The 53,234-nt window shown below is 44.5% G+C and overlaps 1 protein-coding gene across 1 annotated transcript; it reads left to right on the top strand.

Annotated features, from left to right (window-relative positions):
• The first annotated feature begins 39,325 nt into the window (after positions 1-39,325).
• Positions 39,326-52,818, top strand: BATF3 (basic leucine zipper ATF-like transcription factor 3). Its single transcript, XM_070384444.1, has 3 exons — positions 39,326-39,607; positions 42,366-42,470; positions 52,171-52,818. The coding sequence occupies exons 1-3, from the start codon at positions 39,530-39,532 to the stop codon at positions 52,354-52,356; spliced, it is 369 nt and encodes a 122-aa protein (XP_070240545.1). The 5' UTR covers positions 39,326-39,529; the 3' UTR covers positions 52,357-52,818.
• Positions 52,819-53,234: the final 416 nt, after the last annotated feature.

The raw sequence follows: 53,234 nt of genomic DNA, 5'->3' as shown, positions 1-53,234 counted from the left end.
TATATACCTTCATTCCTTTACAGAGGAATTTACTAATCACGAGGTTGGAAAATAATGTACTTCTCTTGTTCATTATATGTTAATAATCATGAATAAGAAAGTCTGTCTCAGTGAAGAAAACTTACAAAGCTACTTTATTGCATTCTGAATTTGAGTGTTAAAACTTGAGATCTGTATATTTGTATGCAATAGTGTGTTTTTATTAAAATAATGTACAAAGACTGCAGCCTTGATCCTGTGTATTTTTAAGACTTGTCTCAGGCCTTCTGGAGCTCAGCTTTGGTTGGATGGTAGGTCAACACCTTGCACATAACTAAATTTCTCTGTAAAACTGGAGTCTACAGAATATTGCTATACTAATGTTGTGCTTTTTCATAATATCAGTACAAAAGTCTATGAATAGTTTCACTCAAAAGCATGCAAACAAAAGCATTATTGTTAATTCTCCTAGATTAGATAACTGAATTGTGTTTTTGTTAAAAAATCTTCTTTTTAAGAAATTCATATTGAGATACATAGAGTCTAATAACTTGATGTTTTAGGTTTGCAATATGTGAGCCAAGAAAAAAGGAGAGGAATAGATGAAGTGAGTATGGCAAAAATCTTGATAATGTTGGATCTGTGTGAAACTATAATCTTTCTACTCCTGGGTCTGGAAATTTTTATAATTAAAAAGTTTGTTCTTTTTAAAGCCCTCAGACAAACAGCTGAAACTTGAAATCTTTTAGAGGGCTCTAAGTGTTACTCCACAGTTATAGCAGAGTTCCAAATGAAATACCATTAGGAAAGAAAATATATTAGCATTATTAACTAAGGTAAACATGGCTGATATCAGTAATTTATTCTCGATAAGTATTTTTAAGAAGAGAAATGGAGGGACTTCCCTGGTGGTCCAGTGGCTAAGACTCAAGTACTCCCAGTATAGGGGGCTGGGGTTTGATCCCTGGTCAGGGAGCTAGATCCCACATGCTGAAACTAAAAAGATCCAGCATGCTGCAACTAAGACCTGGTGCAGCCAAATAGTTTTAAAAAAAGAGAAATTGAATTTCTGCATAGACTGAGAACTAGCTAGCTAAGGTGATGAAAAGTCAAAAAGTCTGTAGTTGCAAGAAATATTGAAGGAAAAAATAGAAAATCAAATAGTGACATACCTATGGTAAAAAGAAGGCCAGATTGGATGGAGTTTTAAATTTCCTTTCAACAAAAACCAAAGTCAGACAAAGAAGCAAAACACAGGAAGGTCAAATCCAGTTTCAAGGGACAGAGAACATTTAAAGCAGCTGGTTTCTGAAAACACTGAAGGAATATCTGTGTTTTCCAAACATCAGGCATTAGAAACTGTATTAGTCAGCTTGAGTTGCTGTAACAGAATACCACAGACTGGGTGACTTAAACAACAGAAATTTAATTTCTCACGGTTCTGGAGATTTGAAGCCCACGATCAAGGCAAATTCAGTTTCTGTTCCTTCATGCATGCATTGGTGGTTGGGGCGGTATTGGTGTCTTTTCTTTTAAGAACATTAATCCTGTTAGAAAGCTACACCTATGACCTTATTTAACCTTAATTACTTCCTTAGAGGTCCTGTCTCCAAATACAGCCACACTTGGGGCAGGATTATGGGCTTCCCTGGTGGTTCAGACAGTAAAGAATCCACCTGCAATGCAGGAGACCTGGGTTCAGTCCCTGGATTGGGAAGATCCCCTGGAAAAGGGAACGGCTGCCCACTCCAGTATTCTGGCCTGGAGAATTCGTCCATGGGGTCGCAAAGAATCGGATATGACTGAGCGACTTTCACTTTAGAGCTTCAACATACGGATTTTGAGGGGACTCAAACGTTTGGTCCATAACACTGGACAACAGAAATCTTTCCCTCTACCTCTTTCCTTGGGCCTTCATGGCTTGGGCTGCGTAGAGAACAAAGTCAATGAAATCAGACTTTTACTTCGCTTCAGAATGCAGCTGTCTGTAAAACTGAGCTTGTCTGACTTCTGTTGAAGGCCTTCGTTTTCCCCTATATACCTTCATTTATTTACTAAGCCACTCAACAGATACCTGGTAGTCACTACTTAGTTCAAAAGTCAGGTTCAGAGCATAGTTTCTGAGCCAGATCGCCTGGATTCAGATATCTGTTCTACTGTTACTATATAGAATTGAGCAGGATACCTCTGTATCACAGTGTTCTCATATATAACATGGGGATGACAATAATACCCACCTTATAGTGTTGTTATGAGAAGTGAGTTCATAATATAAAGTCTTTAGTACTTGGCACATAGTATACATAGTGAGCATTCCACAAGCGTTATTATTACTTGGTTTGTCAAAAAAGGAAGTGAAAACACTCAAGGGATAAAACTTCAAGAGTCTCATATTCCAGTGAGGAGAACAATGATCATGCAATGCAGCAAATCATAGATGTATGTGGGGGAACTTTGGTGAGAAGCCATGGAAGTCTTTGTGGAGGAGGCGACATTTGAGCAGTCTTGAGGGAGGAAGATTTCCGGCAGTGTGAGAGAATTCAACAGGGCAGGTGGCTGAGAGGGAGCACTGTGCACGGGAGGACCCCCAGGTAAGTCTCTCTGTGTGGGTCTTGTCTAAAGAGGCTTACTACAGGCGAACCTGAAGAGAGAAGCAGGAGCAACTTTTAAGAATTTTGTCCTCCTTAGAATTGGTGGTGAGGCGCCATTAGTGTCAACACAGGAGGGGCAAGGAAGTGGAAAATCCATTGAATCTGTGGTCCCTCTTTTGTGGCATTTACCCCAAAATAGCAAGAACAAGAAAGAAACAGATTCATCTTTTGAGGAAAGCAGGAGGTAGGTTGCCCCAAACCATAGCAGATGAAGAAGGAAAGTGTATGGAGGAAAGAGAAATGGATTAACAAGTCAGAGGGATATCAAACCTAATTGTCTGCAGAGTGATACATTGATAAGGGAAACCCAATTCCGCCCCACCCCCACCCCCAGAATCACTTGACAGTTGAATGGAGGACACCACAGAGACAGGTGAGATGGAGGAGCCTGAAAATGAGGTGGTGACTTATCCCCTTCACTCACTGTTGGTAATTATGCCAAAGGAGTTTGTCTTCTGAAAAACTGAAATAAAGACCTGGAGAGAAGAGTGAAACCCAGAACAAAAAATGGGCAAAGTGAAGTTCCGTACTGGAATGGTAAGTCTTGAAGGTCCAGAATACTGGCAGCCTCACACATCTTAGCTGGGCCTTCTTTAGAGAAACTGAAAAACCCCAGAGAAAAGAGCTCCAAACAATGATATTTGCAGGTCCCAAGCCACATTTCCAGCTGACCAGTCCAATTGCTCTACTGTGGAGTCATTTCGTCTCTTAAGACCCATCCACACAGGGCTTCCAGAAACATTTTTGTATATATTTTACTCTCTGAAATGAATAGAGTTCCCTTGCAGTTCAGCGGTTGTGACTTGACACTTTTCACTGCCAGGACCCGGGTTTGATTCCTGGTTGGGGAACTAAGATCCCGCAACCTGCAGTGTGGAAAAAGAACAGGAAGCAACCCAAATATCCATCAATAGTCAAAAAACAAGTTGTGGCATATACACATAATGAAATACACAGGGATTTTAAACTGAAATTACTGATACTTGTACAGTAAGTCCCCTACACATGAACAAGTTCCCTTCTGAGAGCACGTTTGAAAGTCCAATATGTTCATAAGACCAACAAGGTTAGCCTGGTACCCAACTAAGGCAATTGGTTATAAAGTACTATTCTGTAGTAGGTTTATAATATTTTCATACCAAAAATACATAATAAACAAAAAACATTTTAAGTCTTCCAGTACCTAGAAAAGTCCAGTCATACAGTATAACGGCTGGCATATAGGGACTGGCATCGAGTGAACAGGCAAGAAGAGTCCCTAACTGGAGGGGGGAGAAGAGGTGGGAGACGGTGGAGCTGAAGGGTCCACAACAGCAGAGGTGGAGGGTGAACTTCAATTTCACTCATACTCGACATTGATGGGACACACGTTTGCATCCTTGAAAGTTCGTATGTAGGGGACTCAACTGTAATATGGATAAATCCCAAAGACATTATATTGAATGAAAGGAGCCAGGCTCGAAAGAGTACATGCCATTTGTGGAAATTACAGAAGAGGCGAAATGCATCTATGGTGGTTGCCTGTGGGGAGAGAGGAGACACTAACTGGGAATGAGCACAGGCAAGCTTTTTGGGTGATGGAAATGTTCTGTACATTGATCTCAGTGGTGCTTGTATTGCTGTATACATACGTAAAGTTTCATTGAGCTATGCACTTTAAATGTCTTCATTTTATTTTATGTAAGTTTTATTTAAAAAAATAATAAGCACACAAGTGGAAATTCACCGGACATGTGAAGGAAGCCTCCACATGCAGAGACCAAAAGACTGTAGGTCCCACGGAGGCAGGAACATTTGTTCTGATGTACCAAAGCTAGTGCCTGCGGGCACAAGGTGGTTTCTCAGTGCATACTGGTTAACTGAAAACAAGAACACAAAAACCAAAGGGAAATTAGGATCCCCAAACAAACAAACAAACAAACCCAGACAAATACATGGCAGAGTTACAAAATAATTACTGCTTTCCCAGAGATGAGAAGAGACTGCTTCCATTAAGAAAATTCCAGTAAAGAATTTAGTAAACAACAGAGTTCTCAAAAGTTAAAAGTTGAAGTGTAAATGGTGAAATAAATTCAGGATGAGGGCTGTAAGATAATATGAGTATTTCCCAAAAGTAAAACAAAAAGACTAGGAGATAGCAAATTAGGAAGAAAAAGTAAGAATAAAGAGAATAAATTCAGAGAGCCAATGTCTAGTTGATCGGTTCGTCCAGTTCAGTCACTCAGTCGTGTCTGACTCTGCGACCCCATGAATTGCAGCATGCCAGGCCTCCCTGTCCATCAGCAACTCCCGGAGTTCACTCAAACTCATGTCCATTGAGTAGGTGATGCCATCCAGCCATCTCATCCTCTGTCGTCCCCTTCTCCTCCTGCCCCCAATCCCTCCCAGCATCAGAGCCTTTTCCAATGAGTCAGCTCTTCGCATGAGGTGGCCAAAGTATTGGAGTTTCAGCTTTAGCATCAGTCCTTTCAAAGAACACTCAGGACTGATCTCCTTTAGGATGGACTGGTTGGATCTCCTTGCAGTCCAAGGGACTCTCAAGAGTCTTCTCCAACACCACACTTCAAAAGCATCAATTCTTGTTTGTTTGTTTGTTTGTTTTCAAAAGCATCAATTCTTTGGCGCTCAGCTTTCTTCACAGTCCAACTCTCACGTCCATACATGACTACTGGAAAAACCATAGCCTTGACTAGATGGACCTTTGCTGGCAAAGTAATGTCTGCTTTTGAATATGCTATCTAGGTTGGTCATAACTTTCCTTCCAAGGAGTAAGCATCTTTTAATTTCATGGCTGCAGTCATCATCTGCAGTGATTTTGGAGCCCAAAAAAATAGTCTGACACTGTTTCCACTGTTTCCCCATCTATTTGCCATGAAGTGATGGGACCAGATGCCATGATCTTCGTTTTCTGAATGTTGAGCTTTAAGCCAACTTTTTCACTCTCCTCTTTCACCTTCATCAAGAGGCTTTTTAGTTCCTCTTCACTTTCTGCCATAAGGGTGGTGTCATCTGCATATCTGAGGTTATTGATATTTCTCCCAGCAATCTTGATTCCAGCTTGTGCTTCTTCCAGCCCAGCATTTCTCATGATGTACTCTGCATAGAAGTTAAATAAGCAGGGTGACAATATACAGCCTTGATATACTCTTTTTCCTATTTGGAACCAGTCTGTTGTTCCATGTCCAGTTCTAACTGTTGGTTCCTGACCTGCATATAGGTTTCTCAAAAGGCAGATCAGGTGGTCTGGTATCCCTATCTCTTTCAAAATTTTCCACAGTTTATTGTGATCCACACAGTCAAAGGCTTTGGCATAGTCAATAAAGCAGAAATAGATGTTTTTCTGGAACTCTTGCTTTTTCCATGATCCAGTGGGTGTTTGCAACTTGATCTCTGGTTCCTCTGCCTTTTCTAAAACCAGATTGAACATCTGGAAGTTCACGATTCTTGTATTGCTGAAGCCTGGCTTGGAAAATTTTGAGCATTACTTTACTAGCATGTGAGATGAGTGCAATTGTGTGGTAGATTGAGCATTCTTTGGCATTGCCTTTCTTTGGGATTGGAATGAAAACTGACCTTTTCCAGTCCTGTGGCCACTGCTGAGTTTTCCAAATTTGCTGGCATACTGAGCACTTTCACAGCATCATCTTTCAGGATTTGAAATAGCTCAACTGGAATTCCATCACCTCCACTGGCTTTGTTCGTAGTGATGCTTTCTAAGGCCCACTTGACTTCACATTCCAGGATGTCTGGCTCTAGGTGAGTGATCACACCATCGTGATTATCTTGGTCGTGAAGCTCTTTTTTGTACAGTTCTTCTGTGTATTCTTGCCACCTCTTCTTAATATCTTCTGCTTCTGTTAGGTCCATACCATTTCTGTCCTTTATCAAGCCCATCTTTGCATGAAATATTCTCTTGGTGTCTCTAATTTTCTTGAAGAGATCTCTAGTCTTTCCCATTCTGTTGTTTTCCTCTATTTCTTTGCATTGGTTGGTGAGGAAGGCTTTCTTATCTCTCCTTGCTATTCTTTGGAACTCTGCATTCAGATGCTTATATCTTTCCTTTTCTCCTTTACTTTTCGCTTCTCTTCTTTTCACAGCTATTTGTAAGGCCTCCCCAGACAGCCATTTTGCTTTTTTGCATTTCTTTTCCATGGGGATGGTCTTGATCCCTGTCTCCTGTACAATATCACGGACCTCTGTCCATAGTTCATCAGGCACTCTATCTATCAGATCTAGGCCCTTAAATCTATTTCTCACTTCCACTGTATAATCATAAGGAATTTGATTTAGGTCATACCTGAATGGTATGATAATTGATAGCCATTCCAGAAAGAAAGGGCAGAGAAAACCAAGGAGTTAAAATTATCAAAGAGATGATACAGTTACCATATGATGCAGCAGTTCAGTTCTGAGGTCAAAACCTAAGAGAATGAAAGGCATGTCTATGTAATAACGTGTGAATGAATGTTTATAGTAGCAAATCAAATGTCTATCAACTGAAAAATGAATAAATAAAACGTGGTATATCCACTTGATGGAATATTATTTGGCAATAAGAGGTACGGTACATGTTACAACGTGGATGAAATTTGAAAACATGCTAAGTGATAAGTCACTTATAAGATTGTCTTTGGTATGATCCCATTTATATGAAATGGCATAACGGGCAAATCTGTAGAAACAGAAAATAAATTAGTGGTTGCCCAGGACTAGATTGAGAGGGTAGGAAGAATGGGGAGAGATCACTAATGGGTATGAGGTTCCTCTCAGGGGTGATGACAATGTTCTAAAATTGATCGTGGTGATGGTTTTTTGGTGAATATACTAAAACCCATTGAACTGTACACTTTAAGTGGGTGAATTGTATGGCTTGTGAAGTATATCTCAATTTTAAAAGACAGTAAAGAAAGAAGAATAATGCAAAAACAACAACAACAAAAAAACACCATTTTCACATCCCAAGACTCCAGAAGATAAAACCTGAGTATTCAACCCAAGGAATTAAAAAAAAAAAAACTCATCTCTACCATGGGAGATTACTGAGAAATGCTGGATAAAGAGAAATTCCTAAAAGCTTCCACGAGAGGAAAAAACTATAAAGAAAAGGGAATTGGAATGGCATCAAATCACTAAATAAAAGTCCTTGAAGCAATACAATTTGGAAATTCTTGGTATAAATGATTTGAAACCTAGGGATCCATACCCAGTCAAATAATCAAGTGTGAGGTTAGCCAAAAACCATTCTCAGACATGCAAAATCTTTTAAAAAAATTATCTCCAAAGCATCTTTTTTCGGGACACTTCTAGAGCATGTGCTGCACTACAAAGAATAACCAAAAAAGCCCATGGGTCTAGGAAAGAGAGGCTCCAAGATAGCGGCAAATTCAATTCCACAGGACCCAGTTCAGTAGATGTGAAGAAAAGTGCAGTCAGGTTAGGTTGGAATATGAACACATAAGACTCCAAAAGAGACACTACTGGGAGGAGAAAATATAACTGACAGCTTGGAAAATTATATAGAGGAGATATTTTATAGTATTTGGATGTTCAAAGAAACATGTCAAAATACCAGGAAATTATCCACCACAATAAAAGCAGAAAAATGTACAAGGAAAGAAATGTAATCATAGTTGGCTATACAGTGACACTTACAAAGACATAATAATGAGCACCCCAAATCTGAATTAAGTAAACAATTGAGACAATTATATTGGGAGGGCAAGAGGATTAGAAATTAATAACAAGTACAGCACAAGTACTGGACGTCAGAACAGACAGTGGTCAAAGCACCAGCGTAGGGACTCTGGAGGCCCCCGCAGCTGCTGGGTCCTGGGAAGTCCAGGGTTTCCCAGGACAGGAACTGGAGCATCCGGGGTGACAAGGATGGGATGCTGAGAAAACTCCTGTACCAACCAGTATACCAGGAGTACTTTGCAGTATTGAAACAACTCAGACAGTTTCCACTCTGACCATCAGGATATCAACCACGAAGTGGGAATGTTGGAGAGTGAAGTCTTTGCCACAACTGAAAGTAAATGCAAAGTGTCTGAAATAGCTGACTCCAGAGATACAAGATGGATATTATTCAGTAAATGCCAGAAGAACGCAGCTAAGAGAATGGAAAGCGGTTACCTTTGTGGATGAATCTAGGTTGGAAAAATGGGCCGAGGGACTGATATTTTTTGGTATAAGTTTTGCAGATTTGATTCTTTAAATTATGTGCATTTAATACTTGCATAAAATATATTTGATTTTTAAATGATTTTAAAACTGCAACACAAATGCAAGTGAATATGAGTTATCTTCGCCACTATCTTCTCTTCTTCATATTATTGAAAATTAAGAAATAAATTGTACTTCAGGGGTTTCTTTCAGTTGTTTCAGTTCCATTATGTCAGTATATTTCAGATAAGATTCTGTTTTTAGCTGAGAGTTTTAGTTTTGGTTTCTTTGAAGTTTTTTTTTTTTTTTCTCCCCTGACCATTTGTTTTGCAAATAGATTCTATTATCAAGTCTCTATGTACAAAAATGAAGAAAAAAACAATCTTTCTAGATAACCACTAAAAGGTTACTGGGTATTTTACATGAAATGATTTGGGGAAATTAATACTATATTCATTTGAAGCCTCAAGTTCAAGGAGTCCTCCTATAATTCATTGCTGTATCTCTAAGTTGTTTGTAGCCTGTTGCCCTCTACTACTATTAGCTGAGTGAATGAGTGATTTCACACTGCAAATTTCTAACTTGTCAGTTTCTCTAGATCACAATCACAGGCATTAATAACTTGTGGTATTCATATTCTTTTTTAAATGACTTTAAAAGATAGTCTTACTATCGCAGGAGGCAGAGGAGTATGGTGGGGAGTCAGTGGGTGGCTGGGGAATTTAAAGTCCTGAGGGCAAGTCACAGGGAAACTCCTCTGAATTTGAACTCTGGAGTCTTCATGCTACTACTGTTGAAGTGTGGTCCCTGTATCCCTGGGAGTGCCAGAGCAGAGGAAGGCATTCACACCCCTCAGACTCACTCCCTGGTGCTTGCTGTCCAGCCGCTCAGTCGTGTCTGATGCTCTGTGACCCCATGGACTGCAGCATGCCCGGTGTCCCGTCCTTCATTGTCTCCCAAAGGTTGCCCAGACTCACGTCCATTGAGTCGGTGATGCCATCCAACCATCTCATCCTCTGTTGCCCATTCTCCTCCTGCCCTCAGTCTTTCCCAGCATCAGGGTCTTTTCCAGTGAATTGGTTCTTTGAATCAGGTGGCCAAAGTAATGGAGCTTCAGCTTCAGCATCAGTCCTTCCAGTGAATATTCAGGACTGATCTCCTTTAGGATGGACTGGTTGGATCTCCTTGCAGTCCAAGGGACTCTCAAGAGTCTTCTCCAACACCACAGTTCGAAAGCATCAATTCTTCGGCGCTCAGCCTTCTTTGTGGTCCAACTCTCACATCCATACATGAGCACTGGGAAAACCATAGTTGTGACTATATGGACCTGGGTCTCTGCTTTTTAATACGCTGACTAGGTTTGTCATGGCTTTCCTTCCAAGGAACAAGTGTCTTTTAATTTAGCAGATATATTTGCCCTCTGGTCCTCTTTTCCTTTGGCTACAGTCCTTTGACTTCCAGGTGGCCTGGGTAAGAAAACCTGGCTCCTCTGGGTCCTTTGCTGCAGCTGATATTGCACTAGTGAAGGCTCAGGCTGTCTGTATTATCACTTGGACTAGCTTCATTTCAGAGAATGGTTCCCATGGCTTTGGGCTCATACCTAGTCATGGATTTTTAGGACTCCTCTGTGGCCCACATATGTAGTGCTGTGGCCCACATCTGCCATGATGGCACTGGAGCTAACTGCCCATCTCTGCGCCTTGCATTACCTGGATGGGACTCCCCTTCACCAGTCCGTAAGTATCTGAGACTTGGACATTTCATTCTTTTGGTTCCTTCTGACTCTTCTGAGGTTTAGTTCCTCCAAGAAGCAACCGGGGTTACCCTACCCCTTCAGGGCTCTTGCTGCCTACATCATACCAATAGCCCTGGGCTCTCCCATCCCTGCCCTTTGCAGCACCAGCTGGTACAGTGACTTTTCCCGGGTTAGACTTCCTTTGTTCCTACATTTAAAGAAGAAATATTTATTTAATGTATTTGTTTGGCTGTGTGGGGTCTTAGTGGCGGCATGCAGGGTCCTTTTCGTTGGGGTGTACGGACTCTTTAGTTGTAACGTGTGAACCTAGTTGCCCTGAGGCACGTGGGATCTTAGTTCCCCCTCCAGGGATGGAACCTGCGTCCCCTGCATTGCAAGGGGACGTGCTTAACCACTGGACCGCCGGGGAAGTCCCCTGTTCCTATATTTGAATCTCCTTTTCTTTTGAGTCATTTAACACCTAAGCATCTCCACCATAGGAGAAGGTGGGAAAGAAGAGTAGAAAGGAGGCTTTGACTTGTATATCTTGCTTCATTTCCTCCCCTGTTGAAAAGAACGTGGTGGGAAGAAGGTTCAAATAAGTATGGGTATGCATTCTCTCTTGATTTATCATACTCTACATATGTCTGCCAACCTCTGATCTTTTGAGGGTGTGTGTGGACATTAGAAAATGAATGGTGGGTAGAGTAATATTAATAACATCTGACCAGTTTGTAGGACACCTCGGGGCCAGGTCCCACACATTCCATTTCCAGAGCCTTGTGAGCTTTCCCAATCACATTCCAAACAATATTTTAAAATCACTTTTCATAATCACACCTCCTTTTACCCTACAAATACTTAGTGAATCCAAATGCTGTGCTAAGGTGTATGGCTACACGCGTGTAAACAAGGCACAGACCCTGCCCACAAGCAATCTGCCTTTGGTTCCCAGAGATATCAATGGCAGCCAGAAATTCAATAAGGTGAAAAAAAAGAGCAGAAGGAAAGGGGCCCCCAAGTTTGGGGGCAAAATTGCACTGCTGCTGGGTTCCAGCCTCCCAGAGGGAAGATGAAAGTAACACGCAAGGGTTTTGAGACTTCTGTGGAATTAGCTGCTTGTAAGACATTGCTTCGTCTGGCTTCAAAAGCTACGATGGAGCCCTAAGAAAGTCCTGTCATTTACAGGCAAATCTTAATACTTTGATTTCTCTTTGTTAGAAGCCCAACCCAAGAATTCCGCTTGGGAATTTTTCAGATATGACAAATGATTGCTTCTCTAGAAATAGTCTGTCCTCATTTCTTTTGTCTCTCACACTCAAAAGGAACAAAAATCCAAAGACAGAAATCAGTATTGTGTTCTCTCTGTTTGGGTGATGAACGTGTGGCTCCCTCACTGCCAACTTCCAACACTCCCGAGATGGTCCTTCCTGAAACACAGGACTTGATCTGCTGCACAATCTGCCCCGGAGCCCCTCCTGCCTCCCAGCTGTTGTCGGAGTCAGAGAGAGGGGAAGCAGAGGAGGAACAAGATGAAGTGTGGCAACAAAGGGACCGTGACCAAGTGTACCACGCGTTATCTGTGAAGGTATCACACTCTCCAGAGATTTCCTCGAACGGTCTACGTGATGTGCAGATAAGCCCTGTGGTTCCCTTTGCTATTTAATACATCAGATCAGAGTCTCAGAATTCTCAGAAATCACTTTTTCCCCTAACACAACCCCTTTTATCTTTCATACCTTCCTTTAAATATGATGTGGAAGAGTTGTGTAAACCAACCCTCAAAGTAGTGGTGCAGCGAAATCAGGTGAAAGGCCATTAATAGATTGAATTAGAAAATTGTTTAAGGCAATGTGTTTTTGTTTGTTTTTTAGTTTATTTTAAAAAATTTAGTTTGTTTTTAAAACAAGCACATAAAGAAACCACTTGGAAATTCCCTTGCGGTCCAGTGGTTAGGACTCGGTGCTTTTACTGCCGGGGCTGGGTTCAATCCCTGGTTGTGGAACTAAGATTCTGCAAGCTGCACCACAAAAAAACAAAGCAAACAGAATTCACTATATGCCTAGAATGGTACAGAAATACTTCCCTATAAGTGTTGAAATATAACCGTATCAACTTATTTGCAGAAAGTGAAGTCGTTCAGTCATGTCCGACTCTTTGCAACCCCATGGACTGTAGCCTACCATGCTCCTCCATCCATGGGATTTTCCAGGCAAGAGTACTGGAGTGGGTTGCAAGATAATAGTAATAAAATACTAATAGTTACTATGTCATTGAGTGCTTCCTGTGTGCCAAGAACACGCTAAAAACTTCACGTGCATCATCTCATTTAATCCTCAAAACCATGCATGAGGTGGGAGCTATTATCATCTCCTTTCTCAGGATAGAGAGATAAAGGTAAGACACTGTACGTGCCCAGCCACCTTCCTGGGGGTCTGCAGACAATACTCGGTGAAGCGAGGTGGTGTGACTGCAAACTCTGCCTCCACCCCTCCCCATCAGTTCAGTTCAGATCAGTCGCTCAGTCGTGTCCGACTCTTTGCGACCCCATGGCCTGCAGCACTCCAGGCCTCCCTGTCCATCACCAACTCCCAGAGTTTGCTCAAACTCATGTCCATAGAGTCGGTGATGCCATCCAGCCATCTCATCCTCTGTCGTCCCCTTCTCCTCCAGCCTTCAATCTTTCCCAGCAACAGGATCTTTTCCAGTGAGACAGTTCTTCACATGAGGTGGCCAAAGTATTGGAGTTTCAGCTTCAACATCAGTCCTTCCAATGAATATTCAGGACTGATTTTCTTTAGAATGGACTGGTTGGATCTCCTTGCAGTCCAAGAGACTCTCAAGAGTCTTCTGCAACACCACAGTTCAAAAGCATCAATTCTTCTGCGCTCAGCTTTCTTCACAATCCAACTCTCACATCCATACACGACCACTGGAAAAACCATAGCCTTGGCTAGACAGACCTTTGTTGGCAAAGTAATGTCTCTGCTTTTTAACATGCTGTCTAGGTTGGTCATAACTTTTCTTCCAAGAGTAAGCGTTTTTTAATTTCATGGCTGCAGTCACCATCTGCAGTGATTTTGGAGCCCCCCAAAAATAAAGTCTGCCCCTCCCCATGACACAGAGAAAAGGCCCTTGCCTTGGGTCGCAGTGTCCTTGCCATTACGCCACAGCTCCCTCGTGCACTCCTTTTTTTTTAAATGACATGTAGCAACATATAGTAACAACAAACATTTCTAAATTTCCCAGGAGTTATGAGCAGCATCTAAGAAATTGCTCAAAATGGTTTTAAAAAGTTGATTATCTTAAGGAGATTGCGTGTGTATTTCTGCTGTTAATTACTTGAGAAATATAAATCATAATAGCCAACCATTACTTCATGGCAGGAAGTTAACAGTCCTGCCCATTCAAGATTACCGTTATAAATTCTGAATTGGCCAATTGTGAATTAATAAGCTTTCAAAGCAACTTCCAGACAATTGAGTCATCAAGTTTTTCAGAGAAGTATGTGGCACACATTTAAATCATTGCCCTCTTTGGTGACATGTTCATGATATTAATTTAAATTATAAAAGAGGGATTCCCTGGGAGTTCAGTGGTTAGGACTCTGTGCTTCCACTGCAGTCTGAATGGGTTCAATCCCTGGTCAGGGAACTAAGATCCCACAAGCTGTGGATAATAATAATAAAATGATAAATAACAATACATTAATATTATATATTAACATATATTATTATGTATTAATATATATTACATATTAATATAATAATATATATAATAAATAAAAAATAATAATAATAAAAGAAATAATTTTAGTTGACTAAAAATTATGTCAGTTTTCCAAATACATGTAGCATCTGTTACAAAGATAGTGTTTAGAAAACATTAAACTGACTTTGTTTCGTTTTCCCAGTTAAACTTTATTGTCTCCTGGTCTTCCACATCTAAGGCTGAGCGCTGAGCCTTACTGCACCCCAGGAATGAGGGGGAAGCACCAGCCCCACCTGGAACAAAGGACCGTGGAACAGTTGCGCCTCTTTTCTTTTGGCTGATGTTGTCTTCATTGCATTGCTGGAATTTCTCTAGTGTGGCTCATGGGCTCCAGGATTCCCAGGCTCAGTAGTTGTAGCTCGTGGTTTAGTTGCCCTAGGTGTGTGGGATCTTGGGTCTCTGACGAGGGATTGAACCTGTGTCCCCTGCATTGTAAGGCAGATTCTTAACCACTGGACCACCAGGGAAGTCCCCAGCTTGAGTCACAAGGCAAGTCCTGAACACCATATTTTTGGGGTAGAGAAAAGGATTTTCTAATTCCATTAGCCTCCATATACCACATTAAGAGTCAGGTCTGGTGGGCTGGTTATCAGCACAGTCTAGGATAGAGACAGGTGAGGAATCTTGGTGCATTCTGTCCCCATTGCACTGTGGAAAGATGAGGAGGGTGAAGCTGGCAGGCTCAGAGCCCGACTGTCCTCTCTGGGCAGTGGTCTAGACTGACTCCAGGAGGACAGAGTCTGGAAGATGCTGTCTCTGTGCTCTTTGCAGCGAGATAAGACAGAAGGGTAAAATCAGCGCCGAGGTGGTGCTCCACAGTCCAGCCCCTGACCCTGTCTCAGCTCTGTTGTCTCACAGAAGGCGTTTGGAGTTCTCCACATGCCACGTGAAGGACTGTAGGAGCAGCCAGCCAGTGGAGGTGGCTGGCAGCCTACTGTGGGGTACCAGGCAGGAAGTCATACCAAACTGCCTTAGTTTTTATAGTTTTATGATGCATTTATTTTCTACTGACTATTCCTCTGCCACTTATTATTTTTGCAGCAAGTTCTTGGCTACTTTTTTTCTTATCCCCACATGAACTTTAACATCCGATGCCCGCCTCCAAAAAAAAAAGTCTTGTTGGTATTTTGGGGGAACTGCATTAATTTTATAGCTTATTTTTTAAGGAAGATGGACAGATTAATTCTTATCTAAGAACTTGGTATGATCTGTTTTTTTTTTTTAAAGGCCTATTGCTAACATGACTCTGCTTGATTATTAAATTTCAAAGCCCTTGGCCTATTAATCTGTCTTGAAGTCACTTTGGAACACCATATACTCCTCTCTTGTTTTTAGGAATTACAGGGTGTTGTTGTGATTTGTCAGAGAAGGCAATGGCACCCCACTCCAGGACTCTTGCCTGGAAAATCCCATGGACAGAGGAGACTGGTGGGCTGCAGTCCATGGGGTTGCTAAGAGTCGGACACGACTGAGCAACTTCACTTTGACTTTTCACTTTCATGCATTGGAGAAGGAAATGGCAACCCACTCCAATGTTCTTGCCTGGAGAATCCCAGGGACGGGAGAGCCTGGTGGGCTGCCGTCTATGGGGTCGCACAGAGTTGGACACGACTGAAGCGACTTAGCAGCAGCAGCAGCAGCAGCAGCAGCACTGTGATTTGATTGTTTATGAGTTGCTATACAGTAAGCCCCCTACATATGAACCTTCAAGTTATGGACTTTTAAAGATTCAAACTTGTGTTCTCAAATCCAATCACATAAGTTAGTTCACGTGTCAGGCGTACATTGACATGTGCGTGCTTCCTCTACAGGTGGTTGTGATTTGTGTACTTTAGTGTACTGTACTGTATGGACGCAGTAGTACAGCAGCTTTATTTCAAGCTAGATCTGCAAGAGGGTGACTTCTCTGTGCAATGTGAGGAGCTTACTAATGAAGGCCCAGTGGAACTGGAGGCCCGGAGAAAGGATGAAGAGGGACCAAGAGGAGAAGTAACTGAAGAACCAAAGAGATGCACGACGCAGGAGATGGAAGGAGATTTTCTTGAAGGCATTGTTAGTTGTTGAATCACAGGACCCAAATGTGGAACAGCACACAAAGTTTGCAGCAACCATTCAGAATGCAGTCCAGTGCTCCTGCGTCATCCATGACAAGGGAAAAAGAGCTACTACCCAGGCATTACTGGATCATTTTTTCAAGAGGATAGAGAGAATTGAATCCAGCAAGGAGCCAGAACCTGTGCCATCAACATCAAATGAGAGTGAAAGTGCAGCCTGCCCTCCGTCTCCTGTCACTGCCGATCCTTCAGTTCTGCCATCTCCCACCGCCTCCCCAGTCAGTAACTCTTCTCGCCTCTTGACTCCGTGCCAGTCCTGTGTGCCAGCTGTGTACTGTGTACTTTTTAAGGTACTGTACTGTAAGATTAAAAGCATTTTATTTATTTTTTGTGTTTGCTTTTCATGTATTATTTGTGTGAGAAATATTACAAACCCATTACAATACAGTACTATATAGCCAAGTGTGTTAGTTGAGTACCTAGGCTAACTTTCTTGAACTCAGGAAAAAATTGGACTTAAGAACGCACTCTGAGGATGGAACTCTTTCATATGTAGGGACTTATTGTATAACAAATCATCCCCCAAATAGTGGCTTAAAACAACCAAATGATTACTTGCTCACAGTTCTGCAATCTGAGCTGGGCTCAGCTGGATGGTATTTCTGGTCTTCATGCTGGTGTTCACTCATGTGGCTGCATTCAGCCGGCAGGTTGGCTGGAGGCTGGGTTCCTTTGGGACTTGGGATGGTCAAGCATCTCTCTCTTTCCCTATAGTCTCAGTGCCTCTCTCTTTCCAAATGGACTTCCCATGTGATTTCTCCAGCAGGGTAGCTGATCTCTTTACACAGTAGCTCAAGGATCTTCAAACTACAAAAGCAGAAGTGTCCAGGTCTTGGATTTAAGCCTGGAACTGGCACAACACCACCTGTACTATGTTCTTTTTTGGATAGATATAGGGACCACTGCAATGGAAATTTTTTTTTTTACTTTACAGTCTACTAGACTGTACAGTACTGTACTAGGCTGTACTGCTACTACTAGACTACTATTGCTAGACTGTACTAGGCTGTACTAGACTGTACTGTAGGCGGGAGGAGAAGGGGCCGACAGAGGATGAGATGGTTGGATGGCATCACCGACTCGATGGACATTAGTTTGAGCAAGCTCCAGGAGTTGGTGATGGACAGGGAAGCCTGGCGTGCTGCGGTCCATGGGGTTGCAAAGAGTCAGACATGACTGAGCGACTGAACTGAGCTGAGACTACACTGTATTCTATTAAAGTAGGTCCTGGGCCAAGTCAGGTTTAAGAAGGGGTTTGAGGGTGGGGGCTCTACAAGGGCATGAATGCTGGGAGACATAGTTCATGATGGGCCACCGAAATGATGGGCTACCACAGTAGTCTTAAAATTCTTCAACGGGCACTAAATCCCCAGGATCTAACCCAGTGCTTGGCATCTGTTGAATGAATACTGCTGAAGCGTCTGGCTGATGCTGCATGTATAAGTAGCACCACTGGAATGTGGAAACTCAGGTTCTGAAGGCAAGGTCTGAGTGAGCAGCCACCTGCAAAATCACACTTACAACAGCACCACTTGTTTGCTGATGCGTTGAGGTGTGTGGGGCCTCCCGCACATCTGTGAGACACCATCCTCCTTCTCAAAAGGCATCACCGATTATTATATCCTTCTTGAGAATCTATTCAAAATACACACAAGACAATAAATAAATTGCAGCACTTACATTCTGTGGAAACAAAGGGGAAGTTCTTTGAGGAGAGTGGTTAGCGTGGAAGGAGGCCAGAGATTTCACTGTTCTGGTTAGTCAAGGAAGATTTCCTGGAAGAGGTGGTTTCAGGAACTCTACGAATAATGGGAAAAGATTGAGGTCGACTGGGGGATATTCTGAACAAGTGATACGACCTTAAAAAAATCCAAGACGCCAGAGTACGATGGATGAAAGGAATGACAAACAGCTGTTTGCAAAGAGTGAAAGGCCAATTCGGGAAGGAGTTTGGCGGAACAGTCCAGCCACTGCCTGCAAAAGTTGGGCAGTGCCCGAGACATTGCTGCAAAGGTCGAGTCTGAGACTTGCTGTCACTACACTGGCACCATCTTCCATTCGTCTTCCCTGTTGCTTCTAGAAGGATTCAGGTCAAGGCACAGAGGTGAATATGGCTGGATCTCTCAGGCTCATGGGTAGCAGCACACAGCCTCAAAGAGTGTGTAAAACTGACTTCCCTGGAAAGAAAGGAGACCAGGAGGAGGCAAGATGGGAGAGGCCCCAGTTAGCTAGAACTCTGGGTCATGTTGAGTAAAGCAGCCCCCGTGAAACCAGAGCTCCTTGAAGAACAGAACCCTCTGGGCTGCCCTCCTGCCAGGAACTCACAGTAAGGGGCAGAGTGAGGTCCCTCAGGCCTGTTCTTTGTGACCCTTCCTTTCGTGATGAATGTGGGGGAAGTGACCGGGGAGTGGGCAGGAGGCCTGTGTTAGTTTTCCTGCTCCATCCACCTCCCCCGAGTAATCAGCCAATTCCTAGAACTGCCTTTGCCATTCGTGGCTCTTATTAGCAACCACACTCTTGAGTCAGACAACCAGTAATGCTGTCTGAAAGCCAGTAAATACTTGCCGTATGTAGAATCCTAAGCCAGGCTCCAGGAGAGGGCACATAAAGTCAGAAGTGAGAGGAAGGCCCAAAGGTCATCTGATCTAGCCCTGTGCTCCCAGAAAGGAGAATAAGCAGGTCAACCAGTTGTCAGGAAAAATAGCCTCTTCGAAGGTTTCAGGGAGACTGCAACTCTTTGAGGTATAACTAAAATAACTGGAAAAGAGACTCAATGCCAAAGAGAAAGAGCCTTATGATTCACTCCGGAGAAGAGCAGGTTGAGGGTGGAGTAGTTTGTTTAGTTCTGTGGAAGATTCTCAGGCAGGGGAGACTTGCCAGCGCTCCTCGGCCTCTGGTGGGGAGAGAACAAGAGGAAATGAGTTTGAAGGACAGCATGTGGAACCGAAAATAAACACGAACTGCTGACCATCAGCGGAATTAGGTCCTGGAACACTGAGGGTGGGTAGAGACTCTTCATTAAAAACAAAAGAAATCTATCAGGTATACTTTGTCTAAACAGGAATCAGAAAGGATCTAGAACAATCTTGCCAAGGTCCTTCAATGCTATCAGCAGTTCTTATTGAGTAAAGGGATTATGGGCAAATTGATTACAATAAATTATTTTAATTATTAATTAAATATATAATAGTTTGTTATTGATTATCAGTGAGTATTGCCATTGTTATTTTCTAATATTCTATGATAATTGTTTCATTTTTGTAATGAGATAAGAATTTTTATTAAAATTTTATTAAAATTCTGATCTTCTGTGACTTAAATATTTATAGCTCAATTTTTAATAAAAACTGGAATTGCTTGGTGTGTGAAATTGCACACACAGGAAATATAAAACTTCAGTTACTTTTATGTAGGTAAGTGTCTGAAACTTGCCTGGAACTTCCTATTTACTAAATACTATATACTAAATAACATAGTAGATATTTTTTAAAGTTCTTTTGTATTATACAGTTTCCTGAAACTTCCACTTTGCCTGAAAAAGTGAAAGGTTTTTTTTCCTTCCAGTTTTCTTGAAGTATAATTGAAATACAGCACTGTATAAGTTTAAGGTGTAAGAAGTAAATGTTTGAAACTTAGTGGAGAGTTGTCCGTTTCCATGCATAAGAAAATGCATCAGGATTTTAAAAATACACTTCTCAGCTGTTTTGCTACTGTGGGGATATTTCATGTGTCACTGATGCAGAAATCACTTTGTAGCACGAGTTTATCAGTATTCTGAATAATTCATCCTTCCAATCTTGTGTAGGAGATATTTCTGCTCAACGAATTGGAAGTTTTTCTAATGTACCACTTTTGATGAATTTGGTTGTTCAAGATGGAATTTTAACAAATGTTCACTATGTGAGCTAGAATGTTACTACAGGAGAGGCACATCGCCTACCAGCCAAGACATAGGCATAAAGAAACGACAAGACAGTCCTGGTCTGAATCACTAATGGGAGAGCCCGTCACTCGTTTCCCAGATGCGTGCAGTTCGATACCAAGCCACCCATCATCTGACACGTGTTAGAGCACGATGGAAGAGGGCCATCACTTCCACTTGGAATGATTAAGAACGTCTCCACAGAGGATGCATTTGAGCCACATTTCATTTATTTATTTATTTATGACTGTGCTGGGTCTTTGCTGTGCCTGGGTTTTCTCTAGTTGCGATATGCAAGTTGCTCATTGCAGTGACTTCGCCTGTTGCAGAGCACCAGCTCTAGGCTTGCGGGCTTAGCTGCCCCACAGCATGTGGGATCTTCTTGGACCAGGGATCGAACCCATATCCCTTACATTGGCGGGTGGACTCAACCATTGGGTCACCAGGAAAGTCCCTGAGCCACACTTTAAATGTAAGTAGGATTTGGTTGACAAAGTACATTCTAGGCAGAAGCAATGGCATGGGCGAAGATGAGATGTGCTGGCAGGGACCATCTTAGCTGGGACATACTAGGATAATACCGAGCCATTGACATAGCTGGATTTGTTACATCAGAAATATGCCATGAGCTTTAAAAGTTGGGTTAAGGTTTAGGATGGTATTTGTCAGAAAGTGGGGAGGTTTTAGAGGTTTATGACCTAAGTATGTGTATAATTGCTTGTGGCACTCTGCTAGATGGAGACATACAAGGAGATCTATCCAGAAACATATTCCTGGCTGCTCTATTCAGAGGCATTGGCAGGGTTCACTTCATGTGTGAAAACAAAAACAAAAAAACAAATGAGTAGAAAAAGCAATAGGTTTGAATAATCGGTAAATCTCAACATGTTTTAAAGGGTACAATTTGAGAGGAAGGAAAATATTTAATTTGATCCTCAGTCTTACTATATAACTCTGGGAAATGCAGATCAAGACCACAAGACAACAGCATTTCCCACCTCCTAGACAGGCAAAGATTTAGGTATCTGATGACTAATAGAACAACTAAACAAAAGTCAACGAGGATATAGAACTCAAGCAACAGGTCAAAGCAGTACTTATAGAACACCCTACCCAACAGCTGCAGAATGCACATTCATTTCAAGTGCCCATGAAACATACACCAGGTTAGACTATATCCTGGGTCATAAAACAAACCTCTGCAAATTAAAGAGAATTTTAACTATAGAGAGTATATTCTCTGACTACATTGGAATCAAACTAGAAAGCAATAGCAGAAAGATAACAGGAAAATCTTCAACCACTTGGAGTAAACATTATTCTAAATAATTCATGAGTCAAATAGGAAATTGCAAGGGAAATTTTTAAAATTCCTTGAACTAAATGGAAATGAAAATATGATATATCAAAATTTGCTTGACATAACTAAAATGATGCCAAGAGGGAAATTTATGCAGTAAATGTGTCAAACTTTGAACTAAAGGACCTAGAAAAGAGCAAAATAAGTCCAATCAAGCAGAGAGAAGGGAAAAGTTAAAAACAGAAAAATGATAGAGAAAACCACAAAAACAAAAAGACGATTCTTTGGAAAGATTAACAAAATTGACAAATCTCTAGCAAGACTGACCAAGAAGGAAAAAAAAGAGAAAATACAGATGACCAATGTCAGGAATGAAACAGGGAACATTACCTGAGAACCTCCAGGCTCAAAAGAATAATAAAAGGAATATTATGAACAATAACATATACAAAGATTTGACAACTTGGGTGAAATAGACTCGTTCCTCAAAAAATATGAACTACCACAACTCAATAAGCAAGAGATAATTTTAATAGCCTTATAACTATTGAAGGAATTGGCTTCATAATTCTAAAACTTATGAAAAGGAACCTCCATATATGGATGGTTTCACCAGAGAATTCTATTAAACATTTAAGACAGAATTTTAGAAAAATTTTTTAAAACAATTTTTAAAATTTATTTTTTGTTGAAATATAGTTGATATACAATGTTGTATTAGTTTCAGGTATACAGTAAAGTGATCAGTTACATACATATGTATTCTTTTTACATGTATATAATAGGCTTTCTACATACATATGTTCTATTTTTAATATTCTTTTCCCACATGTGCTGTGTTATACTTAGTCATGACGGCCTCTTTGTGACCCTATGGGCTGTAGCCTGCCACACTCCTCTGTCAATGGAATTTCCCACCAAAAATACTGGAGTGAGTTGCCATTTCCTTCTCCAGGGGCTCTTCCCAACCCAGGGGTCAAACCCATATCTAATTGCATCTCCTGCACTATAGGCAGATTTTTCACCGCTGAGCCACCAGGGAAGCCCTTTTTCCATATAGGTTATTACAAAATAATTAGTATGGTTCCCTATGCTTACAGTAGGTCCTTGTTGGTTATCTATTTTATATGTAAGAGTGTGCATATGTTACTCCCAAATTCCTAATTTATTCCTCGCTCCACATTTCTCCTTTGGTAATTGTAAGTTTTTTTCTAGGTTTGTGGGTCTATTTCTCTTTATAAATAAGTTCATTTTATCATTTTTTTAGATTCCACATATAAGTGATATCATATGGCATTTGTCTTTGTCTTTGACTTCCTTCACTTAGTATGATAATCTCTAAGTCTATCCATGGTGCTACAAATGGCATTATTTCACTCTTTCTTATGGCTGAGTAGCATTCCATTATATATATATATGTGTGTACCACACTCTTTTTTGCCATGCTGAGCAGCTTGCGGGATTTTAGTTACCCCACCAGGAACTGAATTCGGGCATCAGCAGTGAAAGCTTGGAGTCCTAGCAAATGGGCTGCCAGGGAATTTCCTGTACCACATTTCTTTATCCATTCTTCTGTTGATGGACATTTAGGTTGCTTCCAAGTCTGGGCTATTGGAAACAGTGCTGCAATGAACATTGAGGTACATGGATCTTTTTGAATTATGGTTTTCTTCTGATAAATGCCCAGGATTAAGGCAAAATTAATACCAATTCCATACAGTCTCTTCAAGAAAACAGAAGAGGGGGACATTTTCCATTTTATCTTACGAAGCTAGTAATACTAATACCAAAACCAGACAAAGCCCATACAAAATAAAGAAAAATACAGACCAATATCCTCCATGGATACAGAAAAAAACAAAATATTAGCAAGTAGAAATCAGCAATACATAAAAATGAATTACACACCATGACTAAACAGAGTTTGTTCCAGAGAGACAAGGTAGTTTCAGTACTTGAAGATTAATTGGTATAATCCACCATTTTAATAGACTGAAAAAGAAAAATCTCATGATTATATCATTTGATGCAGAAAAAGTACTTGACAAAATTCAACAATTCATGATAAAAACTCCCAGAAAAATTAGGAATAAAGGGCGTGCATGCATGCATATTAAGTTGCTTCAGTTGTGTCCATCTCTTTGGCACCCTATGGACTGTGCCCTGCCAGGCTCCCCTGTCCATGGGATTCTCCAGGCAAGAATACTGCAGTGCGTTGCCATGCCCTCCTCCAGGGGATCTTCCCAGCCTAGGGGGACTTCCTCAATTTGATAAAGAATATCTACAAAAAAAACTACAGCTAACATTACAATTAACATGATGAAAGACCAAAAGCTTTACCCTCTAGGATCTGGGACAAAGTAAGAAGGTTTGCTTTCACAGCTTTTATTAACATTTTATTAACTTTTATTAACTGGAAATTTTTGTCAGTGCAAATAAGATAAGAAAAAAAAAAGCAGATCAGAAAGGAAGAAATGAAACTACCATTATTGGAGATGACATGATTGTTTACATAGAAAATCCCAAAGAATCTGCAAAAAATTCCTAAACTAATAGGTAAGTTCAGCAAGTTCATAGGACACAAGATAAATCTAGAAAGAGCAAATAAACACATGGACACTGAAGTTAAAAATATAATACCTTTTATAACCACTCAAGGGAGGAGGCAATGGCACCCCAATCCGGTACTCTTGCCTGGAAAATCCCGTGGACAGAGGAGCCTGGTAGGCTGCAGTCCATGGGGTAGCTAAGAGTCGGACATGACTGAGCGACTTCACTTTCACTTTTCACTTTCACGCATTGGAGAAGGAAATGGCAACCCACTCCAGTGTTCTTGCCTGGAGAATCCCAGGGACGGGGGAACCTGGTGGGCTGCCGTCTATGGGGTCGCACAGAGTCGGACACGACTGAAGCGACTTAGCAGCAGCAGCAGCATAACCACTCAAAGAAAAAAAGAGAAATATGTGTTAATCTAACAAAACATGTAGAGAACTTGTAGCTAAAAGTTATAAAATGATGATGAAAGAAATAAAAAATCTAAATAAATGGAGAGACATACTGTGCTCATGGATTGGAAGACTCAACCTAGTAAAGATATCAATTCTCCCCAAATTTATATATAGGTATAATGCAATTCCTGTCAAGATCCCAGCAAGATTTTTTGGTGGATATATACAAGATTGTTCTAAAATTTGTATGGGATGACAAAGAAACTAGAATAGCTAAAATAATCTTGAAAAAGAAGGAGAAAGTAGGAGGAATCAATTTATCAAATTTCAAGACTTATTATTGATATATAGAGATAGTAATCAAGACGGTGGTATTGGCAGAGAAATAGATACATATGTAAGTAGAACAGAGAACCCAGAAATAGACTCATACAAACACAGCCGGCTGATTTTCTAAGTTTTTCAGCATTATATTTATTTATTTATTTATTTGGCCGCTTTGGGTCTTAGGTGCAGCACATGTGATCTTCGTTGCGTCATGTGGTATCTTGAACACGGAACACAGGTTCTCTAGCTACAGTTGCTCTAAGGTATGTGGGATCTTAGTTCCCTGACCAGGGATCAAAACTGTGTCCCCTGCGTTGCAAGACAGATTCTTAACCACTGGACCACCAGGGAAGCCCCTTGGCCAGCTGATTTCTGATAGTGATGCAAGAGCAATGTGGTGGAAGAAGACTGGCTTTCCGACAGTCGTGCTGGAGCAACTGTACATCTATAGATAAAAAGAAAAAATGAACATCAACCTAAGACTTCACCTAACAGAAAAATTAACGTGGATCATACACTTAGGTACAAAACATAAAACCATGCAACATTTAAGAAAAAAATAAGAGAGAATCCTTAGGATCTAGGGATAAAGAGTTCTTAGACTCAATACCAATAGTGTGATCCACAAAAAAGAAAAATTGATAAATTTGCCTTAATAAAAATTAACAATTATATTCTGCAAAAGAACTTGATAAAAAATGAAAAGACAAGATTCAGAGTAGGAGAAAATAGTTGCAAACCACATATCTGAATAAGGACTAGTATCTAGTATATATGTAGAGCTCTCAAACGTCAATAGCAAACCAACAATTATACAATGGACAAAAGATGTAAAGAGAGAATTTACTGAAGAACGTATAGGTATGGCAAATAAATACATGAAAAGATATTCAACATCATTAGCCATTAGGGAAGCACAAATTAAAAACCACAGTGAGCTATCATTACACATTTATCGGAATGGTTAAAATAAAAATTAGTTACAACAACATGTGCTGGAGAACATGCTGAGAAATAATATCACTCATGCATTGCTGGTAGGAATTTAAAATGGTTCAGCTGTTCTGGAAAACACTTCATCAGTTCTTTAAAAACTAGACATTCAACTGTATGTCTAGTTCAACGGTCTCACTCTTGGGCATTTTCCCTGAAGAGTAAAGATTTATGTTCACACAGATTCCTGTAAACAAATGTTTGTAGTAGCTTTATTTTTCATATCCAAGAACTGGAAGCAACCCAGGTACCTGTCAATGTGTTAGTGGTTAAATAAACTGTGGTACCATAAAATACTACTAAACATAAAATATATAAAAATACGTAAAATACCATAAAATACTACTCAGCCACAACAACTGCAAAAATGAACTATTGCTGATCCAGGTAACAACTTGGATGAATCTCCAGAGAATTATGCTGAGTGAAAAAAAGTGAATCTCAAAAGATTATATACTGCCTGACTATGTTTATATAAAACTCTTGAAATGAAAAAGTTATAGAAATAGAGATTTCTATACCAAAAGCTATGGGTGATCCTTGTGGTGCTAGAAATGTTCTGTATCTTGACTGTATCAGTGTCAATATCTGCTTGCAATATTTTACTAAAGTTTACAAGATTCTAGGAGGAACTGGGTAAACGGCACATGGTGTCTCAGACTTCCCTGGAGGCCCAGTGGTTACGACTCTGCTTGGCTGGGGATACCAATATCTCAAAATTTTAAAGTTTAACCAAAAAAGGCAACAAAATGATAAAACTTATGATATTTAAGGTAAGGAGGTAGATGGAGTAGGGATGAATTCAAAGTAAATGAAAGGGATTGTCAGTGCTTTGGTTTTTTGATTAGATGATGGGTTTAGAAGTGTTTGCTATATTATTGGGCTCTTCTCTGATGGCTCAGTGGTAAAGATTCTGCCTGTAGTGCGAGAGCTGCAGGAGACTCAAGTTCCATCCCTGAGTCTGAAACATTCCCTGGAGGAGGGCATGGCAACCCACTCCAGTATTCTTGCCTGGAGAATCTCATGGACAGAGAAGCCTGGTGGGCTACAGCCCACGGGGTCACAAAGAGTTGGACACAGCTGAAGAGACTTAGTGCACTGTATTATTAATATATAACTAAGTGACAAATAATTAAAAGAAGTCATGAACCAATGATGACAGAGTAAAAGGTACCAAGAATCAAGGTTGATCCAACTTTGTGTACCTCAGGTCTACTGGGGGGAAGTAACAAATGAGCTCAGTTCCTTATGAGAAGCAGACTTTAGGCAGCTTTCTTACACATACCAGAGGCTCTTTCTGCCATAAACAAGTCAACAGCAAGGGCAGTGGTTAAGAGGGAAAAGGGATTCCTTGAAACAGCCACAAACACCCATTTTGAGAGTTTGGGGAAATACCAAAGGTATTATCCTCTTTCTAATGAAGTGTGCTGCTTGCTGGTGGAAAGTCATTCATAGTTTATTCATTCAGCGGCTATGTGACCAGTGCGTGTTGGCACAGCAAGAAGCTGGAGATGCCTTCAAGGAAATTACAAAGTAGTTGTGGAAAGTGGTCACTTCTATAGGAAATGAGTGAAATTATTTTTTTAAGTGAGTCATGAATGTCTTATTCATTGTTTTAAAGAGAATAATGAGCAATCTCTTCAGACACCAGGCTATTATCATTCCTATGGTATGCCATAATTTGGGGTTGCCTTCAGTTCAGTTCAGTTCAGTCGCTCAGTCGTGTCCAACTCTGCGACCCCATGAATCGCAGCATGCCAGGCCTCCCTGTCCATCACCAACTCCTGGAGTTTACCCAAACTCATATCCATAGAGTCGGTAATGCCATCCAGCCATCTCATCCTCTGTCGTTCCCTTCTCCTCCTGCCCCCAATCCCTCCCAGCATCAGAGTCTTTTCCAATGAGTCAACTCCTTGCATGAGGTGGCCAAAGTTTGAGGTGGAGTTTCAGCTTTAGCATCATTCCTTCCAAAGAACTCCTTGCAGTTGGATCTCCTTGCAGTCCAAGGGACTCTCAAGAGTCTTCTCCAACACCACAGTTCAAAAGCGTCAATTCTTCGGCACTCAGCTTTCTTCACAGTCCAACTTTCACATCTATACGTGACCAGTGGAAAAACCATAGCCTTGACTAGATGGACTTTTGTTGGCAAAGTAATGTCTCTGCTTTTGAATATGCTATCTAGGTCGGTCATAACTTTCCTTCCAAGGAGTAAGCACCATTTAATTTCATGGCTGCAATCACCATCTGCAGTGATTTTGGAGCCCCAAAATAATAAAGTCTGACACTGTTTCCATTGTTTCCCCATCTATTTCCCATGAAGTGATGGGACCAGATGCCATGATCTTAGTTTTCTGAATGTTGAGCTTTAAACCAACTTTTTCAGTCTCCTCTTTCACTTTCAGCAAGAGGCTTTTTAGTTCCTCTTCACTTTCTGCCATAAGGGTGGTGTTATCTGCATATCTGAGGTTATTGAGATTTCTCCCAGCAATCTTGATTCCAGCTTGTGTTTCTTCCAGCCCAGCGTTTCTCATGATGTACTCTGCATATAAGTTAAATACTAGTATTTCACAACCTGTTAACACATTATTCTACTAGATGTCTTTCTGTGGGAAACAGAAGTGCAGGGGGAAAAAAAAAGAAAAATCAGTTACTTAATTTTTCTGTGATGTATGCTAACATGATGCTTCTGAAAGTCATTAAGCACACCCATATCTGCCTTGATGGTCTGTGCTGGACCTTCTTTGGGGGCAACTCTTCTAATCCAAATGCTAGACGTCCCAGTGCAAATGTTCTTTATGTATTAATCAATTAAAGACTTAGTAAGTACATGCTCTGCCTGAGTTTGAATGCTAACTCTGCCATCTTTTTCTTGGTAATCTGGGAAACTTTCTTAAGCTCTCTGTGCCTCAATGCCCTCATTTCTAGTGCTGGTTATTCCTACAATGAGGCACTGAGTTGGGGAGGAGGGCTGAGGGGTACAGGAGACATTGGTTTTGCCTTCATGGAACTTTTAATCTAGTAGGGGAAGACAGTAGGGCACTAATATATGAATAAGAATATTCATTGGAAGGGCTGAAGTTGATGCTCCAATACTTTGGACACCTGATGTGAAGAGCCAACTCATTGGAAAAGACCCTGATGCTGGGAAAGGTTGAAGGCAGGAGGAGAAGGGGACAACAGAGGATGACATGGTTAGATAGCATCACTGACTCAATGGACATGAATTTGAGCAAACTCCAGGAGGTAGTGAAGGACAGGGAAGTCTGGTGTGCTGCAGTCCATGAGGTTGCAAAGAGTCAGACTTGACTTAGCAACTAAACAACAACAAAAACTGGAAAGACACATCAAACTGCTGGGGGAACTGGAGGTGATGATGACTTTTCATTTATCTATACTAGTTGAATCCCTTCTTCTTAAAGAGAGAGTGCATTCATGTATTTCTTTTGTAAATGAATATTTTTTAAAAAGCTTCCTAAAGGAGTTGAGTACTGGAGAGAAAAGGGATGTGTAGTTAATTCTTGGTTTTTCTGGCTGCACTGGGCCTTTGCTGCTGCTCTCATACTTTCTCTAGTTTGGCAGGCGGGGGCTGCTCTTCATTCCTGGATGTGGGCTTCTCATTGCAGTGCTTTCTCTTGCTGCAGAGCACAGGGCTTTAGAGACAGTGAGCTCAGTAGTTGGGGCCCTTCAGCATGTGGAACTGTCCCAGACCGGGAATCACAGCGTGTCCCCTGCGTTGGCTGGTGGATTCTTAACCACTGGACCACCAGGGAAGTCCTGTAGTTAATTCTGATCATTAAGGAAAGTCTTCATGGAGGAAGAGATGATTCAGCTACTTTTGGAAAAAGGAGTAGATGTCCATCAGGTCAGCTGATTTAGGGGCGGGGAGGGGATGTGTATGGAAAAAGGAAGAGGGGAGCAGAAGGACAGGAGCCACAGGTCCTTGTGGCCTGGAAGCCTGCAAGCATGCTACTGCATGTGCATAACGGGGTGAGGTGGGTCGAGGGGGCAGAGAAGGTTGGAGAGGTGGAGAGAGCCCTGTGAGGCCAAGTAGGATTGCTGGGCTTCATCCTGGTGACAAAGGGGAGCCAAGGACGAGCCCTGATTGGTCGGGTGGAAGGTGTGGAAGATGTCCAATGATTTCTGCTGGGCGGCTGGGCAGCTATTGGCACCAGACTGTGGGCCAGGACACAGAGAGGAGCATGCTTGGGTGGATGATAGACTTAGTGTGGATCTTGTGAGGCTGAGGTGTCTGTGGGATATCCCAAGAGAGAGGTCTAGGAGGGAGGTCTTGGTGCAGAAAGACAAACTGGAAATGAATGAGAATGTGAGGAGCTGGGCCAGGGATGGAGGGTAGAGCTCAGGGCAGCCATGACCAGAGGCAGCCAGAGCTGCAGAGATGAGAGAGACAGACAAAGGCAGATGGATACACAGAGAGACAGAACAAGGATATAAACCCAGTCGCTTAAATTCTCCAGCCACTATTCCAGAACTTTCTTTGACATCTGGGCCAAACACTGGCATCCCACCACCAATAACTTCTTTTCTTTTTCTGTCTCCTTCCCCCCATCCTGTTTTCTCCTTTGGCCTTTTTCTTTTTTCCTTTTTGCTTTGGAAGGGCCAATTCTACTTGCAGAAACAAGAAGATAACAAGCTAACATACTGAGATTAAGGATTCTCCCCAAATCTCTTCCCCACTTTTAGGACCATGGAGCCTAAAATTTCACCGTGTGGTATTTGTCCTCTGTGTAGATGCATCTTCAGTACTTTTTCATTTTATTAATAAAATGCAAGTATCTTTAGTAGAGGTAATATTAACCCTTAGGTTTGACTTGCTGTCTTTGTCTTTCTGGTCTGAGAGCTAAGGGAGAGAAAAACCTGAAGGGTGGGAAGACTGGGTGAAGAAAATGTGGTGATGGGTTTTGAATCAGGCTGCAGAGCATTGGCCTGTAACCTGCATAGCCTGCCCCTCGAGGAATCCTGGGCACCAGGGAGGTAGTTCTGAGGAGTGGATATAGAAGGAGCAACAGAAGGAAAGTTGCTAAAAACAACCCTTTTTGTTGTTGTTCTTCAATTGAGTTACCTCTTTGTATCGGGTAGCCAAAGTAGTGGAGCTTCAACTTCAGCATCAGTCCTTCCAATGAATATTCGGGACTGATTTCCTTTAGGATTGACTGGCTTTATCTCCTGCAGTCCAAGGGACACTCAAGAGTCTTCTCCAGATTCTTTCCAGAGTTGGAAAGCATCAGTTCTTCAGTGTTCAGCCTTCCTTATGGATCAACTCTCACATCCGTACATGACTACTGGAAAAACCATAGCTTGGACTATATGGACCTTTGTCGGCAAAGTGATGTCTCCGCTTTTTAACAAGCTGTCAGTTTTGTCACAGCTTTTCTTCCAAGGAGCAAGCGTCTTTTAATTTCGTGGCTGCAGTCCCTGTCCTCAGTGATTTTAGAGCCCAAGAAGATAAAATCTGTCACTGTTTCCACTTTTTCTCCTTCTATTTGCCATGAAGTCATGGGACCAGATGCCATGATCTTAGATGTTTGAATGTTGAATTTTAAGCCTGCTCTTTCACTCTCCTCTTTCACCCTCATCAAGAGACTCCTTAGTTCCTCTTTACTTTCTGTCATTAGAGTGGTATCATCTGCATATCTGAGATTATTGATATTTCTCCTGGATATCTTGATTTCAGCTTGTGGTTCTTCCAGCCTGGCATTTCTCACTGCATAGAAATTAATAAGCCAAGTGACGATACACAGCCTTGACATACTCCTTTCCCAATTTTGAACCAGTCCATGTTTAGTTCTAACCGTTGCTTCTAGACCTGCATACAGGTTTCTCAGTAGGCAGGTAAGGTGGTCTGATATTCCCATCTCTTTAAGAATTTTCCATAGTTTGTCATGATCCACACAGTCAGAGGCTTTAGCATAGTCAATGAAGCAGAAGTAGATGTTTTTCTGGAATTCCCTTGCTTTTTGTATGATCCGACGGATGTTGGTGATTTGATTTCTGGTTCCTCTGCCTATTCTAAATCCAGCTTGTACATCTGGAAGTTCTCAGTTACCTAATTAACTAGTAGGATATTCATACACTGCTGACAAGAGTATCAAATTGCAAGACCATCTTGTAATATGAGTCAAATACCTTGAAAATATGTTATTTCCTTTTGATTAGCAATTCTTTTCCTAGGAATTAAACTTTAAGGCCATAATCAGATAAATGCAAAAATATGTTTATACCATGATTGCTATAAGCTTTATTATATGCCCTCCTTAAATTCATATATGAACCCCAGAGTGACTATAACTGGAGATAGGATCTTTATAAGGTAATAGTTTAAGTGAGGTGATAAGGATGGGGCCCGAGGTCCAATGGACTGTGGCCTTAAAAGAAGAGGAAGATAGAGACATGTCTTTTCCTCTGTCTCTTCCTGCCATGTGAGGGCACAGTGAGAAGACAGCCTCTATAAGCCAAGAAGAATCTTTACAGGAAACATAGCTGGCTAGCATCTTGATCTTGGACTTTCCAGCCTCTAGAATTGTGGGAAATATGTTTTTGTTGTTCAAGCCACCCAGACTGTGTTATTTTGTTATGGCAACCAGAGTTGACTAATACAATGATATTTATAACAAAGTTGTTTACACATATGGAAAAATTAAAAACAACAGAGTAATCAATTTTTCTTTTTTTGCATACAGAAAGATTGAAAACAGAGTAATAGATGGGCTTCCCTGGTGGCTCAGATGGTAATGAATCCACCTGCAATGCAGGAGACCCCAGTTTGATTCCTGGGTCGGGGAGATCCACTGGAGAAGGGATAGGATACCCACTCCAGGATTCTTGGGCTTCCCTGGTGGCTCAGCTTGTAAAGAATCCATCTGCCATGTGGGAAACCTGGGTTTGATTCCTGGATTGGAAAGATCCCCTGGAGATGGGAACGGCTACCCACTCCAATATTCCGGCCTGGAGAATTCCATGAACTATTCCACGGGGTCACAAAGACCCAGATAAGACTGAGTGACTTTCACTCACTTTTTTCAAGTGAAAAGGAATGTTAGAGTATGACTTCATGTATACACATACACATGTATATCAATATAAGCTTGCATTTAAACATGTGGAAAAGCAATATATGTGTATGTCAGTGTTCTCCAGAGAAACAGAACCAGTAGGAGGTATTATACACATATATATACCCGAAACCTCTTCGTCTGTGAGGCTGTTTCTCCTTTCCATAAGACAATGCTTCTGTAATTTCACTTTCTATAGAGAGACCAGAAGGATAATTCATTTTTTTCCAATTAAAGGATAAAAATTTGATCAAAAATATTTATGTCATCTCTTTCAGCCTCTCAACAAATTACTGGTAATGACATATAATTTTTTAGAATTGTCAGATTTGAAAAAATTCTCTAAATTTTTCAATAGGTAATGTGTGAGTTGTAATATTTTAGGACATTTCACGTTTTATTTTCCAGTGATTCATCTTAAACATTCTTAGAACTGATGACCTTCATCAACCAATTTGTGACCAATGTCCTCATTGTACTGGTATCGTTTCCTTATCAATGTCAATATTTCAGATAAGAGCAGCAAGACTTGTAAATGCTTTTCCATTGTGTTTGTATAACGCACTCTACCTCACGAGTGGGTCATCAGACAATCCAAGAGCTTGTTCACTGGTTCCATTTGACGCTGTATTTTCCTCTAAATGAATTACTGCTTCATTGTAAGCTGAAACGTGTTGTTATAATTTGCTTATTTTTGTCAAAAATTTTCTACTGATTTTAATTGCTTATCTTATCTTTTACATTTCCCTAATTTTATGTGTCTTTTCCTCTCAGTTGTTTTTTTTTTTTCGGCAGTGCCATGAAGCTTGAGGGATCTTCTTTCCCCAACCAGGGATCAAACCCAGGGCTCCTGCAGTGGAAGCACAGAGTCCTAACCCATCGGACCACCAGGGAATTTTCTCTCAGTTCCTTAATACATAAATGAATTGATTTTCAAATTTTTTATTTATTGTAATTAAAATATAATTGATGTACAATATTGTGTGAGTTTCGATGTACAACATAGTGATTTGCCACTTAAATACATTGTAGAATGATTGTCATAAGTCTAGTGACCATCTGATACCACACAAAGTTACTAGAGTATTATTGTATATGTTTCTCATGCTGTAAATTACCTCCCTGTGACATATCAACTTTATAATTGGAAGTTTGCACCTCTTATTCCCTTTACCTATTTCATCTAACTCCTTACCCTACACATAAATGAATTTGAAGAAAGAATGTTGTCTTCCCTATATGAAAAAATCAGAAGTCTGTACTCTCTTTTATTGAAAATGTTCCAGGACATATTTCCAAATAGCAGTTAAAGGGTCATAATCAAGCTTCACCAAATAAATCACTCCCATTAACAAAGAAAAAAATTCCGTATGTTACATTTATTATTGTATAAGGTGTGTGGTCGATTTCATTCCTGGAAGGAGAGAATTTCGACTAGAACCATACACGTGTGACAATCTAAGAATTTTCAAATTAGCTTCTGGGGCTGTACATTTCAAACCTTGTTTCTCCTCCCCCACTGACATCAGTGTGGCATCTGGCGGTGCAGGAATATTCACGTCTCAGTACAACCTACCTTGTCAGGTGAGTTAGTACAGAGGGCAGCAGGAATATTCCTGGGAGCCATACAGGTAGCAGTAATAGGACTTGACAGAAGAGACTGCAAACCACAACCCTGTATCCCAGTATATAAATATATCTCTGATTAAACCTTCCCCCAAATGCCCACAGCCACTTCAACACCACCAGACTTGAAGGGACTGAGCGGAATTTGGGGGTGGAAAAGAGACAGTGGTTTGAACCATCTGTGGCTGAAATATCCCAGTTGTCCAAATTTTATTATGCCCTGTCACCAACCATATGGTCACATTGCCAGGGCCCATTCTGGTCCAAGTGAGAGGCCTTGAAGCTGATGCCCTTTGACTTCCTGGCAAATTGGCCTCAGGCTCCTCCACTCTCAACAACTTCCAAACCCTCACCCCCACTCTCCTGGTTTGTTGCCATCGACTCTTTGTCTTCCTTGCCCATTTCAATCTGTTCTTAATGCCGTGGCCAACGTGGTCCTGTAAAAACTGACAGTCAGATCATGTCACACTTCTGCTCAAAAGATTCCGATGTTTTCCCATTTCACTTCCATAAAAGCCAGTAGTCCAAGTGGCCCTGTGTGGCCTGGCTCTTTGCTTTTCTGACCTCGCCTCATGGGATCCAGCCCTTTCTCAGTTTACTCCAGTCACCTACAGTTTCTGTAATGACCGGGCACAGTCCCATGAGGCTCCCGAACTTGCTGTTAATGCAGTCTGGACAACTCTTTCCAGAAAACCCTTGCTTGACCTACCCTCGTGTGTGCGTGGGTGCATGCTCAGTCACTCAGTTGTGTCTGACTCTGCGACCCCACGGACTGTGGCCGCCAGACTCCTCTGTCCATGCGATTTTCCCACTTGAGTGGGTTGCCATTTCCTCCTCCGGGAAATCTTCCTGACCCAGGGATCGAACCCACATCTCCTATGTCTCCTGCATTGGCAGGAGGGTTCTTTACCGCTGAGCCACCCGGGAATCCTGACCTCCCTTCACCAGTCCCTATTTCTTGTCCCCGCTTTGTTTCTCCATAGGCTGTATCACCATCTAAACAGATGTTCTGCTTTCCGTCCCTCTCCCCACTCTAGAACTGAGCTCCATGAGGTGTGGATCTTTGTGGGCACGGTTGTGCCCATTTCCTGGAACATGACCGATTTCAGGTAAACACAGGGGTCCCTGCCTTTAATGGACCTTTCTCTAGCCCCACCAGCAGCCCACAGGACCACCTTCTGAGAAACAGCAGTGAAAGTAGTTACTGGAAGTCCTGTTTCCCTAAAAGAGAAGAGCAAAGGTAACACAGTGGCAGGATTTTCTAGCATTTGAGCAACTTTGTTTTATAATGAAATGTTTTCTTGTGAAGTGAATCACCAGAGGATTTGATCACTGAGCTATAAACCTCTTGCATCTCCTTCCTTTGTCCCCAAAAATGCAATCCAGAGTCACTGTGGTAGTAATAGGAAATTGCCAAATCATATAATCTTCCCAGTTCAAAGGAAAAAATACAAATGAAAAGGAGGAAGAAGCAAAGCAGACACTTGAAATGTCTGTTCTTGTTTATCTTTTCTTCCTTTTCATTTTTATTTCTCCTTCTGATTTCAAATAAAATGAACTAGAAAATAGCACAGAAAAGCAGCAAATACAGGCTGTCATTAGAGCATCCCACTTGATCAGAGAGGTGTTGACATTCTGGTGTAACAAATGAGCTCAGGACTAGAAGAGATAATATCACTTGTAAATATAGAACATTTTAAGTTGTTAATGTAATAAAACATTTTCCAAAATGTATAAAAAAGACAAGTGAAAGTATTTATAATCCTACCACCACAATAAAAAAACTAGAACTTTTGTATATTCCCTTCTAATTTTTCTCATATGCATACACTTTTTCATTGTGGTAAAAAAAAATACAACATAAAATTTACCATCTTAGCCATTTTTAAGTGTACAGTACAGTAGTGTTATGCATATATTTTTATATACATGTTACTGTTATATCTTTTGTATCCTGATTTTTTTCCCTCAGTTTGCCTCATATCAAATAAATCGTCCATGTAGCAAATCTGTCTACATGCTTGTAATTTTAAAGATGCATAACATTCTATCCTGTGGTTAGAACATACTTTATTTAGCTGTTCACCTATAATGGGACATTTATGGTGTTTACAATTTTTCACTCTTACAATATTATTATGAATTTTTAGTTAGTATAGTATTTTTCTCTTTAATATTTTCGCTGATCTTCTTGAATGCTTTTCTAGAAGTTTCCTAGGGAAACTAAGTCAAAAGTGATGTCTTGCACGATTCTTGAAAATTACAATAGAACTGCTTTCCAATGCTTTCTACCAATTTACAAGGATACCAGTGCAATATGAGAGCACCAATTTCACCACACTTTCACAACTTTTTCTTTTGATATTAATATTTTAATTTAAAGGTCATATTACTTTAACATGTATTTTTCCTACATCTATTTTCCTTGATTGTTTTCTCTGTTGGAGAATGCCAGTTTGTGTCAGTTGCTATTTACCTTTAGGAGGTTGTCTCAATATTTTTCTTATTTTTTTTCATGTGCTGTATATATAATAAAGATTTTTAACACTGTCAGATTTACTGTGAATATTTTTCCCCATCTGCTGGTTTAAAATGTCTAGTTATACTGTCACCTGAGGCAATTTAACACTGTTACACTGTTCAGATCTATCAATGTGGTTTTTCCTATCACCTTCATCTTAGAAAATTCTCTCCACTTTGTCTTATCCCCAGGGCTTTGATAAAAGATTTAATTCTGCTTTATCTTCCTGATTTTATTTTCTATCATTATTTCATTCATTCCTTTTGATGTACATGTAGGTCAAATTAATGCGTTCTGTAAGTTCTCACTAATTAACCAGGACTCTTCCTTTTAATATATTTGAGGAAAGCCCTGAGTAACTGAAACTGTAGGTCCATCCCTGTGTGAAGAGTTCTTGTGTACTGGGGCAGGGTTCCAGCCTCCCTGGGGGAAGAGGAGGAAGGTAGAACCCAAAGGACTTAGAACGCGATGGGTTCAGCGAGACCAGAAAAGGAGCAATATCTCGAATGAAGTGTGGGAGTGCACCTAAATGTCCTTGCGTTTTCACCTTGCTCTTCGGTCAGAAACGACACTGGGGGATGAAAGTGTTTCTAAACATTAAAGGCTACTTGACCCGGAGATTTCCCTGTCTTTATTGGAGTCGTGCCGAGTTTTCCAAGAAGGAGCCCCTCTCAGTTGACCTACAACAATACATACACTGATCGTGTTTGGAGCCTTTTCTACGCACAGCACGTCGTGTGTACCTGGATGAGAGGCAGAATAATAGCCCCAGGGCAACCATGAGTTCTGCTGAGCAAAGAAAAGGATAAAAGGACATGAAAAGAGAAATCCAGGTGGACGGAGAAAGGGCTCCGCCGCTGTGCAGCCTTAATCGTGCGGGGCGTCCACCCTCTGTCCTCCCGCGACCCGCGTGCACCTCCACCCTCCTCTCAGCTGGTCCAAGCCTCTACACACAGACAAGAATCACCACTTGCTTCCCTGCCCTCTAGCCAGCTGCATCTCAAAACTTTTGCAAGAGTCTTAAACCTGGCGCGGAGAGCCACGTGCACTAGACTGGGAGTCACAAGTGCCCGACCCCTCACCCCACCTACCCCGCCTTCATCCCCACGGCTGCCCACGAACCTGGAGCCTGAAAGCTTAAGCGACCACACTAGGAAGGCACGTCTGACCTCCTGATTCTGGTTCCCACCCGCCGGCCCAGGTTCGCGGTTATCTTTCCTTCCCGGTGCTCACAGTATGCAGACCACAAACCCATAACCACCTTTTTTTTTTTTTTTTCCCCTTTGCTGGGACCACGTACAACATCGCTTGACTTTGCATCTTTTAACTGGCAGGCAGGTGGAGGGAGAAAGCCTCGGCCTCTGTCTAGCACGAAGTCCCGCATCTTAACCTGGTGGGCAGAGCATCCGCCACTTGAACCTTGGGAGAGAAAAAGCATCGGGTCCATTTCACGTTAGCGCGCAGGGTCCAGATCCCCGATCCTGTGTACCAGGGACGTCCCCCCGTGCCAGCCAGGCTCCGGGGAAGCCCAGCCACTATGAAATCTCCAGGACAATCTTCCTCGCCATCCTCCCCAAGGGAATTCACCCTCCGGGGCCGCCCCGCCTGGTTCCCTCCCACTGCCCCGCGGAACTGGCGAGAGGAGAGAGAAGGTGCTCTCCTCAGAAAGGCCCCGGGGTGCCCCGTGGGTCTCAGGGTACACAGGCCTGCGTCTCCCCGGTGGGGCCCCGGAGGGAGGGAGCGTGACCGACCGCAGCGCAGAGAAAGTCCCCCGAGACTGTGACCCCTGCGCCCGGGCGCGGGGGTGAGGGGGAAAGGCGGGCGGATGCGCAGGAAGGTGCCGTTATGGGACCGGGAAAAAAAACACCGACCCCCCAAACCGCCCACTGGAGTTTCTCAGCCCGAGTTCTCCGAGAGCGGCCGAGAGACGCCCCCCAGGGCTGCGCCGCGCCTCCACGACCGCAACCTGTCCCAGCCTCGCTTCTGGTGGGGGAGCTTCGCGCTCCCTTCTGGGTTCGGAGCCACCACGTGACTTCCACGAAGAAGGGGGGGCCCAGCGGAAAGCTGCGGCAGCGGTGGGATTTGGGACCCCGGGGTGCGGCGAGAGGGCGGGGAGAGGAGGAAACGGAGCGGGGGTGGGAGAAGGCGGGGCGGGGCGGACTCGGGGACGGGAAGGACGGCGCGCTGGGACCGGGGGTGGGGAAACCCGGGCGCCGCGCGGCGGAGCCGGGGGAGCGGGAAGCCCGGGGGGCGGGGCCGAGGCGGCGGCCCGCAGGTGCGGGGGCGCAGGGATGCGTGCGGCCCGAGGGAGTCGGTAGGCAGCGCCCCGCGTGCAGGGCGCGCCGGGCCGCGCGGCCGCTCGTCCGCGAGGCTGCGCGGCGGGCCGGGCCGGGCCGGAGCAGCGCCCGGCATGTCGCAAGGGCTCCCGGCGGCCGGCAGCGTCCTGCACAGGAGCGTCTCGGCGCCCGGGAACCAGGCGCGGCCACAGGTAGCGAGCTAGATAGAGGCTCGGGGGGATGCTCGGGTTGGGGGGAGTGGTGGGCGCGCTACGAGGGGCGCGAGGAGGTGGGTGCTGGGGCTCCCGGCTGGGGACTGATAGGAGCAGGGGTGGAGGGCAATGCGGGAGCCGGACGCGAGCGGCGTGGGAGGCGCGCGGGGAGCCCGCTGTGCGCCTCTGCCCGGCCGCCCCGAGCGCACGCCAGGTGCCTGGAGAGTCCGGGATGGTGCCTGGGCTCCTGAGCCTGGGAGGAGCAGAGGTCAGAGGGCGCCGACGCCTGGTAGGGCTGGGCACTGTCCACGCTGCCCGGCACGTGGGGTCCGGGCCTCCCTAGGTGTCGCCATCCGTGCGCCGCCGCCGGCTGCCACCCCATCGCCGGAGCGCGTGGTCCTTCCCCGCCGCGCCGAGCTGGGGCCAAGGTGTGGAGAGGGGAAATTCCGCTCCGAGGGGCGGCTCGTGCCCAGGCAATCTCAGCATGTACTCTCCTCCGGCGGCCTCCCGAATGGCCCAGGGACGCGAGGTGGCGGCCCGAGGTGGGCAGACTCCAACCTCAGGGCGGGTGGAGAGCCCTCGGCGGGCGCCAGGTCCTCTGCGCTGTCCACCACCGTGTTTACAGCCGCTTACTCGGGGAAACACACAAGGTTGCCGGTAGGGACGGCAGACCGAGAACTTCCCACTCAACTACGTTAGGACCGAGTCTTTTCAGGGTTATGCCCTGCTTCTCAGTTAGGAGCCTGGTACAGAATGTCATCGGGTGACGCTAGGGAGTCACACAGCTGAGTCTGGGCCTCAGCGTTGCCACACACAGGCTGAGTAGCCTTGGGGAATCTGCTTCACCTCTCTGAGCCTCAGTTTCTCCACATGTAAAAATCAATATAATATAACTTCTTGTGATTTTTATGAGGACTAATAGAGATATGGTTAGTAATATATGAATATCTCAACATTTTGCTGCTCTCTTTCTGCCTTAATTAAATGTTTCTGCTGGTTGTCAGGTCCGACCATGTGGTAGGTGATAAATCCAGTTTGGAGTGTCCACTTTTACAGGGCAGGATGCATGCTCCTCCCTTGTGCCTTATGAATCTCCAATGAGGACCAGAGAGGCATGATTTGGTGATGAGTGCTATAAGGGACTCAGCAGAAAATAGCAGTCTCAACAGAGGTTATTGAAGACACACCATGTGGCGCTTTGGGATAAAATCTAGTTTTATCTTATGCAGCTCCAAGCACTGGGCTGTTAGGATGATCATGGCAGAGATTACTGACCACTTGTTCAGGGCATGCGTCTCTAGTGCCCAAGACAGTGCCTGGCACATGGCAGGTACTCAGTTAATACTTACTGAAAGAATGAATGAATCACACTTACAACAAATGAGAAAATTGAAAAATCAGAGAGTGTAAGTCATTTACCCAAGGCCATATTGCTAGTAAGAGACAAAACCAAGACCCTGTATTTCTAAAGCTAAAGTTCTGTTTGTCAGACTCCCTGCTGTGTTCTGATTACCTCCACCAAGCCTTCTTTGCCTCTTAAAGACTGCATCTTAACATCTTGTGTCCCTTAAACACTGTCTTCAGGCCACTTCTCTATGTCACATTCTTTCTTCTTTTCCTTTCATAGCTTTATTTTCTTGCATATGCTGAAAATTCTCTACTCACTGTAACTTGGGGAGATATGTATCTTTATTATTTGGAATATTAGACCAGATAAAATGATATCTGAAAACATCTGTTATTTCATGTTATCAATATTTGCTTTCCATTAATAGTAATAACTGAGTAGCTTTCCTGTGTTTGTATCCCACTGATTTCTTGATCTTGAAACTCTTTAAAGGTAGTATTTCTATGGAATCTTCTCATAGGTCTCTGGGAAGCAAATACTATACCCCTCCTCTGTTTTCTATAACTGGATGAAGTGCTTTTTACCATTGTAGGTGCATTTTTCTGCCTGCCTTTTCAGAATAACTCTTGAAGGACTTGACTGCTGCTGCTGCTGCTGCTAAGTCGCTTTAGTCGTGTCCGACCCTGTGCGACCCCACAAACAAATCTCATGTATAGCTAAGAGCTTTCAAGACACATCATCAATTTAGGATTCAAATTGCTCTGACCTGTGAAATAAAATGTCAGTCAAACACTGTTCAAAGGGATGAGCTGCCTGTGGCATTTAGGACCACTTGGTGTGTTAGGAGAGTTGCATGATTACAATCAGTAACCAGCGTAGTTGTGATTTGCACACAGTGTCAAAAGTACCTGTTTGTGTGTGTTGGCGGAAGGCCTGGCCCACGGCAAGTCCCAGATAGCAGCCGCCTTCTGCCTTTCCCGTCCTCAGTTGCACACCAGCACCACACCTCTTCCAGGCACACACCCCGTGGGGTGGGGGAAAGGTTTGAGAACGTTGGTTTGGAGTCCAGCAGACGTGAGTTCCACTTCCCGTTCGGCCCCCCACTAGCTGTGATACCTGGAGCAAGTTCCTCAACCTCTCGGAGTTTCTTATTCCTCATCTTTTAGATGGCAGTCCCACCACACAGGTCTCGGGGGTGGCAGGGGCGGGGTAGCAGCTAACCCAGCCATAGCTCATGGCTAGTGCTCCCTCGACGCGGGGCCACTGTTCCCCTGCTGATGGAGCAGCAAGCGCTGCTGTGACTGCAACGAACACGGTGACACTCCACGAGCAGGGCTGGATGAAGAGAGCGGGCAGAGGAGGGGCGGGGAGGGGCCTCAGCATCCCACCTGACCACGACCTTTCCCCCAGAGCCCTGAGGATGATGACAGGAAGGTCCGGAGGAGGGAGAAAAACCGAGTTGCTGCTCAGAGAAGTCGGAAGAAGCAGACCCAGAAGGCTGACAAACTCCACGAGGTGAGCAGGTGTTTGGGGCTGAGCCACGTGAGGGCCACGGCAGGGAGTGGTCCTCCGCCCCTGCAGGGTGGTGGCCTCGAGGCTGCGCCCTGGTCATCGCCACTTCGGCCACGGGCACGTCTAATCCCACTGCCTCCCTCCAGCCCAGCGTTCGAGTCTTCCCTCTCTGGTGTCTTCATTGCTCCCTCACTGGTTGTATCTCACAGTTCTCTTTTAGTTTTAAAGCGAGGAAACTTCCTTTTGATCCTAACTCCCTTTCAAGCTAGTGCCCCGTGTCCTTTCTTTCCCTCCTTTATTTACCTGCTTCTTAAAAAAAAAAAATTATTGAATTTATTTGGCAGACAGGATCTATTTTCATGGTATGTGGGATCTAGTTCCCTGACCAGGGGTGGAACCTGGGCCCCCTGCATTGGGAGCACGGACCACCCGACCACCAGGGAAGTCCCTCCCTGCTTCTTGAAAAGAGACCTGCTGTCTCGATGTCCCCAGTTCCCATTTATTTCCCAGGCCACTGTGATATCCTTTCTGCTCCCCAAACACACACACACACACACACACACACACAGACATGCAAATTTCCTACAGAAACGGCTCCACTGAGTCCGCTAGTGTCCTGGCACTGCCCGGTCCAGGGACCTCCTTCTAGTCCCCTGATCCTTGACCTTGCTGGGACTTCTGACAGCTTCTTGGAACATTCTTTCACGGTCTTTAGCTTCTTTATTTTTACAACTTTAAAAGAGTATTTATTTGCATTTATTCCTTTGGCTGTGCCAGGTCTCAGTCGCAGCGCTCAGGTTTTTCAGTCTTCATTGCAGCATGCAGGATCTTATAGTTGCAGCATGTGGAATCTAGTTCCCTGACCAGGGATTGAACCCGGGACCCCTGCATTGGAAGTGTGCAGTCTTAGCCAGTGGGCCACCAGGGAAGTCCCCCCTCAAGGTCTTTAGCTTCCTATTTCTCCTGACCCTCTTAACCGCTTTTTTCTGTTTCTTTGTCCACCTTTCTACTTGTCTGTTTTCTCAAATGTTGGTGCTGACCATGCTTTCAGACTCTACCCTTTTTTCCTCTCACCTGGGAGATTTAATCTGTTGATCTGTCAGCTCCCAGCATCGCTTACCCTCAGGTAGGCAGTGATCACTGCAACAAGACCTCTGTCCTGGCCCTAACCCCACACCTCCAGGGTCTGCTTCGAGGCCTCCAAATGGGTCCCCTCAGGCTCCTTGGTGGCAGCCTGGCCATAATAGTGGGATTGCTCATCCTGAGACTTCCTCTTCTCAGCTGTCTTCAAATTGTAATATGAAGCTAATGAACCATCGACCCATCACCCCAATCAGGAACCTGAGGGTGATGCTAGACTCTTTCCTTTCCTGCCATCCCTGTGGATTATCCCACATAATCTCGAAGCCAGGACTCGGGAACCACTCCATGTCAGGAAGTGATGTAGAAGGCATCCAGGATCTGTCCAAGGAATCGACGGCAGCTCTGTGCTCATCTTTACACAGGATTGATGTGATCATTAAGGGTTTTGGTTCAGCAGTTTCCTGCCAGTCTTTCTGGCTGTAGATGGTCTCAGCACGGCCAGTCTGAGGGTGTTGACAGCATTGGAGACTTTGGGGTGTTATGAGTAGGAAATGACTGCCTCTAAAAACCCCTTCACAGTGAGCAGAGAACAGATTTAGAATGCACAGCCTCCAGAGAGAGGAGACCCACTGATGTAAATTCACAGAGGGCCATACATTATAAATGCTAGATTCTTTCTTGAAAGTAGGAAGCCTGCATTGTAGAAAGAGATTAGGACCTTCAAACCAGGGTCTGGGAAAGCCTGTCCCAGACTGGATTGTTCTGTAAAATTCCTCAGAAGAATTGGGATGTCTTTTGCCTCCTTTCTTCCCTCCCCTTGCTCCTGAAGCAAGCCTGGTTCTAGCCTCATGTTACCAAACAACCCCCAGAAGGGATTTGTGGCTCAGTCAGTGCACAGCCCTATGTTCAGAGCACATGCGCCAGCCTGACAGCTGGGCCCTTCCTCTCGAAGAGCTTCTAGTTGGAGATGGGTATATTAATATCAAAACGCACCAGAGGATACTCGGTTTTAAGACCTCTGTGATTATGTGTGCAGAGGTGACTAAATGACTTGGATAAGATCTTTTGTGGAACAAGGTCAAGTAGATTCATTCAACAGATATATATTTTTAAATTTTTATTTTTATCTATTTATTTGGATATACCAGATCTTAGTTGCAGCATTTGGAATCTTTGATCTTCATTGCAGCATGACAACTCTTAGTTGCAGCATACTGGATCTAGTTCCCTTACCAGGGATGGAACCCCGGCCCCCTGTATTGAGAACACAAAGCCTTAGCCACTGGATTCCCAGGGAAATCCCTCAACAAATGTTAAATAAGAACCATTGCCAGCAAGGCACTACCACTGGGTCACAAGGAGAGGAATCAGATCTCATTCCTGTCCTGGGGAGGTATAAGAGTCTTAAAGTGAAACTGAAGTGAAAGTTGCTCAGTTGTGTCCGACTCTTTGCGACCCCATGGACTATATAGTCCATGGAATTCTCCAGGCCAGAATAGTGGAGTGGGTAGCCTTTCCCTTCTCCAGGGGATCTTCCCAACCCAGGGATCAAACCCAGGTCTCCCGCATTGCAGGTGGATTCTTTCCCAGCTGAGTTAGGGGATTTTTATTAATTGTATTGATTAGTTCAGAAAGCCTGGAACTTATTCTGTATACCATGGAAGGTAACATGAATACTACAGCTTCAAAAAAAAGAGATGGGTCTCTCTCAATTTCTGTCATTGTGGGATTTGATAACCAAATGAACTTGACGTCTGGGAAACTTAAGGGTGGTTCGTCACATTTTCTCCTGCCTAATCCCTCTTAGAACAGTGGGTGGAGGACCCTTCATAGCTTGTTCTGCTATCCATAGACATAACCGTGCCAGCTGCTCTTTCCAGAAACGGGGCTGATTGCTCTGAAACCCAGGGCCTCCATAGATGACCACGGCCTCCCCTCTTTCTCTGGGGAGCTGCCAGGATGGATCAGAATCACGCACCATGGCGAGTTTTGTTGGGAAATACAGTGTCAAGGAGGCCAGGACAGTGGTTCCATACGGACCACACAAGCCCTTTGCCGTCACTAGCTGCACACAAGTGTCGTTGGTTGCTGGTGGCAGTAGCCACCTTGGTGACTAGTTTTCAAACTTTGACGAACATCTGCACATTGACAGTGAGATGTCTGCTTCAGGCGTGTGGTGATGAATAATTCGTGCTCCAGTGGGTTGCGGGCAGGGGACCTTGCACACTGCTGTGGGTCACAGCTGAAAGCCCCGTGGGCTCCCTGGGGCTCCCGGGCCACGTCTAGGTTGGGAGAAGTAAGAGGTGATTGGAAACCTCCTCCTCAGACTCGGAATGCGGCCAGCGCGTTGGGAGACATTGAGGGGCCATGAAACCCACCACCTGACAGTCACAACTGCCCTGTGATTCCCCGAGGAGAGGAGCCCACCCGTCCTAAGAGTAAAGTAAAGCGGGGTTTTTTTGGCTAAACCTGCAACCTGTGGGATTTTAAATTCCTGGACCAGGACTTGAACCCACACTGCTCTGCAGTGGAAGCATGGAATCTTAGCCAGTAGACCGCCAGGGAAATCCCCTTGAGTAAAGCCTTTATCCCATAAATTCCTCTATCCCATCTTGTGGGCTGCCATTGCTAAATATCTCCATTTAACACGAGCTCTTTATTTGCCTTTCCTGAGCACTGTGAAGGGGAATATTTAGAGCAGGATGTGTTTAAAAATTCCCATCATCCTGTCCTGCCCACTCAGTTCTTGAGCCTCTCTTCCCTCCAACATGCAGAAAGGTCTCCTCTAGTCCCAGCTGTTACAAGTCTCTCAGGCGCCCTCCTCCTTCCCCAGCTCTCCAGCGCCAAAGATGGGGGAGCTATCCCATCAGGCAGGACCCCCCCCCCAAGGGCAGGTTGGGAGGGGCGCCTGGGCAGGCAGAGCCAGGGAGAGGCCAGGCTCACTCTTCAGGGTTGTCTGAGTTCCCCCGCGGGCGGGTGTTTCTGGAAGCCACACTGTGGTGACCAGAAGCGGTTCCTAGCATGTATCTGTGTGCCTTACTGTTCACTGTGGCTTTTCAAGTCACCCAGTCAAACCACTTACCCTTCTCTCGGGGATTTTGAGCCCGTATTCATCTCTGAACACTAGGCACACGACCTGGGTCCACATTCACAGATGGGAACCAAGAAGACGGTCCGGGCCTCTAAGGCCTGTTGCGAATGTGTCAGAAGTGGGTCACACTGGTTCAAGCCAGGCACCCGGAGATGTCAGACTGAGAAAGGATTTTGAGCCAGAAAAGGAAGGCAGCAGTGCCATCCTCAGGAGCCCTAAATGTCACAAACTGACAACTGTCTTGGGCAATATGATTGTGGTGTGTGTTGCCCTGGTGTTTTCAGATATTGCGTGTTCTAAGAGAATGCTTCATGTCAGTCCTCAGTGGGTTTAGAAAGTGATGATGACACTAATTTGTACCGCCCTGGGCTGGTGACACAATTTTTCTGCTGGGAAGCATATGAGCTTAAGGCTTGGGAAGAGACTTATTGTAAAATCCTGAGTTTGAGTAGTCCTTTCCTGCTGGTAACCGCCATGGGGGAAGTTTGGGCCCAGGCACTGCCAAGCAAAAGCAGAATTTCTATCATTGCGTGAGAGCTGCGGCTGATCTTGGGGTTAGGGATCAGGTCCCAAGTATGTATGACCTTGGAAGAGTCGCTGTACCTCTGAGCCTCGGTTGCCTCACTTGTGAAAGAGGGTCTGTGTCCTCCTGATGGCCTTTCCCTTCCCCTCATTCCCTTCCCGCCTTAGTTATCATCTCTGGCCCCTGGTTCCCACATACCAGTCTTTGCGTCAAAGGCATCTTAGACTCCAAATCTCTCCCCACCCAGACAGCACCTCAGTCCTCAATCAGCCTCTCTTAGGTGCTCAACCAGGGTTTCTCAAGCCCAGTGCTATTGACATTTGGGGTCAGCTATTTCCTCACTGGGTTGGGGAGGGTGTCCTGTGTACCCTAGGACATTGAGCAGCATCTGTGCTCAACCCTCTACCCTCTAGAGGCAGTGGTGCCCCCTTTGCAGCTGTCACCACCCAGGCTGTCTCCAGCCGCTCCCAATGTCCCCTGGGGACTGCCAAGATTGCCCCAGTTGGGAATCACTGCCCGAAACAGCTTAATTTCCAAGGCAGAACTTGGATTTGCAGTGATTTCGCCACCTCCCATTCTAGTCTCTGCTCTGTGACTGTGTCCTGCAAATACCCAGAGAAGGCAGCCTGGTGACCTCAAACCCTCCCAGGGCAGGAGACTCAAGAGTCAGCAAGATCAGAGCTAGACTGATCATCTCTTTGGAAATAACAAAGGGTCTAACGTTCTTGGCTTGTCTTACACACACATTAAGTCCAGGTGATTCTCCCCAGGCTGAAGAGGGTCTTCCTCATTCCCTCTGTACCCACTCAGTGTTCCCACCTCCTCTTCCCCACTCCCCTTTTTTATTTTTGTGAAACTGGTCTTGCCTGAAGAAGATTTTGACTTCTTCTCTTTTTATGCCCTCAGCCCGATAAAAAGCCCCCTCTGGCAGATTTATGAATAAAACTTAAGTCCCAGAAGAGAAAGTCCCCAGGGAGAAGGCAGCCAGGGGACCTGCTGGGCGCCCACTCTGTGGCCTTTCTGAGCGGGGGTTTGGGGCAAGCAGAGGACTTAGGCAGTGTGGCCCCCGTGGCTTCCAGAGGGAAAGCTCAGACATTCACGAGCATCTTGCCACACAGTTCAGTAACCACACAAAGGCATTTGGAATATTCTGCCACAGGAAGGAGTCTGTTCTTTGGAATCCAGTTAAAATCTTAGCTCACTGTGCTGTCCTTAGTTTCTCAGTTGTGTCCGACTCTTTGCGACCCCATGGACGGTAGCCCACCCAGCTTCTCTGTCCATGAGGACTCTCCAGGCAAGAGTACTGGAGTGGGTTGCCATGCCCTCCTCTAGGGGATCTTCCCCACCCAGGGATCGAACCCAGGTCTCCTGCATTGCAGGTGGATTCTTTACCATCTGAGCCACCAGGGATGGGACCATTCAAACGTGTTCTCCATTTTACTTGGAGTGAAGAGCATTTCCAGTTGCAGGATGGAGTGTGTGTGTGTGTGTGTGTGTGCACGTGTTGTGCACGCTTGCACACATGCATGTGCAAGCTACCCAGAGCTATAGTCTCTCTCAGCCTCTGCTGTGGGCAGGCTCCCCGTGGTGCCTGTTCCCCCATGCCCTCCTCCCATCCAGACCCTTCCAGCCCATGGAGGGCCTCTTACTGCATTAGGAGACTGACTTCTGACTCCAGAACTAGAGCTGGTCAAAGCCCAGACGAGAGTGTGGGGAGCTGGGGGTGGTAGGTCTGGGAGAGAGCTGCAGGCAGATGTGGCCAGCTCCCTGGGGGAGCCAGAGTCATCCCTGGACAGCCTGTGGGCACGTGGGTGAGGCCTGCTGCCATGGACAGTATTCCAGGCCACCCTGAGAGCCTGCCTTGGAAAGACAGGGGGCAGAGGGACAGCTTCAATGGCCTCTGCATGGAACCCCTCTGGGGCCCTTGTTCTGAGCGGGAGGAGGGTGACTAGAAGGGGGAGGCAGGGAGGAAAGAAGGTAAGAGGAGACCGAGGGCAAGAGTTGAGGAGTCACTGATGTTGAGGAGTCGTAGATGTTGGCACTGGGGCCAGTCAGAAGGGTTATAGGAGAAGGTAGCAGAGGCTCCTGGTTGCTATATGTTTCTAATCTTTGGGGAGAGACTTTATTTACTATAAGTAAGATTGAACTATGATACAAGACTGAAGAGAACAGATAATGAGAGATGTGGTTTCATTAGGTGCTGTAATCAGGGAAGCCTTCCTGGAGGTGGTGGACTTGAGCTGGGCCCACATTCGAAAAAAGGAAGATAGCTCTGTTGAGGAGAACAGCTTTAGCAAAGAGGGAGAGCTGAGAATTTGCATGTGTCTTCATACTTGTAAGAAGATCAGACTTTTTCCGTAATATTTCTTAAACATTACTGGTAAGATAATAAGGTTGGGTCCCCAGCTCAGAAAATGCATGGTACGACAAAGCCTAATCATATGAATCAACCTAGAAATGGTTGAAAACAGCTTTTCAACAAGATGCAAATGAGACTGTCAGCCTTAAGAAGGTCAGGCTCTGCAAGTGGCCGAGTATTGTAGGACTTACTAATGAAGAAAAAGAAGACTTGCTTCATCAAATGAGGGGAAAACTTAGAGCTGTGTGGTATCACCAGTTCAGGAGCTGACACAATCAATATTCAAAATGATTTTGCTGGGCTGGAAGGTGCCCAAGAAACAGGGTGAAATTCAGTAGAAGTGGATGTAGAGCCCACCCTTAAGCCAAAATATAAAAAAACGGTCATTCAAGCAAGGACGGAGGTGCAGCAGATGCAGGCAAATCCTGCACTTCTCTGCAAGCTCAGGGAGAAGAATCTCTCGAGCCAGCTGGCTTTGAATGTGGGTCCCACCCAGAGCAGACTACCTCTAGACAGCTGCCCTCCGCATGGCCGGTCCCTCCCCAGACTCACGCACTGCACTGCGTTAGGGGAAGTTTGCTCAGAGCCCCTGGCAAATGGAACATACATCGGGAATGGCCTCCAGGAGGGCAGAGGAAGCAGAAGTCCTAAAACCCAAGGAGCCGGGAGGACCTGAGGCAGTTGAGCTCAGAGAACACCTAAGGGGAAGTGGTATGGGGCCATCTCACATTTCAAGAACTGTGATGTTGAGAAAGTATCGCACGTACTCTGTGTGGTTCCATAGGTGGAACCAAGCCCAGTAGGTGGGTGTGAAGGGGAGAAGGATTTTAGATCAGTACAAAGCGGAGCTTTCTAATAGAGCGGTCAGAAGGAAGTATCCTTGGAAGAAGGAGAGAGTCGGATGTGGGAGATGGGATTACATAGGGAACACTGGGTGCGTTGGGCTAAGGGCTCTCTGATTCCGCCCCCCGCCCCGCCCCCAGTTCTAAGCCTCTGTAAACTCTCATACAGTGGAAACTTATTAGGTGAGTGTTGAAGCAAAGCCAAAGCAACAGGTATTTTTCACTCATTTACTCAGCATTCAACAAACATGCGTTCTGTTCCAGACACTTTTCCGGGTGCTGGGTCTAGAAGAGTGAACCCAGCACAGACCTTCAGAAGCAGATCAGCAGCTGGGGGCAGGGGTGGCTGGCTGCAGAGGGAGATTGAAGGAGGAAACAGAACAGGCTCCGTCTTGAAAGCAGGACTCCATCTTGAGCCAGACTGTGGACTTGGAGCTAGATGCCCAGGATCTATGGAAATGACATACCAATTGGAAAACCAGGCCCCTAGAAGGAAGAGCCCCAGGGCTTGTACCTAGACTCTCCATTGCCTGAAAGAATACCCTAATTATCTGTGTAACTGAATAGAATCATACACTGTATTATGCTTATTGGGGTATGACCACAGGCCTATTGATAATTGTCCACTGTTAACTTCCTAGGCTTAAGACATATGAATCACAGGTTAACTCTGTATCTTTCTTTTCCTTTGTTCAGACTAGTTTCTGGGAATTTGGGGAGGTGGATTTGGGCATGAACACTTGGAGTATATAAGGTTTTCCCCAAAACTGGTCGGGGTCCTTGGCTAAGAGGAGACTCTGCCTTGGGCCTGCCGGTGTAGTAAACTGCACTCCACGATCTACATTGTCCTTCTGAGTGAGTTTGTTTCCTGGAAAGCGTGGCTACAGCAAGATCAGGGAACTTCCAGATGGATGGAGACATTCTGTGTCTCGATCAAACCAGTTGTTTATGCTTGTCAAAACTCATTGAACTAAACACATAAAGTCTGTGCATTTTATTTTATATGAATTATACCTCAGTACAGAGAAGGCAATGGCACCCCACTCCAGTACTCTTGCCTGGAAAATCCCATGGGTAGAGGAGCCTGGTAGGCTGCAGGCCATGGGGTTGCGAAGAGCCAGACACGACTGAGCGACTTCACTTTCACTTTTCACTTTCATGCATTGGAGAAGGAAATGGTAACCCACTCCAGTGTTCTTGCCTGGAGAATCCCAGGGATGAGGGAGCCTGGTGGGCTGCCGTCTATGGGGTCGCACAGAGTCGGACACGACTGAAGCGACTTAGCAGCAGCAGCAGCAGCATACCTCGGTAAGCAGCTTCCCCTCTGGCTCAGCAGGGAAAGAATTCACCTCAATACAGGAGACACAGGAAACAGCAGTTCAGTCCCTGGGTCTGGAAGATCCCCTGGGGGAGGGCATGACAACCTATTCCAGTATTCTTGTCTGGAGAGTCCCATGGACAGAGGAGCCTGGTGGGCTACAGTCCATGGGGTTGCAAAGAGTTGGACCTGACTGAGCAGGTAAGCGCACACACACACACACACACACACACACCCCCCCCTCAATAAAGATGATTCAAAAAAACAAAGCCCTCATAGAACTTGCGCTCACAGAACCTTTCATCCCGGTGGGAGGGGAGAGACATGAACCAGAGGAACAAACACATCCGAGGGGTGGAGGCAGGCACCGTTAAGGAGAAACTGCCAGGGAAGGAGGTGAGCTTCGTGGCCCACAGTTAGATCTGCGGGAGGATGGAGGAAGGGCATGGGTTTCAGGGCCGATTTTGCGCCTTTCCTGTCTTCTCAGGAGTATGAGTGCCTGGAGCAAGAAAACACAGTGCTGCGGAGGGAGATCGGCAAGCTGACAGAGGAGCTGAAGCACCTGAGCGAGGCGCTGAAGGAGCACGAGAAGGTGTGCCCACTGCTGCTGTGCCCCCTGAACTTTGTGCCCTTGCCGCGGCCAGACCCCGTGGCCGGCTGCCTGCCCCGGTGAAGCCCAGAGACGGCCCCCCTTGGCCCAGCGAGGAGCCCGACGAGTGGGTGTCTTTCACCCTGCCCAGGAGGAGGCTTCTCTCCACATTCGGGTGCCTGGGTCACCTCTTTGGAGCTCCGGGCTGGATCCTCGGTGGCCCAGCCTCAGCGTGACGCTCCCCCTCCCCGCAGGAACCCGACTCAGGTCCTCCAGCGGAGCCAGGCCTGAGTCAGGCTGGAGTCGCTGTGCTTCTGCTTTGGCAGCTAGTACCTTCCCTTGCAGAATCATTTCCCCTAGCATATGCATAATAAAGGCATTGTCGGGACTTCCTTGGTGGCCCAGTGGCTAAGACTCCCAGCTCCCAATGCCCCTGGTTCCATCCCTGGTCAGAGAACTAGATCCCACATGCCACAATGAAAGATCCTGCCTGCTGCAGCTAAGACCCAGCTCGGCCAAACAAATAAATAAAAATATTAAAAAAGGCATTGTCTTCTCTCCTTTCGGCCAAGTTCTTGGAATTTAGAGACGCAATACCTTTCCTCTTTCTGAAGAGGTCATCTCCTGTTCCCTCAGGTGGTTTTGCAGCTCCTGGGTCTGATTTCCCCTCCTGGTCATCACCCCCAAGGACATATCCAAGCTAGGTGGGGAGGCATCTGGCGGGGATGGGACTCCCTGCCCTCCCCTAGTAGGGTGGCACAGAGGGGTGCTGCGCCTGACTCCTGCTTGTCATATGCTCTGCGTGGCCTCCCACCCTGGTCAACTTCCCCACCCAGGCTGGACTGTCATGGAAGATTTTCTATTCCAGGCTGACTTTCTCCTGAATCTGTGCACTGTACACTGTTTTCTCTGTACACGCGTTGGTCACCTTCCATTCTGTTAGTACTCATAGGATCAGGCAG

This window comes from Bos mutus, chromosome 16, assembly GCF_027580195.1.
Source record: "Bos mutus isolate GX-2022 chromosome 16, NWIPB_WYAK_1.1, whole genome shotgun sequence".
Lineage (NCBI taxonomy): Eukaryota > Metazoa > Chordata > Mammalia > Artiodactyla > Bovidae > Bos > Bos mutus.
Note: the sequence above shows the minus strand (reverse complement) of the source record. Positions and strands in the feature narration are given on the sequence as shown.

What these genes read in the sequence shown, in the direction of transcription:
- BATF3 (XM_070384444.1), top strand. Translation starts at nt 39,530, where the DNA reads ATGTCGCAAGGGCTCCCGGCGGCCGGCAGCGTCCTGCACAGGAGCGTC. An exon ending in GGAACCAGGCGCGGCCACAG is followed by an intron (nt 39,608 to 42,365) that starts GTAGCGAGCTAG and finishes CCTTTCCCCCAG; the next exon opens with AGCCCTGAGGATGATGACAG. An exon ending in AGGCTGACAAACTCCACGAG is followed by an intron (nt 42,471 to 52,170) that starts GTGAGCAGGTGT and finishes CTGTCTTCTCAG; the next exon opens with GAGTATGAGTGCCTGGAGCA.